The 69,657-nt window shown below is 43.7% G+C and overlaps 1 long non-coding RNA gene across 1 annotated transcript; it reads left to right on the top strand.

Annotated features, from left to right (window-relative positions):
* Positions 1–24,573: 24,573 nt before the first annotated feature.
* Positions 24,574–60,856, top strand: LOC125917050 (uncharacterized). Its single transcript, XR_007456085.1, has 3 exons — positions 24,574–24,829; positions 27,741–27,905; positions 59,742–60,856. It is a non-coding gene; the product is annotated as an uncharacterized LOC125917050 (long non-coding RNA).
* Positions 60,857–69,657: the final 8,801 nt, after the last annotated feature.

Below are 69,657 nucleotides of genomic sequence, written 5' to 3'. Positions count from 1 at the left end.
GAAGAAATTGCTTTATAACCTTTTAGATTGCTTGTATGTATATTGGGGTTTTTTTGTACTTTTTTCTTTTTGCATCAATTTTTGTAATACATCTCTATAATAACTACACATTACATCAGTTTTCTTTTTCACATTTTTTAGCATAGAGTTGTATGTAATATTCTCTTGATTATTAGCATGCCCTTTTTGTTCCCCATTTTGTCTTTCATCTTTTTTCCCCCATGATTGGTTTTGCTAAAGTTTTGTCTGCTTTATTTGACTTGTTGTTGTATAGTGTTTTGTTTTGTTTTTCTGAGATCCTCCATTCATACACACACTTATACATATACAAATATGCCGGCATGGTTAATTGTCCGTATTTTTGTGTTTTTTATTCCTCTTTTTAATTGAATTCCTTTCTTCTGTGTTTCGTGGGGTATGACTATTCTTGGGATGATCATTGTTCTTATTTTTCTCATTGCTAAAGTGGAATATTTGTTACTTGTTTTAATCTTCTGAGTCTTAAAAAAATATCTTCTGAGTCTTAGTCTTCTATCTAATAGGTAGTATTTTGATCATTTTTATTCTCAAGTTGACTTATTTGGAGTTTTTCTTTCCTCCTATATTCAGTGATTATTTAGAAAAGTGTATTTCATTTTAATTTGTGTTATTTTCATGGGGTAATTAATTATTAAGCTTTTGGGGTACCTGGCTCAGTTGGTTGGGTGTCTGACTTTGACTCAGGTCATGATCTCACAGCTCCTGAGTTCTAGCCCCGTGTTGGGCTCTGTGCTGACAGCTCAGAGCCTGGAGCCTGCTTCTGATTCTGTGTCTCCCTCTCTCTCTGCCCCTCCCCCACTCATGCTCTGTCTCTCCCTCTCTGTCAAAAATAAATAAAAACATTAAAAATAATTTTAAAAATATTATTAATTTTTTGGACAGTAGAATCCTAAGTTAATTCCTTCAAGACGTTTGACTGTTATAGGGAGAAATGAACATGTGTTGACACCTGTATATGAGAAGAGAAACCTGAATTTACATGTTAAATTCTATTCATTTTAGCAAATATTTATCGATCTCCCACAGTGTGCCAAGAGCTGTGCTAAGTAGTGGGAACACAGTAGCGTGAAAGGGCAGAAAAACTTTAGTCTATAGAAAATACATACAAGTATACAATTAATTACAGGAAATACAGTGGAATTAACTGAAAAACCAATAAGATAATTGAGGATAAGCCAAGTATGAGATCCCATCAAAACTAAAAGTAACCGAAAAGAACAATTGAAAAGGACATATAGGTCAATGGAACAGACTAGGGAACTCGGAAGTAAACGCACACATATATGGTCACATAACTTATGACAAATGAAGCAAGATTATGCAAGGGGGAAAGACAGTCTGTTCAATAAATGGTGCTGGGAAAACTGAACGGCCACATGCAAAAGAAGGAAACTGGATCAGTATCTTTACACAAAAATTAAAGGGGATTAAAAACTTGAGTATAAGACCTGAAACCATAAAATTCCTAGAAGGAAATATAGGTGGGAAGCTCCTTGACATAGATCTTGGTGACAATTTTTTAAATCTGACACCAAAAACAAAAGCAACTGAAGCAAAAATAAATAAGCATGAATATGTCCAACTTTAAAAGCTTCTGCACAACAAAGGAAGCCATCAACAAAATGAAAAGCAACCTCTTGAATGGAAGAAAATGCTTGCAAATCATATATGTGATAATGGGCTAATATCCAAAATATATAATGAACTCCTACAACTCAACTGCAAAAAGACCATTCAATTCAAAACTGGGAAGAATATCTGACTAGACATTTTTCCAAAGAAGACATACAAATGGCCAACAGATACATGAAAAGATAATTAACATTACTAATCATCAAGGAAATGCACTCAAACCCATATGAGGTATTACCTCTTACCTGTTCAAATGGTTATTATCAAAAGGACAAAAAGTAACAAGTGATGGCAAGGACGTAGAGAAAAGGGAGCCCCTTTGTACTTTAGTGAGAATGTAAACTAGTTCAGCTACTATGGAAAATAGCATGGAGGTTCCTCAGGAATTGAAAATAGAACTACCCTATGGTCCAGCGATTCCATTTCTAGGTGTTGATCTGAAGAAAATGAGAATACTAACTCAGAAAGTAGTCTGCACCCCCATATTCATTGCAGCAGTATTTACAGTAGCCAAGATATGGAAACAACCTAGATGTCTATCAATGAACGAACAGATAAAGAAGAGGTTTGAGTGTGTATGTGTGTGTGTGTGTGTGTGTGTGCGTGCGTGCGTGTGTGTGTACACATATATACAGACAGACACAATGGGATTTTATGCAGCCATAAAAAAGAATGAAATCTTGACATTTGCAGCAACATGGATGGAGCTCAAGAGCATTATGCAAAGCAGAATAAGTCCGAGAAAGACAGTTACCATATGCTCTCTCTCTTATATGTGGAATCTTAAAAAACAAAAAAACAAAAACTACGCAGGCTCCTAGATACAGAAGACAAGTCAGTTTGCAAGGGAGGGGGGTGAAGGACATCAAACAGTAGAAAGAAATCTGGGGAGGTAACGGGTAATACATGAAACAAGACTTGTCATGAGTTCATGGTTGAAGCTGAGTGACACTAAATTGGGTTCATTATACATTCTTAAACCAAAAACAACAACTACAGTAGTTCCCCCCTCATATCGGCAGGGGGTACATTCCAGGACCCCCAGTGGATGCCTGAAACCACAGATAGTACCATATACCAAGTTTTTTCCTATATACCCACACCTGTGATAAAGTTTAATTTACAAATCAGGCACTGGAAGAGATTAAGGGCAATAACTCAATAAAATTGAACGGTTGTAACCCTATAACAAAAGTAATGGAAATGCGATCTCTCTCAAAATATCTTATTCTACTGTATTCACTCTTCTTGTGATAATGAAAGACCAGCATGATGGGACGCAGTGAGTTGAAGGGTGTAGGCGCTGTGATGTCTCACTAGGCTCCTGCTGACCTTCTGACTTCCTGTTAGAAGGAGGATTATCTGCTTCCGAGCCAGGGTTGACCACGGGTAACTGAAGCCCTGGCTCGGGGAGGGGGGCCACTGTGCAGGGTTTACAGTGCAGCATCTAAAATTGGGTTGAATCAGGAGTGCTTCAGCTATTCATGGGGAGCTTCATGGGAAGCTTGGGTTTGGGGCTCCCTGATAAGGCCGAATGAAGAATTTGACAGAAAAAGTACTAACCTGGTGGTTAAGGAAACCTGTGGAACCACTTCTTTTTAAAGATTCTACAAAATACACGGGTGACTTATGTAAGAGGCGAGATCCTGAAACACCCTCGGGTGATTTTCTGAGAGATCGTTTTGTCTAAAAAGTAGACGCTGTCATTTACTGGAATTTGTAAAATCAAAACTATAAATTAGTTTCTCAAGGCGCCAGGGTGGCTTCGTTGGTTGAGCGTCCAACTCTTGATTTCGGCTCAGGTCATGATCCCAGGGTTGTGGGATCAAGCCCCACATTGGGCTCTGTGCTGAGTGTGGAGCCTGCTTGGGATTCTCTCTCTCTCTCTCTCTCTCCCCCCCCCCCCCCCTCCCTCTCTCCCTCTCTCCCTCTCTCTCTCTCTCCCTCCCTTTCTCCCTCCCTTTCTCCCTCTCTCCCTCTCTATCTCTCCCTCTCTCTCTCCCTCTTTGCCTCCCACCCTCCCTTCCTCTCTCCCCCCCGCCACCCCCATGTGCTCTCTCTCTCTAAAATGAAAAGTTGAATTTAAAAATAAATTAGTTTCTCATAACTCTGGTTTCCCTTCTTTCCTCATTAGTATAATGCTCTACTAATCAAAAATTCAAAAACATTTCTACCTTGGCTGTCTTCTACCATCACTCCCTGATTATTATTTTTTTGATGTTTATTTATTCATTTTGAGAGTGAGAGCATGAGCAGAGGAGGGAGGGAGGGAAGGAGAGAGAGAGAGAGAGAGAGAGGGAGAGAGAGAGAGAGAGAGAGAGAGAGAGAGAGAATCCCAAGCAGGCCCCACACCATCAGCACAAAGCCTAACTTGGCGTTCTTTAATACATGATATATTTGTTTGCCTGCCTGAGAGACACTTAAGTACACGTTTTAATAAAAATATAGATAAATACATAGGTAGAAAAACATAATAGAAAAAGACTCATTCACAAAAGAAATTAAGCAAATACATATACCTATAGGTAAACCCAACAAAAAACCTACAAGATCTTCATGATCAAAACTGATTGTTTCAAAGAATATAAAACATATTTTTTTCAAATTTCATAGAATTGTTTCAAAAGTATAAAATACATTTAAATTATGAAACATAACATATTCCTGGATGGGGCAATTTAAAATAATGGTAATGTAGGGGCACCTGGGTGGCTCAGTCGATTGAGCGTCTGACTTAGGCTCAGATCATGATCTCATAGTTTGTGGGTTCGAGCCCCGCGTCGGGCTCTGTGCTGACAGCTCGGAGCCTGGAGCCCGCTTCGGATTCTGTGTCTCCCTTTCTCTCTGCCCCTCCCCCACTCGTGCTCACTCTCTCTCTCTCTTTCTATCAAAAATAAATAAACATTAAAAAATAAAATACAAATAAAATAATGGTAATGTCAACTCTCTCCATGTTATTCTATAGAGTCTGTATAATCTTCATCAAAGACCCAGCAGGGTTTCTGGATAAATTTTACCTACAAAAGCAGCAAATGCTTCTGTATAATGAATGACATGGTAAAAGATCAGTGGTAGAGATAGATGGTAACTACACTTACTGTGGTGAGCATGTCATCATGTGTGTAATTGTCAAATCACTGTTGTACACCAGAAACCAATGTACAGTGTGTCACCTATACCGAACTTCAAGAAAAAATGTAAGAGTTAAAAGATAAGCAACAAACTAGGAAAAAAAATAATTGCAATAATTGTAATTCAGAAATTACAGCTCAACAGAAAAATGGACAAAGAGTTCAATAATACATATGAAAGGTGTTCATTTTATCTCACTGGCAATTAGGAAAGTGAAAATTGTAATAAAAATATTCACCTTTTATGCTAGCAGAGTCGTCTTTTTTCTTTTAATTGGTAATAGACAGTGTTACTGGGGGTGGGAAAGAAAGCCTATGTGAAAATCATAAGTTTAAATATTCTTCCTTCAACCTAGTAATCCCACTTCTAGAGAAACACAAACGCCTCCAAAGAAGCAAGCGTTGTTGTTGTAATAGCCAAAAATGAGAAACAAGCTAAATGTCTATTAATAGGAAAATAGTTAAATGAATTATGACATCTTCATTATATGGCCTCCTGTGCACTAATTTAAAAACAACAACAACCATAAGTAGGGCTTTATGTGGTAACTTTCCCCTGAGAAAAGTGGGGAGCCATTGTAGGGTTTTAAGTGGAGGTGTGACGTGACCAGGCATCTCTCTCTAGGTGGATTATGGGGAATGGCTCAGAGCGCTGTAAGATAGAGGCCAGGTTCCCATGACGAGGCTGGGAATCCAGACGCACAGTGATGGTGGCCCCGTGATATGGCAGAGCTGAATGAAACTGTTGTCATATAGCCAAGGACATTCTTATGTGGCAGTCCACTCTTGTCTTCCATTTTAATGTGCATTTGTTGAGCGCAAATTACTTTCCTAGGCAAGGATGATAAGACAGATTTCCTGACCATCTACTAGTAGATTAAAAGTATGAATCTAGGAGCGCCTGTGTGGCTCAGTTGGTTAAGTTTCCAACTCTTGATCTCAGCTCAGGTCTTGATCCCTGCATTGGGCTTGGTGCTGGGCATGAAGCCTACTTTAAAAAAAAAAAACAACAGAAGTATAAACCTATTGGTTTTATGAAGTTTGCTTTCCAAATGAGACCACCATCTCCCTGTTTGCAAACAGTGGAGCTCCCCTAGGGACCCATGCCAGTCTTTTGGTTTTGATGGTCAGGAAGCTCAGGGACAAATTCAGTGCTCACCTGCAATGACTCTTAGGCTTGATGTGTCCTTAGCTTCCACTTTCACCTACAGAGATTTAGTCTGTCATTTTCATTTCCAAAAGCTGCGTGGTTTATGTGTGTCTTTTATTGTGCACTGATTATCCATTAAAAAAAAACCAACAGATCTGTTTAAAATTACTAATAAATAAAGGAGCATGCAAGCCACCCTCTTAGCTGCATAGTCCCTTTGATCCCTTGGTGACTTTTAACGTTGTGATTTGACTTTCATCTCCGAAAGTCGTGAATATTCTATACTGGTTCAGCAAATAAGAAAGATCATTTTAACTCCAGAGCAGGCTACATGGTAGTTATCGGCTCCCCGAGATTAATTAAGCATCGGTGAAATCATTCTAACACTGTAACCTGACTTTAAAATTGAAGAGGTAGCATTATATGGTAGTTACGAACTCAGACTCTGGAGCCAGACCTCCAGGTCTGAACGTGGGCTGTGCCTATCACTTATCAGCTGGGAGACTGCCAGCAAGGGACTTGGTGCCTCTGGGTCTCAGACTCGTCAAGAGGAAGTTCCTGCCCCAATGAGGTTGTCTGGAGCATTGAACTGGCTAATATCTGTAAAGTGCTTGTATTTGTTAAGGAAAAAAAATGAAGATTCTTTCCTAGCATACATCTTGGGATGGAATAGACCTTTTTTCTTTTTTTTAATGTTTATTTATTTCTGAGAGAGCAAGCAGGGGAGGGGCAGAGGGGGAGAGAGAGAAAGAGACAGAGAGAGAGAATCCCAAGCAGGCTCTGCGCTGTCGGCACAGAGCCTGATTTGGGGTTCCATCTCACAAATCGTGAGATCGTGACCTGAGCCGAAATCAAGAGTCAGGCACTTAACCGACTGAGCCACCCAGGCACCCCAGAATAGACATCTGTTTTATTTAAGACTACGATAAGGGAAGCATTAAAGCTTTAAAAGATTTGGTTTTGGTTTTTCGTGTGAGTATACGTCTGAAAGAAAATAACCGTTTTCTATACATCAGCCAGTTGCAAACCACAGATTGTTTATGAGTGTTCATGCTGATTAGTGTGGCTGTTGAAAGGCTGCACAGCAACACAAGAGGAAGTGAAAAGGCTGTCGTCTAGAAGATGGCGCAAGTCAGGCAGGGGGGTGTGCTGAGTGGGTATGAAGCTCATCTCCGCAGTGGTGAAGTGTTTGAGCTGCCTGGGAGTTTTTTGTGAATTATAGTCTACATATAGGAGTCAAAGCACCACTTGGATTTCTTGTGTGTAGCTAGCCACCCGTACATGAACAAATGATGACACACATGTGCTAGAATGTGACATCTTTTTCAAATTTTTTTAACATTTATCCATTTTTGAGAGACAGAGACAGAGCATGAGTGGGAGCAGGGGCAGAGGGAGAGGGAGACACAGAACGTGAAGCAGGCTCCAGGCTCCCAGCTGTCAGCACAGAGCCCGACGCGGGGCTCGAACCCATGAACCGCGAGACCATGACCTAAGCACTTAAATGACTGAGCCACCCAGGCTCCCCCTAGAATGTGACACCCTAAGACGCACAGGACGGCTGAAGCGAAGGATCTCTCTGCCCTGTAGTCTGCACATGTCTCCACAGGATGAAGTTCGTTTGAGAAAAGCAATCCTCATCATCCCTTGACTATTAGAGAAGAATTATGATTTTAAAATCCCCAGCTCTGCTGTTCATTTGAATTATTTACATAAGCAAGGCTTCTCCTTCTTAAATTAAAATCGTACTGAAATATGCTTTTTTAGACTTTTGGGTATTCTCAGTTAATTTAGGCAGGCTTGAACAGAATGAAAATCTATAAAATACTGCATTATTTTTAAAGTTAGGCCTCTAACCTTTTACTTCAGAAGGTTTTTCCCCCCTCCACATTAATACACTGGCTTATTTCCATTTTTATGATATTTAGTTTTTATATATCATGATAATTATTATTTTGATACATTGAACATTACCCCCAGCCCCCACGCACTTCATTTTCTAGAGAGCCTGTTATAAAATACAAGGAAGATCTACTCCTAGTCTGTAATGATTACAAATTTTTCATAGGTTTGATTGAACCACCTAATTCTGTTTGGAAACTTGATGTGATTTTTTTTTTCTACCCTCTTTTCATTAACTGCCAGAAAGGATACATGAGGAAAGTAAGTGTTTTGAATAAAACCAGAGCACTTGATTTACAAAACTAAAGACTTGATTTAAAGAGTGTGATATGATCTTTAGCCTGGCCGGGTATTATTAAAGGTTTTCATCTGATCTTTTTTTTTTTTTAAGTAGCAAAGAGATACATTATCTCAAACATGACTGCCGAATCTACTCAAACATTTGTTCTGTAAGGAAATTGAAGCATCATCACTTACTGATCCTTTTTGATGATTTCCCAAAAAGATAATGAAAGCAAACACATAGAGTAATAGTTTACTTTTGATAAGAAGTGTTCTCAAAGCCTAGCAACCTACCCAGAAATGTTGAATAAACCTGTAGAAGTGAAATTTTAAAATGTATTCTGTTGTATTTTCACTGATATTTTCATGTGCTTTCTAACTCAAAGATAGTTAGATATGAGCTTCCCGCATTTTATAGATGGCGAAAGGGAATAACTTGTCCAAACAAACGTCAGAACTCACTTGAACCCAACCTGTTTTCTCACCCCTTGATACTCGGGGTCAGTCAGCTACCTCAGAAAATACAGCTTAAGAAAGAAAGTAGCGACCCATGTTGGGCAGCGGAGAAGATGAGCAGTGAGGATTGGAGGGACAGTCCTGTAGTATCCAAGGCAGGGGCAGTATGCTGGGGAAAGGGGGAGATAGATGAGAGGGAAAAGGAAACAGCTGTGAAATTAAATTTCTTACCATCGCTCTGAACTACACCACAGTGGCTGTATGTTTCAGGATCTTCGTAACAGCATCATTTCCCAAAGCCCGCGCATCTGGTCTCCGTACGTGTATTTCCACTGATACGTCCGTGGACAAAACACGGACGTGCTGTTAATGTGATGTGTGCCCTGTGTAATTCTGAGCTCAGCACACGAACAGGAAGCCATGTTTTTAGCTTTTAAAACAATTTTATTTATTCTTAGAGAGTGAGAGTGCGCTCGCGTGCAAGAGCGAGGGAGGGGCAGAGAGAGAGAGAGAGAGAGAGAGAGAGAGAGAGAGAGAGAATATCTCAAGCAGGCTCCACACTGTCAGTGCAGAACCAGACACGAAGTGTGAGATCATGAGACCTGACGCTAAATCAAGACTCAGCCGCTCAGCCGAGCACCCCCAGGCGCCCCTGCCACAGTCAGTTTTACAAGTTCAAACACTCTTATTTGCCAGGATCCCTGTTCTCTTTTAAACTAGGACATAGCAAATGATAGGCTCATTGGAAGGGAAGTGATTCCTCTGCTGTTAGCAGGGCACTGTGTCTTCCCTCACCTCTTTTCGGGGTGAGGAAAGGGAAGATACCTGCTCAAAGAAAGTGTGGAATTTTCCAAGAGAGGAGAGGGTTCAGAGTGCCTGCATTGGTTGGTGGGGAGGTGGGGGGGGAGCAGGATGAGGGAGAATGGGAACAGAACAGAAACATTACCCGAAATAGGCTTATAAAACTAATTGCCCTGAATCAACAATTCATTATCATGGGTTTGCTTCTTAATAATGAGATGTTTCCTTCATTTATCAGGCTGGGCCTTATTTAACCTCAGGACTAACGCTCCACAAAGTCAGGTACTGAAGGTGAGGTTGCCTTGTTAGAGGCAAGCAAGTACTTCCTCAGGGGGCAGTCCTGGTGCTTTCTAGGAAATGCTGGTTGGGGGGAGGGCAATGAATAATTAGCATTAAATCCTTTTTTTTTTTTTTTTTTTTGCCTGCTAGCTTTCTGGCAAGCTGAAGAATTTGAAACTAATCATTTATTTATAATACCTCTTCATATTTTTTTTAATTAGGAATAAAATTTTATGACTGAATATTTTAAGCTATTAACTTTCACCTTCATACAACATTTTATTTGCTGTATAATTCTGTTTATGTGTACTCCAAGTAATAGATTGCTATCACTTAGAATTTTAGAACATTCCAAAAAAAAAAAATTATTCAGCGTCACCATTATAAACTCTGACTTCAACTAAGAACACATCAGTCGGCCTTAGTTTTGTGATCTGTAGAGTGGGGGTGTTTGGTGAAGAAATAAAGGAAACCATTTCCTTCCCATACTAGTTATACGCCACTGGGCTTGGTAAAATCCACAATTTACAGCTCCAAGGGTTTTCAGAATCCCTCAGCCTATATGCAATAACTGTTAAGAAAACTGGATTAACATTTTGAATTTTAAAACTTCTGCCCAAGTGTTTTTTTGCCTAGGCATGAATGATCCATGGGGCTACTGATTTGTGTTAACTAATTTTTCCTCATCTCGTACGTCCCCTAAAAAAACAAACAAACAAAGGCAGCAAGTACATCTTCTGAGCAACCTTTTGTGGTTTTTTCTTCTGTTTATGACCTGCTCTACAAGGAGCTCCCACACCGGCCTCTCTTGTTCCTCACGCCTCTCATCTCTGGTGAAAGTCCGCCTTCATCGTTTACTTTTTTAAAAAGATTTTCTCGTTAGGCAATCTGCACCCGGCGTGAGGCTCAGAACCCTGGAACGCACAACCCGGAGATCAAGAGTCTCACGTTCTACCGACTGAGCCAGCCGGGCTCCCAGCGTCCCTTCATCTGGCTGACGTCAATCTTAGAGGCAGTTTTCTTAGCCTGCACTTTCACACTAGAAGCTCTGTATTTGACCTTGTAGCCTAAAACAGAGCAGGCAACTCTCGGGGACTGTTTTGAGAAAATATTTTCATTGTGTTCCGTCTTTATTGATGAGCGAAGGATGGCAAAAATTACTTTTCCATCTCCCATCTTTTTCTGCTTTACTGTGTTGTGTGCTCACTTTTTTTTTTTTTTCAAGTTTATTTATTTTGAGAGAAAGCGAGTAAGCAGGGGAGGGGCAGAGAGGGAGAGAGAATCCCAAGCAGGCTCCGCACTGTCAGCGCAGAGCCCGACGTGGGGCTCAATCCCACAAACTGTGAGATCGTGACCTGAGCCAAAATCAAGAGTCAGAAGCATAACCCACTGAGCCATCCAGGCACCCCTGTGTTGCCTGCTTACTACAGTACCTCTGTTTTTCTTTTTAAGATTTTTTTCTTTTTTTGGTGTTTGGTTGCAGACACCGAAAAAGTAGTAAAGAGAGGGTACAACGTTGTGCAACTCAGAAAACACTGGGCCTGAGAGCTGGGAGCTCTGTCCTGCAGAGTAGCCTTGAGCAAGTTACTTAACTTCTCTGTGTTTCTGCACTTACGAGTTGGAAACAACAAGAGGATACCTGAGAAATGAAAAATAAGGGAATCTTGTCAACATGCCTCACAGGAGTGGTGCACCTGTTACGGTCAGTGAAGTGACACATGGGTTGGGGAGGCTGTGTGTGCTTAGGGGCAGGGAGATGTGTGGGAAACCTCTGTGCCTTCCCCTCTGTTTTGCTCTGTAAAACTACTCTAAAAAAATTCAGTCTTTTTAATAAAAATAAGTGAGGAACTATGAAATAAGATTCTCACAGCTGCTGTTTGTTACGGAGGTGGTAACTGAAAACTGCGTTTCTTCTCCAGCCCTTCAAATAAATTTCTGAATTAAATCCTTTGAGGGTAACCTCACAGATTATTTGATTTCAGTGTAGCAATGTTATTAAAAGTATTAACACATGACAGTATAACTACAAAAATATAACTATATACTCCTTAAAAACGCTGGCTCTTTCATTCATTCATTCAACAAATATTTATTGAGAACCTGCGAGGAACCAGGCGTGGAGCTGGGCACCAGGGGTATAGCCACAAATAAAGGAAACAAAATCTCCAGTCTCATAAAATACAGAATCTTGTGAGCTTTCATCAAGGTCATTTACTTCCCTTAACATTTTTTAAGGTGTCAGCTTGCTCAAGGTGAGTAGGCTGTTTTGCCCTGCTGTAATGCCATATGTATGTACTGTTCTTAAACTTCACACTGTTCAGGGTGCTGTTTTGTAGCAGAGAATTGTTTATTATTATGATTCTGATATGTTAATGAAGAGGTACTCATTTGCAAATAACTGTTTAATCTGTAATTAAAATCTGGCAGCTCTCTTAAAAATAAAGACAGTTAAAATGCGTAGTCACTGGCCTGCTATATTGAATATGCAATTGCAAAACATTAAGAAAGGCATATCGTATTTATCACTTTTAATGAATCTTTCACCCTGGTCCCAAAGTAAGCCCTTGATGGTATTCCTGTCATCCCGTCCATATGCTTCTGAGAGCATTAACTATTCTCGGGTCTGTGCATGCCTAAGTATAAAATCAAAATCTCTAGGGTTTTTTGGATCATATATAAGCAAGCTCTCTCTCTATATATACGAGATATATATATATATATATATATATATATATATATATATATATATATCTCCAACACATTATCATTACCATATCCTCATTAAGATGATGGGCCCCTGACCATATCCTAATGTTTGCTCAGCAATCTGAAATTCATGTATGCAAAAGGAATTTTTCTTATCCTTTTGAAAGAAGAATGATAAATATTTATACAGCCTTAACTCTTTCAGGCAGGCATAGGATCATGTTTTAGAAATGACAAGAAGCTGCTGAGGATCTTTTTCAGCATAATTCATCTTTCCAATAGTTCCTGAACAAATGAGTTGTAGATTTATCAATATTGGACAGTTTTCCTCCTCTCTCCCCATTAAATATGCTTTGTCTTCCTTCTCTGAAATCCTTTGAGTCATGGCTTTGAAAGGGAGCATAAGAGTTCTTTATCTCTGCTTCCCAGGCAGGACTGTTCCAGAGGGCTGGGGTCGGCCCAGCAGGACTGCTGACCTGGGCTCCTGGGGGCTGGGATTCTAACTCCTCCCGCAGACTTGGCTTCGTTAGCCAGTTTAGCATCAGTCTAGACTAAATAGTCATGTATCTGAAGTGTTGCTTTCTCAAAGTTATTTTGCTCTGAAGCCGTAATCGGATAGTGTCACAAGACGGTTCTGTACGTAAAATTGGAAGTCTCCCAGCTGCTTGAATCAGCACCTCCAGTAGGGGCTCTAGATGTGTCTCAGCTCACAGGGCCATCTTCTTGTAGTAGACTGAAGCAGGAAATTCCAGAATTTGCTCCTAGCGGTAACAGGGCCACTGTCAGCTGTATTACTAATAGTAATCAAACCTCTCCACATACATACTGACTCCCCCAAACTAGGTTACTAACCAAAAAATTCCAGGCTCCAGCCAAGTTGTTTTCATTGTTTCTTTCACGTGGGTCAACCTGATCCCCGAATTGTTACTCCCAGTCATTCTGCATTGGTCCTTGCGCCTTGGCAAACACGAAGCCCGGACCGTGCGTCAGCTCTGGAAGAGAGAGGAAGGAGCCGGGGGTGTTGAGACCAGTCCCTGCTGTCAGGCTGGGGCGGGCCACCTGTCCCAGACCCCGGTCCCAGCAGAACCCTGCTGCCTGAGTCACTGCGGGACACCTGGCTGGCGGTCCAGCCTTCTCCATGGAACTCCTAATTTAGAAACACAAGGAATGGCCTTACCCGTTACTGATTTCAAATCCCCCTGTTTTGTTTTTAGAGGAGGAAACTGAGGCCCCAGAGGGAAATGACTCGCTCAGAGTCAAACAGCTAGTTAGGAGCAGAGGTAGAACTGAAGGCCTCTTGACTCTCTGATTAGTTCTTCTTGAGCTCTCATCCTTTTGGCTGGGGTCTGTCTTGGAAGGGAGGGAGACTGGAGGGGCGCCTGGGTGGCTCAGTCGCTTAAGCGTCCAACTCTTGGTTTCTGCTTAGGTCATGATCTCACTGTTCATGAGTTTGGGCCCCACATTGGGCTCTGCGCTGGCAGCACAGAACCTGCCAGGGATTCCCTCTGCCCCTCCCCCACTCACCCCCCCCTTCAAAATAATTAATTTAAAAAATTTTTAATTAAAGAAAAGGGAAGAAGATTGTACGAGTATACCCAGAAACCTTTGGTAAGACATAAGGCGGTAGATCAAGACTGTGGCTGTTAGGAGAAATCTAGTCACTGGGGATTAAAATTCAAACCTATTGTCCTTTAAAATACGAAGCCGCATAGAATTTGCGATAATGCATCATCATATTTGCATGCCCTTTTAGGCAACATTTTAAGGTGGAAATAGGCAAAGAAGTAAAAACAAAAAATACAAGGTGATCTATGAAACAGGAGAAATTCAGTGGGAGAGAGGATTTTTAAAAATCCACCCTACCTATAGGAAGGATGATGGAAACCGGCTTTTGATTGCCGAGTGGTTCACCATACAGAGGACGGCCTTCTTGTATTTAAGTGATATCCCAAGGTTTATTTTAACTGCTCACCGCCACGTGCAGGGTAGCATTAAAGTGCCTTCCCCCAGGTCAGCAGTCTGTACTGTTTTTAATGGCTCCACTATTCAGGGTCTCTCAATTCCTGCAATACGGTAACTTGGTGGCAGTCTGAAACATCCAGACCTACTAAATAGGTTCAGTAGGATTCTCTCAGCTACTCGGTGAGTTGGCTTTGGTTTCTGCTGTTTAGTCTTTGGTAACCATTGCGAGGTTCCTGTCTGCATACGTGATAAACGGTTTTTCCTAGAGCCACTCACAGACATGGCAACACTGGGGTTTAAGTAGACTATATAATATTGTGTTTGGCAGGAGAGGCCATTAAAAAAGAAATCAAAGCAACCCTCGTAACTAGATTCCTTTTTGAAAGGTGTTACTGACCAAGAAATAAAGCTCAGAATTGGCAGTTGTTTGTATTAAATGACTGTGCCCTTTTCTCTTTCCTCCCCACTCAGCCCTTCCTCCAAAGTAGATTGATAGAAAGAGTACATGGGATTACTTGAAGCTTTCATCTTCCTTAGTGATCACTGTGGAAGAGGATTTTCTTTTTATTCTTGGTTTAAGTAGAATCTTTATTCCTGCTTTAAATTTCATATAAAACCACCCCCCACCTGCTATACAAAAACTACCGTGTCCACCTGCAACCACAGTTTTTTAGGGTTGAATTTTATATGTACTTTCTTCGTCCTGTATCACCGAGAGGAAATAGGGACAGAGGGTCGTTTTGAATCAGACTGCTCCCATTTAAGTTCCACGACGTGCACGTGCAGGCGTGTGCGCATGCCCACAGCTAATGACTGGTTGCAATAAAATTTGGTAAAATTTCCGTTTACCTTCATCACCTCTGAGACAGTGAAGTAACATTAAAGGGGAAAAACAGAATAGACAAAGAGAGACAAATAGATCAATTTTCTTTAAATAAAGACATTTTAGGGGGGAACTAGCATTCATTTTTTTTTGCTGTTGTTGTTTTGTTAGCATTGCCATTCCTCAGTATTCTATACCTATAAACTGCCTAGCAGGACTTGTATGTGCTTGAAGAAGCTGCACTTTCACGGCAGGAGAGGAAATCAGAATAAATCACAGAGATGCAGGTGCACAGTAATACAAGTAGGCTCTTTCCCCTGCAGCCTGAATGCCTGGCCCATAAAGCAGAGGCTCTGGAACCGAGCTCTCAGGGTCTCCCGGAGCTAAACCAAGAGGTATGGGGGGAGCGGGAGAGAATAATTGTTATTCAGTCTTCTTTAATGAGATGTATTGCCCACTGCTGAAAGATTGTGGCAGTGTCTTTTGTTATGCTAATTAGACACCATTAGCACTTGGCTGCCTTTGATTTCTGCTTAATCCTTTCTGCTTCCTCAGCCTCAATCCTGGCTGGCAAATGGGGGAAAGATGGTGGGATATAGTGCATGTGTTATTTATTACTCACGTCTATGCAGAGTTCTTCCGTAACAGGGTCGGTAAGGAAAGGTTTATCTTACCAAAGGTGGCATGCATTTCGGACATTCATTATTTGGCATTTTTAGATATGAATTTGAGAATGCTCGATCTCTGCCTTTTTAGTCGAAACACCATTGTTTTGTTTTGTTTTTATAGGGCTGCTTTGCAGCCACACGAAATGGGAAATTTAGATGGCCTCCCCTTGGTTGCCTGGATCTCCCAAAAAACAAAACAAAACAAAACAAAACAAAACAAACAAACAAGCAAGTTGGTCATGCCTTAGCTATGGGGGAGCCTGTGATGGACCAGAAAAACGGAAGCAAGAATAAAGATCAAAAAGAGGAATTTCCCAGTTCACAATTCCCACCTTTATAACTTATAGATATGTGTGCATTCTTTCCTAAAATTAAATTGTTGCATCTATATGATTACCAAAATTAAGAATGTTTGTGGTGAGTTAAAAAAATTTTTTTAAATCACCAGTGAAATGGATTTCTGTTAAATCCTTAAAAATTACATAATAATGGTCTAGAGCAGCCATGTCCAATAAAAATGTCCTGTGAACCGCAGATCGTGTTCTAAATTTTCTGGTAGCTACACTAAAAAAAGAAAGAAGACAGGTAAATTTTAAGAATATATTCGATTTGACTCAATCTGTCAAAAATATATGCATGTAATCAATACCAAATTCATGAAATAGTTTACATTCTTTTATTCATGTTAAATGTTTGAAATCTGCTGTGTGTTTTTTACTAGTGTGTATTTTACAACACCTCTCAGTTGGGATTTGCCACATTTTTAAGGGCTCGTGGCCACTGTGCTGGGTGGTGCGGGTTTAGAGTTATTCAGTAACTCACTTGCCTAAAAACAATTGTCAGTATAAAATCCATTTTTCATGTGATGGATGAATATTACGGGCTGTATGACTCTGGCCATGTCACTTAATCTCTAATGAGCCCTAGTTTTCTCATCTATAAAATGATGTATTTGAACTAAATGATCTATTCATTCTTCCACCCATGCCAGCTCTAAAATTGATGATTCCAAAAATTCACATTTAGAGTCTGGGTGTACTAGAACTTATCCATCCTTGCCTATAATGTAGTGTTTGAAAAGAAGCCTTTCACCCCGGAGAAAACTGCAAGGTGTCCTGCAGACCAGGCCCGTACCATTTTTCCTCCAAATGTCCGGAGCTTTCTTTGAATTCTTCTGAGTCTTACACTGCAGTCGTGTTTAGGAGAATGAAGTCACCTGGCTCTCAGCAGTCTTCACGCAGTACTTCCGGAATGAGGTTCTTGAGGAAAGAGGTGAGGGCGAGTGGCAGGTAATCCCTGCACATCACTAGAATTACATAAACGCTAGATCTCTAAAACTCAGTGGCCTCTCTTTCTTTATCTGTGTCATCTGGCTAATTTATTGTGTTGTCAGTGAAACAAAAATCCTAAAGATGCTTTCCTCCAGGAAAGGTGGTCTGTTAATTAGTTCTGAGCTGGTAAGTGTGACCATTTCTGTGCCTTTAAGAGAAGCTCATCAAAGAAGATTGACCCGGATGTGCTGAGGAATGACTGGGAGAGGCCAGTGTGAAAAGATCAGGAAGGTGGAAGTGAATGGGATGGAGATAATTGTCCAGCCTTAGAATTGGACTATTAAATAAAAAAGGGTTCCACAGAACATCTCATAGTGGTCTCATTTAGTCATCCCATTAATAAGATCTCATGGATAGATATTACTGGCGACATCTGGCCTTGGGACTTGAGATAAGTTTTAAATGTTGAGCACTTTCCTATATTGCCTGGGCATTGTCGAGCTTACCTGATGCAGGAAAAATAGATCTAACATACTTTGTTCCGGGTCTGCGACAAGAAAGGGAAACTCGTTCGGGTTTGTTAAGAGAGTGGATCTCATGTTCTATGTTTTTAACACAGTTTTTTTTGTTTTTGTTTTTGTTTTTTAATTCCACAAAAGCATTATAGGTAACACCTTAGAATGTTCTAGAATACCAAAAATGTACAGGCAGGTAGTTAAAACTTGGTTGTTTTTTGAATTGGAAGTTCAGTTAGCACACAGGTCTGCATTTCTAATGCTGGAAAGGGATCTGATTGGCATTTATCATGGAACTATTTGCTGCGGAGAATTATTTTAACCAGATCAATAAAGCACAGTTACTGTACTATGACTGTTGGCTCTCAGCCAGCAGGTGACAATAGCTCTGTTACTAAGAATGGGATTTTATCTCTCACTGGGAAGAGACTCCCTTAGGTTGTCTTTTCTCATGGTAGAGTGGGCACATGGCTGGAAAAAAACCCAGCCAGGGACTGAAGAAGACAGGGCACAGGGCTGTTGTTAGAAGGAATGTCACAGTCCGATTTGATTCAAGAGAACCACCTTGGGTCTGATCTCTTTATATTGCATCACTGCTTTTGCGAAGAGCCAAAAATTGTTTTTTGCCGTTTTCTTCCTGTTTCTTCTGAAACGTGAAGAAGGAACAATAACATCACAAAGATACTCAGGGTAATTAATGGATGTGCATAGATGAAATACTTAAAGGTGTGGATATTCTACCCCAGGGGAACATTTTTTTTCCCTACTGAATGTATTTTTTCCTACTAATAAGTAGAGCTAAACAATATATGGTTTTTCACCTAGCAGATACTGCTTTGAAAAACTCTAATAGCATGTATTTTCTGTCAGTGTCTAAGAGCCCGATATAAGTCAGCCCCTTTGAGAATAAACCGTCCAGCGTCTCTCAGGAATCTGTAAGTAGACCAATAAACTGACGGCAAGGATTTTGAGTATGATGGACTTGGAGTCTCATTACTTGTTTTCTGGGCTATCATCATTTTTGACACACATTCCTGTGTCGTGGCCCTTTCATTAGAGAATGGAACTGTTGAGTAAGGATGATATTAAATTTTAATGTTATTGCTGTTATTACTGTCGACTGTTTTTACCATTAGTGTGCCTGGTTCTTTCATTCCAGCTTCTGCACGGCCAGAAAACGGGAGTGTGCATAAACAGTCAGGAAAATTACCGTATACCCTGGAGACCCGGCATCACATGCTCTGCCTGTTGTGAATGATGAATCAAACTGGAAAGGTTATCATTTTCATTAGCTAGGAGAGAACAAGACCACACTTTTCTCCAAGTGTAATTACAGTGGTTCGCTGGCAACATTACACTGCAGTAATTAGTCTAAAGGTGTATGTGAGGGCAGGCTTTTGCACAGACACTAGAAATATTATTTCAGAGTTTAGGGTCACAGCCTTGTGTTTAACATGTTCCAGGCAGCTTGGGGTGGGGGGTGGTGGGGGGAACTAATTTGACTGCAGCTAAAGAAAGACATTTGACATTTTCCAGAGTCATGCATTCAGAAACCAGTCAGGTGGAAAAACTGTATTTTGTTATCTACAAAAAACAAGAAAACAAAGAAAAATAACAAAAAACCCTCAACAGCTTACCTGCAGAAATGGAATGTTGGACTATTTCATAGGAAAAACAGAGATAATATTCAGGTTTATTAGGAATGGTATATAAATAATTACGAGAGCTTTTGATAGATGTGTTCTAATCTCCTTTTTCCCCCTAAGGCAACTGGACAGAAAAATTAATTTCTGGAAACTTTTCGGAGGAAACAAAATAATTTCTTTACCTTCCTATTAACTGTTTCAGGAAATAAGTACTTCTTTTACAGTGGTCCTCAAATACATATTTGTTCTTTGTGAATGCTTTTTGGACCCTGAGCAGTTACACTGAAATATTGAGGTCTCTCTAACCTGACCCTCCAGTTAGGTTAGAGACTGGAATTGGAATTTCTTTTCCAAACCTTCTCTCAGGTTCTCTGTATAAAGTGAAATAGAAATGAGGGGTGGGGGGGGGGGGACTAATAAAAAGAAATAAACTTTACATATAGTTTACACTTAAAGTCATATACAGGAGTTTCAAAGAAACCTTTTACTTCTTCAAGTGCAGGGAATCCTTCATAAGTAACACTTGTCCTGAGTTGCAGGGAAAAGTCCACATAGTCTAATGTCTTTGTTTAATGTTGTGTTGCTTGCCTGCCTTCAAGTGATTCTGTTCAGTCTCTCTCTCTAAATCCTGGAGGATTTAAAGCCCCGTAGGAACTTTCCAAGGACGAATGGAGAAATAGAGCAGACTTGAATGAGCATTCACTCAGCAACCAAATTCTGTTGGAAACCACTGCTCTTCAATGCAAGCACGTGTTTCACGTGTGTCATCTGGGCATATGGTTAGAACTGATGTTTCTCACAACTTCAGGCACTTAGGAAAGTTTAAACATAGATGTGACACAAATAACACAGCTAGCTGATGATGTAACGTACTAAAAATTCTACCCAAAAATTGAATTTTAAAACCCTGCTTTTTGTTTGTCACAGATGTTTCTCTACCCAGGGGCAAGTCATGCACAGCCGAATGAGATCTTTGACGCCGTCCCCTTTGTCCAGCTAGCACTTAAGTAGGAGGCACCAGGTAGCATGGCCTTCTGGTTCCAAGACTTCCTTTTCTGCTCTCTGTCCGTGCCACTGACCAAATCACCACATCTTGCCGGCGCTATCTGTGGAATCTGAGATTGTCAGACCTGCGCCCGGTTCTTACCTTCCTGGTCTATTTAGGGAACCTCTGCCTCTGTGGGTAAATAAATAAACAAATAACTCGGAGAACCTTTCTACCAGCCTTTCAACAAGGCCTGGAGAATTGTGCCTCTCGCGCGTTCCTTCACATCGGCTCTGGGAGATGGCCAGGAATGCAGGGTCTTGTGAGTCCTTGTTCTATACCCATCCCTCACTTTGGTGACACGGTCTGTGAAATGGAAGAAGAATGGTTTTACGAGACTGTTCTTATAATTCATTTTTCATAAAACATCGTTCTAAAGTTAGGTTACAATGGACCAAGTTCTGCACACCCTAGGAAAACAGCTTTCTATGCGGACATTTGATGAATACAAGACAAAGTGGGCCCACTTGGGAGAGCAGGTGCCAGGACTGATGACAGCCCCTTGTACCAATGTCATCAAGGTCAGACTTGGTAAAAGGAATCTGAGTTTCCCATAGAAATCCTTAACTTCCCAGCCCAAGTTCCTAGATTCTCAAATGTTGAAGAAATTAGGGGCACCTGGGTGGCTAAGTCAGTTGAGTGTCCAACTCTTGATCTCGGCTCAGGTCATGATCTCACGGTTCATAAGATTGGGCCCCACCCATGTCAGCCTCTGCACTGAGAATGTGAGCCTGCTTGGGAGTCTCTGTCTCTTTCCTCTCTCTGTCCCTCCCCTGCCCATGTGCTCACTCTCTCTCTCTAAAAAGAAATAAGCTTTAAAAAATAATTTAAAAAAAATGTTGAAGAAATTAAATGCACATTTTAGTTACTCAACTGTACAGATTATATACCTATAAAGACAATCCGAGGCAAAAGCGTTGTCTCTGTTAGGATTATAAAACAAGGGCTTTGCTGGGAAGATTTTGACCGGCTTCTTTAGACTCATGTCACTAGACAGCTTATTGAGAGACTTTGTAACTATTTCTTTGGTGTGCATTAGAGATCACATTACTTTAAGTGCAGCAAGAAAGTAGCTGTAAATTTGCAGAGGGCCATAAGCGTATATTTACTTTAAGGAAAGCAAGCCTGGGTGTAGAGTTCGTGTTTCCTCCATCGGAAAGCTCTCGGGCTCACCAGGCCCTAGCCTGCCGATCTACCATGAAGAGTGACCTAGAACTTTGGAACTGAAAGGTCCTTTACGTGTTATGACCCACTTCCTCATCAGCCTGACTCTCCTCTACCCACCTGCAGCCAGTTTCACCCACCCCTCCATTTTGTGACAAGGAATGTGAAAACCCAAAACGTAGTCACATCTCTTTTATCTTAAAAAAATAATCTGCTCAGACCCCGTATCTCCCCCCACCCCCCGCCCCAGCATCTACGTGTGATCCTGTCAAACATGTGGCAGCTAGTGTTTTTGAATAACCCTCCCTGAGATGCTCTCTCCTAAGTTCTGCTAGAACTCTGCACCCCTGCTTCTCCCCACACTTCCAAGTGCCCCCTTCCCTCCTGTCCTTGAATGTTCCCCCCATCTGGAAGCTGCCTCGGAACCATGCTTCGGGCTCACAATTCCACTGGCATCTTAATTTGCGCTCCTGGTCACGATCTTTGTGCAAACATTTACTTTAACCTCTTACATATTCTGGGGAGTTTGATCGTTTCTTGAATAGCACAAGCCATCTTTGTGTTAAGTTCTTCTGCAGAAGACTTGTCTTAAGCCAGTGCTGTAACCTTGCATTCCTGTCAATGATGGTGAGGTAGCCAGAGGAGAATATCAGAATGTCGGGTGAACGTAGATGTCGCAGAATTTCGGATGAGACACAGTGTATTCTCCATCATTCTCCGTCGGTAAAACACACGAATCCCTTCCAGTGGATTCTCTCTGCCTTTAGCACAATACATAGCTGGGCCGTGGCTGTCCTCATGGCCTGAGGATATCTGTAGCTTTGCCCTTTTTCTCCAGATTCCCTGCTTCCCTGCCCTCCCCCCACCCCGACCCCCCAACTTCTGCCCCAGACCGGGACAACCTTGCTGGTTGGCAGAGACATTCTTAAGGCAAATCAGGACAATTACCCTAAATCTTGTTTGTTATATATGGGTCTCTAACCATGCTGGGTTATCCTATGAGGTTGGGGAGAAAACAGTTGGAAAGCAGAGGGCGAGGTAGCTCATTTAGAGAAAGATTTGAGCCTTATAAGCAAACCCTTGGTCCATAAGTTCCCTTATTGTCACCAAGGCAAAATTGCCTCTTCGAGGGGGTCCTGCCTGAACTTCCCTCCTTCCTTGGCGTCATTGGTGTTTTTAAGGTTCCTTCAAATAGTCACTTCTCTTATTGATATTCACTTCATTGCACCTTCATTCTGTGTATCTGTATTCTGTATATCTTCTTTATGTATGAGAGCATTTATTCTTGTTTTTGTTGGTTTTTTCAGGGGGTTGGGATAGATTGCAGCAGCTTTTGATAAAAGTCCTAGTTTCTTAGGCTCATTTTTTGCTAAGTATCTTCTGAGGAACTTTAGGAGCCTCACCAGTGAGACAGAATCTGTGGCCGGGGGGACACAAGGCAGAGATGTTTGCCGCCGTAAATCACTGCACGTAGCTGTTTTCCTGCATCCCTTTGGCGAATGATAGTTAAATACTCACCTACAAAGAGTTCTCTGATGGATGATCGAAAGCCTTTCCCTCTACTGTACAAACATAGCAAGCCTTTCAAGCTCTGTGTATGTATTGCTATCATTGTTAGTACCTCCAGGTAAAATAGAACAGCCCAGAGATGATGACTACAGCCGTCCACATTCATACAAACAAGAGGAAAGAAGCAGCCTACGTTTTCAGTGACTCTGCAGTCTCATATTGTTGTTAATTTCCCAAAAACTTAATGTGAGATCAAGTGTAATTGCAGATTTCCTTAAGAACCATTGACAGATACTTAGCTTAAGTTATAAGCAACTCACACTGTGAACTGTGTATAAACATTCTAAGTTTTCTTCCAGAAGAATATACTTCAGTGAAACCCAGTATCCATCCGTCTTTTTAAATAAACAGAGCCATTCCCATTCAAAGTCGCAGTTGGGGAGACTTTCTTTTGTTGTGACTTGATTTTTAAAAGAGATTAATGTTGCAGCAACTTCCCATTCGTTTTCAGGGAGTGAAATAAGGCTTTGATAAGGATCATCCTCAAGACCTTACGACCTTTGGCTAAGGGGGCTACATTTTGAATGAGGTGGTAAAAAAGATAGTAAATTGCAGTGTGTTTAGGCATTGGCATTGTGTGTCGGAGAGGGGTGTTTGGTGTTTTGTTTTGTTTCTAATTATTAGGTGGTCTGTTGAGTGCAGCTGTGTTTACGTTTCCTAAATGCTAACTGCCTGAACATGGTGACAGGTCCCTATATCTGAGAATAGGGACTGCTTTTTAAAAATCTTCTTGTCCATGTGCTTTTAATAATGGAGGGTTGTCTTTATCAAGTAGCAAAGGCAAAAATAATTTGGGGCACAGTCATTCAATCCAGCTAGTTTACTACATCAGACGTTTTGACAACCTTATGAAAAAAAAAAAAGAATTGATACTTTAAATGTTGCATTTAGCAGTGGAATAAACTTGGAATTGGTAGAAGTTTGTAGACTAGTCACATTTCTTTAACTGATGTTTTGGTTGATTTAACTTCTTGGTTATTAAAGATACACACTTAGATCATAAATGTAGATTGATCCTGTAGAGAATTAACAGTCCCATATTTTTTCTGTCTTTCTTAAAAAACAAACAAACCAGTGAGCATAAGGTCATGGCTTCAACAAAGAAGAAACAGTTTCTTAGGAGAGAGAAAAATGTATATAATAAGTAAATAGCTATACGAATTTAATCGGTAATTTCAGAATCATATGCAATGCGTGACATGTTTAGATGCAAGGACTTAATGACTAGTTTTTGAGGCATTTTCTTCAGTGTGACATCCGTCATAACTCAAATTAATGTTTATTACTACTCTTTACCATTGCGAAAATATTTTCATGAATTTGGATTAGAAGCAGCTTGTCCTGGCTTGTTTTGCAACTTTGCTTCAAGAGACAAAGTGATACTTATGAGACTTTTGTGTGTCTTAGACGCCTTAATTAACTTCCTCTTACGTGGAAAGAGGAAGCTGAGTTTTGTTTCTTAGTTAGGTAAGGAAATAAGATTTCATGCTATGCTCCTTTTGTATTAGCGCATACTTAATGTCTTTCAGGAAAGGTGAATCAATGCTTCCTGTATTAGCTGTTCAGTGAGTAGCAATCCGGAGTCTGCTTTCAGTCCAAGAGGACACTGCCTACTGATCCAGAACTCTTTGGGCGGGCAGTTTTCTTTGGGATTCTCAGGTTTCTGTCTTTACCATTTCTTTTTTTCTCCCCTTGTCTCCACAGATTGGTGAAAGACAACAAGTGTTAGTGACAGAAGAATCTTTTGATTCCAAGTTCTATGTCGCACACAATCGATTCTATGAGCAGGTGAGAGACACTTCTGCATTAAGTTCTCAACGCTTTCTCCAGAGTGAGAAGGTTGTGAAGTAAACCACTTCAAGCAAAAGGAACTTCAAAGGGATGGAAGGTGGTAGAATCTTGTCACCGCAAGGCTGTTTTACAGCCTCCAGCTAGCTAGACTAACGGGGGCTATCTCGGTGGCTCAGTCTCCAAAACAACCTCCACAAAGGAGTAGCTGTGTTTTACTCCTCATTACTCTTAGACGGAACCAGCTGTAGGCTGTGGGAGCTCAGGAGGCAGCTCCCCCTGCCAGAATTCCGCAGCCTGGCAGGGCACAGGGGAAAGTCCTGCCCAGAGAACAGGAAGGATGTCTGCACGGGCGACATCAGCCTGGAAGGGCCGGGATTTCCTCTCACTGTCCCAGCGCTCACTCAGGGGTCGGTCGCCTGGTTGTTTTTTGAGTTGTGTTTAGTTTTAGTATTTTTTTTTTTTTTTTTTTTAATTTCCACCTTGATAAGAATGCTGGGCAAAGGGAAAAGAGTCCGTTCCGTGGTTTCAACTCAAACAGTGTGACTGACTCTGGAGACCAGTATGGGGATCAAAACAGCTTCACTTTGAGAGTCGTCTTCGAGGGCCAGCTCGAAGGGCCCCCCACTCACGGCTGCCCGCCCCCCCCCCCCCCCAATGAGCTGGCCTACCTTGCCGCCCCCGGAGCCAGCCAGGCTCCTGTTTCAGCACTTGGGACTCTGCTTCCCCCGGTGGTCCTGGGAAGGGCCCAAAAAGACATGGTGTCTCCCCTCCTACATGGGACACTGTCCCACGGGCCTAGGGATTTCGAGGGTCCCTCCTGGATTGTGTTCACTTGTCTTAATATCAGATGGGTTTTCCTACTTTTTTTGTTCCTTTCTCATCAGATGAAGAGTGAATTTTCTTTTCTGTGGCTCATGGCTGAAATCAGAGCTCGGGAAGCCCCTCAAGGCCGCTGTGGGCAAGTCAGGGAGAGGGAGGCCGGGGAGGCTGGCTGCCCGTGGTGGACAGCAGAGCGGCAGTAGCTGGAGCGCCCCCCTCCCCGACCTCCCCCTACTCCCCTCCCCCACCGCACCCGTGCTCCACATGGAATAACCCCACCCGGGGCCCCGCAGCCCCCGGAGACTTGGGAGGCTCCTGTCAAGGCCCACGGGAAACCCGTCCTGTTCTGTCCCAGGCCCGGCAGAAACGACAGCAAGGAGGTGTCCCCCGCACTCCTTCCCCGTTTTCCATCTCATTAGTTGCCTCCAGAGAGCCATTTTCCTATTCAGGCCAACCTGCTCAGCCCCGGGGAGGAACTCGATTGTATTTTTGGTCGCCTCTTCCCTCTCTTTTCTCTGCCATCTGGGTTTTTGCCTCAGCGGGGAACTTTTTTCCCCTTCATTTTAAAGGCAATGGCATGCCTCATTAGCTGTTTCCTCCAATTTAAAGCAGTCGGGCTTTTTCCAATTATTAAAACTGGAGGGGAAAAAAAAAAAAAAAACACTGAGCCCTTCATTCAGATCAAGGCAGCAGATCAAGGAGAGTTATTTTTCCCCCGGAATAGCACCACATCTCTCAGAGACGGTTTACTCCAGAGATTTCCTTGTTTTATGAAAACCGATGTAAAAGGGCTTTCATATTCTGATACTGAAGCCTTGTAGTTCCTGGGCTTGCCGTGAGTCATTCACCGCCCAGGTGACCTTTCTCCTACCGTCGGATGAAGCCGCATGCTCAGTGGTCATGAAAGAACCAAACCCGGAAAGACCGAGATCCCAGAGAAATTGGTTGGGGACCGCCAGCGCCTCTGTGACTTGCTGGTGTCCACAAGGAAGCGTATCAAAGATTTCACAGGCATTCTTTTTCCAAGTGAGATGCGTTCCAGCAGGGGAGATCGTATCTAGATATCAAAGGATTGCTGGATTAGAATTTAGTCTATTTATTTTGGATCCCACCTTAAAAAGACTGGCACGCAGCTGTGGCTCTGAAGTAGAAGCGTGAGGGAAACACACTGCGTGCAAACCGGCGACAGGTCCCCAAAGGAGCGAGGCATCTGTCGAGGTAAACCAGTACTATCCATCAGACACCTTCGAACGGCCGGCCGACAGTTTCCCGTCAACTCGAGCAGGGGATCCTGGATGCAGGTGGAACCTGGATGCATTTGATAACAGAGGGAAGGCAGGGAACAGGAACCCTTAGTTCCAGGAGTCATCCAGCCGCAAACACCAGCGTTTGGGATATTAAGAAGGCCGCTTGTACGCGTTCTTGCCCTGCCTCCCCCGCCCCCAACCAAAGCACACGCCCACGCGCTCGCACACGCTCACATCCACATAAACGTGCAGGCCTTTGATTTGAAGCGTCTACTCAAGCCATTCTTCTGACAGCTGCCTTGGCAGGTATTAAAAGTATAAGGCTTTCATCAGTGTTGTCTCCGTTTTCTTCATCGCCTGGGACAGCCAAGAGCAGAATATCAAAGGCCTGTCCAAAAGTGACTGGCTGATTGCTGGGGGATTTCCCGGGCCTGCCTACCACATGCCTCAGGACAGCAGGCGTCCCGCAATGAGAGAGCATTGTCTGCCGCCCGGCAGGAAGCTCCTTCCAGAAATGCCTTCCTTGCCGGAGATCTGCAGGTCCTTGAGCAGCTGCAAGATGGAGCCTACTTGGGACAGGATCTCAGAGCGGGAAATAAAGGATCTTAGGGGACGAAATCTGAATAATACAGTGTGGGCTTCAGTTAACAGTGGCACATCAGTATTGGCTTGCTAATTATATATCTTACTAATGATAGGACACTCACGCTAGGAAAACTGGGGGCGAGGTGTACAGACAGCCTCTGCCTTCTGGGCAGGGATTCTATAGATCTGAAGCGGTTCTGAGATTTGATGTTCACTTAAAAAAAAAAAAAATTAAGCCTTCTGAACTTTTTTTCAAGGTTTTAGTGCCAAAGGACCTCACATTCATGGGGAAGATGATCGAAGTGGACATTTATGAATCAGGAAAACATTTTATGAAAGGGCAGCCGGTATCAGACGCCAGAGTATACACGCCATCCATCAGCAAACCATTAGCGAAGGGAGAAGTCTCGGGTTTGCCAGAGGTGAGTAAAAAGACGCTTTCCTCTCTACCCTGCTGGCAAAACAGCAGCTGTAGAAGCACCGTGTCTCCAGCCCACGTTTCCCTTATCATTTGGAGTTCCCTTTTTATGCACGCACGAGGCTTTAATCCTTTCTGACAGATTGAAATCTGAATTAGGAAGATGCATTTTTGCCGATGCCTGGAGACGAATAGCTGTTTCTGCTTCCGGGCCAGAGGCGGAGGGCAGGAGGCAGTATTTTCAGGTGGAAGATGGAACACTGAGGACCATCTGACTGGTATATTTCGGTGTCAGCAGATCCCGAGTGGAAGGGGGTGAGGAAAGGGACATTTTCATGCTTTACAAAGCTGTTTATCGCAGTCAAAAGCCGCAGTTGAACAGGCACCAAACTGTGTCCATCCGGTGTGTGCGGTTAGGGACCTTTCTGTAGGGCGTCCGTTGAATATCTGCTTTGGTCACGTGGAGTGAAAATTAGACAATTTTTTTTCTTTCTATAAAAAAGTAACCTGACCCTTGTTTTATACCTTGGTGTAAATATGGCTGTTTGCCAACCTCTCTCTTACATTTCATTGAGCTACAGTTGTAAAAGCTGATGGAGTGTGAAATGAAAATGTGTGTCACATTTCCAAGCATCATTTGATGTCCTTTCTCCAACACAATTGTTAAGCACTCCAGAAAAAATACGCAGCCATGACTTCACATGCGGAAAAAGGGAGAAGTGATATTTATCTGACCATACAATTCCACAATTGTTTAAGTACGCGTATTATCTTTCCCCTGAAAATAAGTCACAATGGCATGTTAATTAGACTTTGAGAGTAGTGACAAAGAGGGCCCTCTTATCTCCGTTCTCACTTAACGTGGTGATGGACTCTGGTGTCCAAACATGAGTGACACCTCTCACGAGCCTGACAAATGTCTGTGCACAGCCATCTGACTGATAATGGAATGACGCACACCAGCCTCTGTCACGGCCCCGCCAACTGTGTGTCGTCCTCAACAAGGAGTGAACTCTAATACTGGATAAGCACAACCATGAATGTTTGCTGTTGTTAAAAAAAAGAAAAAAAAAATCCTTGGGGTTTGGGATGGATGACCCGGAAGGAACAGTAGAATCCAGAATTTAAATTTTACTGCTAGAGAGTCGGCTGTTGATGTGTTAGCTAATACTTTAGAAATTAAAAAAAAATTTTTTTTGATGTTTGTTTATTGTTGACAGAGAGACAGAGAGTGAGTGGGGGAGGGGCAGGGAGAGAGAGGAAGACACAGAATCCAAAGCAGGCTCCAGGCTCTGGGCTCTAGGCACTGAGCTGTCAGCACAGAGCCCCACGCGGGGCTCGAACTCACCAACCATGCACGACCTGAGCCGAAGTCGGATGCTTAACTGACTGAGCCACCCAGGTGCCCCAATACTTCAGAAATTTTTAAAGGAAGTTGGTCTGTGGTAGTTGTTGTTTGCTTTTCTACAGAGCGTGTATTACAAGGTTGACTTTAAAATTGCCACAGTGAGGGGCGCCTGGGTGGCTCAGTCGGTTGAGCATCCCACTCCTGATTTGGGCTCAGGTCACGATCCCAGAGTCACAGGATGGAGCCCCACGTCAGGCTGTGCACCGAGCACAGAGTCTGCTTGGGATTCTCTCCCTGTCTCTGTCTGTCTCTCCCTCCTCCCCCATTCACGGTCTCTCTCTCTGAATGATAAAATAAAAATAAATCAAAATTAAAAGAAAATAAATTGCCACAATGCAAAGGACTTCACAGCACATGGCAGTAGGGGGCAAACTATTATCTCAAAGACCCTGCCGGACGTAATCCCATCAACGTGTGTCCGTGGAAAAGGACAGTGTTCGGAAACATTATCGTAAACCAAGAAAAGCAGTGCCCTTCTGTTAGTTCCTTAACTATACTGTTTCTTGCTAAAAGGGCAGCCCCATTTAAATTCCGGGGAGTGGGGGAGCAGCCTTTTCCCCTCTGCCTTCCTCCCTGCCTCCAGCCTAGAACATGTGTTGACATCTGTTCCCACCACCAGCCTCCCTCCACCCTGGGCTGTCCGAGATCCTTGCTAGGATGTGCTGGCCCTCCTGGCTTTCGAGGAGGAGTCTTAGAGTATGCATGAAACCAAAGGGTTTGGGATTATCAGTTCGGATGCTTGCGTCGAGAAGAAATCAGGCAAGTCTCTCGTTACCGTGTGTGACTTCCTGGACATTAATGAGCATAGCTTTACACTTCATTATTTGTCAGCTTTTAAAGATACGCCAGGCTCGGGGTCCAGAAAGCCTTCTTTAATGAATTTGTCCTGATGTTAGAAATGTTGTTGCTGATGGTAGAAACCAAAATACATTAGGCAGGAAGAGAACAACCTACATTTTCGTAGAATTTAGAAGTAGTTGGTAGAGGTGAAAACCATGCTTCCGGCACTTGGAGCTCTGTGAGCGCTCGTAAAGGTGCTGGAACTCTCGAATGAAAACATCAGCTCACCTGCGTGGATGAAGCATGGCCTTGGGGTCAGACAGACCTGACTTTGCATCTGGACTTGCCAGTTTACCCGAGCCATGCAACTCCCAAGCTTAATTTGGAATCATAATGCGTGGGAATCATAATGTCTATCTCATAGGGCCGTTGGAAGGAATAGGTTCTGGAGTGCCTGTAAACCACCTGATCCTGTTCCTGGAACATAGCACACAGCTACCAAACGGTTGTTTCCCATTTCCCTGAAATCTAGTTGCGTCTAGAAAGAGCAAAACTCTGAAGATGACCTGGTACTAATAGTCGTGGGTTTGTTCATTGTTCCAGCCGTTCTCATGCAGGACACATTTACGGAGGTCAGCGTGGGGGGTGCGTCTCTATATATTAGGATCATCTGTTCAGATCCAGAGGACCAATCCCATCCGAATGGGTTTCTGCATTGTGTAGGCTTTCCTGAGTCTTTCTGGAAGGATGCCCCCTGCCATACACTTTGTAAAGAAATCCGGAAAGGTCAGAGCATTTAAAGCAAAACACTGTGTTAAAAAATTATTGTCCATAGTAAATGCATTACCCTAATTGAGAATTTGATAATCCTGTAAGTACTTAGCCCTGTGCTACTTTAGAGTTGTTTTGTCTCATTTTAGGCCCTGTTGACGTCTTTTGATAAAACTGGTGACAGGTACACAGACTGGGGGAAGAAACACAGACTGGGTGGGCATCGTGAGATCCAGATTATAGCCTCCTGCTGTTGGCGGTAACAGGCTTTTGTAACCTTCTGCATTATCACTCAATGTTCGCCGAACCTCGGTTGTCTCTGAGATTCTGTGATTGAAATATTCTATTTGACAAAAATGGATTGAATGAATGCCTACCCTGTGGCAGGGCTTTGAATTCTATAAATATTAATAGAAATCAGGCCTTGTTACTTTCAGATAGTAATAGGTAAATGCTCACAGCATGATGGAAAAGGAAAGCGATAATAAAGGCAAAAGGTTGCTGTCCTCTAAGAAATTTTATGCTAGTGGAAACAGCGTATGGTAACATCTTTTTATGATTATTCCTGTCTTCTTTTCAGTTTGGTTGGAGGAAGAGAAGATTAGAAAAAGGGGATAGGAAGGAGCCAAAATTAGTCTGATTGTTATTTGGGGAACATGGGGGCAAACTGCCACCTGTAGCCTAATAGAGAACATTTCTGAGTAAGTATCATTTGAAGGATAATTTCAGATAAAAAGGCTATATAATAATTAAAACAGTGGAAGGCGTCATGGAATTCAAAGGGATAAATATAAATCAAAGAAATGGGAGATAATGAACTTTTTTATGGAAAGTATTAGGGGGCTTTGTTCTTAGGAGGAAGCAGGGGACACATATGCTTTCAGAGATGTTCTCGGATAATAATTCTCAAGTGTGGTCCCCAAATTTGCAGCATCCGCAAATCTGGGAACTTGTTAAGAAGGCAAACTCTCAAGCTTCAACCCAGACCTGAGTTGGAAACTCTGAGAGCAAGACCCAGTAACCTGTTTTCTTAATAAGCTCTGCGTGATACTGATGCCTGCTGAAGTTTGAAAACCACTCTCCTAAGAAAAGAACTCTCAAGTGGGAAGGAGTATTTGCTATTTATAACAGCAGTTTTAATATTTTAATGTAATCGTACCAAATTTTCACACTTCCAACTTCAGACAGTAGAGTGGAACAGCATCACCATGGATGGAGAAGACTATCTCATCTACGTATTGATAATTCCTCAGGAGTGGGTTGTAAACATGATGGCGGGAGTATGCACATGTCGCATGCGTGTCGGGAGGAGGTGTTTAGTGAAAGGGGCCGGAGGCATAGGAACCTTGAGCAAAAGCACCGTTTTAAGATGTGAAGAGCATGGTTATTTTTGCCACACTCCCTCATGGAAGCTAAATTTGTAGTAGCATGTCCTGTTCAGTGTGATGATCTTTTTATACCGTTGAAGGTTCCGTAGAAAGTTGCTTTGCTGTTTAGTCATTTCACCTGAAGAAAACCCGAGGGTAAACATGGCCCACTGTCACTTGTACCACATTCATGACCATGTGATAATACGAAAAATTATTTGAGAGCCATCACTGAAGATTAGGATCAATGAGTTGTTTTGTTTTAACTCTCTTAAGGAAAATTTTTATTAGAGAAAATTTCAAGCGTACACAAAAGCAGAGAGAACAGTATAATAATCTCACATACCCATCACCCACCTTAAACATCTGTAACTTCTTTCTTCCACACTGAAAATACCAGGTCCCAATAACCCAACGTAAGTACTCATTGCTTTATCCTGTGATACTCATATAACTGTCTAATAATAATTGTACCAATGCTATCACCAACACCATGATTACCGAATACGGAGTTTAGTTGTGGTGGCGGTGGTGGTGGTCCTAGTTTTGCAGCTGTTTTGTTCATGGGTATATCCCTTGGGGGATGTACATGCCAATAGTCGTTTTAAAACTTGTTTTTGTTTATTTATTTTTGAGAGAGAGAGAGAGACAGAGACAGAGCATAAGTGGGGAGGGGCAGAGAGAAAGGGAGACAGAATCCAAAGCAGGCTCCAGGCTCTGAGCTGTCAGCACAGAGCCCAATGTAGGGCTCAAACTCACGAGCTGTGAGATCATGACCTGAGCCGAAGTCAGATGTGTAACTGACTGAGCCACCCAGGCACCCTGGCCAATAGAGGTTTTAAAGCCAGCCGAAATCGTTCCTCTCTGTACAGCTTTCCCAACAAATGGATACTCCTTTGGGGAGCATTTGTTCCACTTTGCTTTCATTTTTTTTTTTGGAATTTTAAAATCTTAATTTTGTTTTAAAATTATGTAAGTTACTTTACAAAATCAAATCTACAGAAGTATGTTCTGAGAAGTTCACCTTCTGTCTTCTCCATCCTGTTTCTTCTCTTACCTATTTAAGGAATTTTGTTTGTTTCAGTTTTCAGTTTGTTCTTCCCATGGTTTTTTGTTTTAACGATATAAACAAATACATGCACATATTTTTTGTCACCTTCTTAAATTGTAGACACTTTCTCTGTTTTTCACTTGACAGTGTATCTTGACAGTTACTGCCTTAGCAGTGTATAAAAATTCAATGAATGTTTTTAATGATTTTTGTTAGGCTTCTAAACAGAATACATGAGAGTTTATATTGCTCTAGTACCTAAGTTAAATAATAGCTAAATGAAACCCAACATCTTTTTGGTCGAAGAAAAGATAGGCGGAATTACCCCAAAGCATCAAGGTAGCCAGAGAAACAGTAGGCCAGTCAGAGGTTAGGAATGGTCAGCCATGCGAGCACAACAAAGTCCAGAAGCCCAACACTGGCCGTGAGAGTGCATCCAGAAGAGAGGGTGCTTTGGCCGATGGAGTTCAAAAACCCTGAAGACCATCCCTATTTGGAAATGAACACATCTAATTCCCTTAGCCTGGTACCATTATAAATTTGATTCATTTACTTCCCTTTGTGGAGTCCACATTTCACCAGGCAATTTTTGATAATGTGCCTTCCTATACAAATCTGCCTACAGGAAGAAAATAGGATTATTCAGTCTTCTTAAGTGTGCTGTTAATAAACTGGCATTCTAGTTTTATATACTGGTCTCCTTTGTCCTGTCCGTGTGGTCTTTTCTGTAGGTGCAGGACAGTTTCTGAGCTTTCAAAGTTGTGAGCCCAGCCCTGGGCCCCGTTAGATCCCACAAGGCAACAAATGCCACCTCATGTGACATCTTAAGAGGCAACAAGGGATTTTTCCTCTCCTAATACTCATTCTGCCATTGGCTAAATATTCCGTGCCTACTGCCATGACTCAAAACCAGCATTCGTGGAGTGCTTATTATGGACCAAGTCCCAGGCCAGATAGCTTACCTGCACTCACTCATAACCCTGTGAGGAAGGTACTGTGATGATTCCTATTCCACAGACAAGGAATCTGAGCATCAGTAACTCCATAAATAACTGAAGTCACAAATTCAGAAGGTGGGAGAGGCAAGCCAGGACTTATGTGCAGTTCTTACCAACGTTCAAGCCTGTGTTCTTGTTTTTGAATTGTTGTAAGACACACATGGGATCAGTCTTGCCATGTTAACCACCTTCAAGGGTACAGTTCAGAAGGGTTAAGTACTGTATATTCACATCGATGTGCCACGAATCTCCGTAACTGTTTTTCCAGTAAAACTGAAACTCCACTCCCATTAAGCAACTCCTCATTCACCACTAGCCCCAGCTCTTAGCCACCACCGTTCTGTTCCCTGTCTCGATAAATGTGACTACTCTGGGTGCCATACCTTATACAGGAGGAATCGTACTATACTTGTCATTTTCTGACTGGCTTGTTTTACTTAGCGTAGTGTTTTCAAGGTTCATCCACTATGAACCATGTCTCAGAATTTCCTTCCTTTAGAAGGCTGAACAATAGTCCATTATATGTCTGCACCACATGTCGTTTATCTACCTGTTAGCGAACACTGGGGTTGCCTCCACATTTTGGCTGTTGTGAATAATGACGCGGGTGTGAATATGGTTATCCGAATACTTCTTTGAGACCTTTTGAGTATATACCCAGAAGCGGAACTACTGTATCATACAGTCGTCCTATTTTTAGTATTTTCCACAACAGCTGCACCATTTTGCACTCCTACGAACAGTGCACAAGGGTTTCTGCTTCTCCACGTCCTCACCAACACTGGTTATTTTCTGGGTTTTTTGGGTCGTGGCCATTCTGAGGTCAGGCCTGGGTCTTTAAGCCCAGGCTCGTACCACCTTCCCTTTGGAGTTGTGAGTCTTACTGATCACTTCTGGGCGGTAGTTTTCATATTCCAGTGCAGGCTCACACTGGATCCAGAGAGGGAGAAAATGGTCAGCGTTAACCATCTTCTCTGTGTTCTGTGAAAAACGGTATTCAAGTTATAAGTCTATGTTAGGAAGACAGGAGAATACCAACACTACCACCACTTGACCAAGGGTAACTAGTTTCACTTCTGGTGTTCTTTCTAGCAAATCACTTGAGTCCTACCTTTTTTTAAAATTTTTTTTAATGTTTATTTATTTTTGAGAGAGACGGAGCATGAGCAGGGGAGGGCGTGGGATAGAAAGAGAGGGAGACACAGAATCTGAAGTAGTCTCCAGGCTCTGAGTTTTCAGCACAGAGCCCATAGCGGGGCTCGAACTCAAAAACTGTGAGATCATGACCTGAGTTGAAGTCGGAAGTTTAACCGACTGAGCCACCCAGACGCCCTGAATCCTGCCATTACTAAGATTGACACTTATGAAGTCGGAGCCATTTTGTGCCTGGGAGAAAAGAGAAAAGAAGAAAATTCTCTGCCAATTCTAAACTTCTAAGCAGTGAGTTTTATTTCAAAGTTTTTCTCTTTCCGAGTTTATTCCTAGTAGCAAAGGATTGCCTTAAAGAAGGAAGAGGTAGGGTGGCTTTGTGAAAAGAGCTTGAGATTTGGAGTCTGTCATGTTTGGGCTCAGTCTGGGTTTACATGTGCCTCTGCTCTGGTAGAGCTTCCTTGAATCACATTTTCTTCGTCCGTAAACATAATTGGTTCACAGAGGATTAAATTAGATACTGTGAACAGAGTGCCTGGTGCATAGTAGGTATATTAATATTTGATTAAGGGATTAAGTGTAGTTTTAAAAATCAGTGATTTCCTGCCTCTTAATTTTTTTTTAAATGTACTTTACTTCCATTCTACATTATTGTACAGCAGTTAAGGACATTGATTATGGGGGTGCCTGGGTGGCTCAGTCCATTAAGCGTCTGACTTCCGGTCAGGTCATGATCTCGCAGTTCGTGGGTTTGAGTCCCGCGTCCAGCTCTGTGCTGACAGTTCGGAGCCTGGATCCTGCTTTGGATTCTGTGTCTTCCTCTCTCTCTGCCCCTCCCCTGCTCGCGCTCTGTGTCTCTCTTTAAATAAATGTTAAAAAATTTTTATAAAAAAAAACAAGAATATTGATTCTGGATTCTGATTACCTGGGGTTGAATCCTTGTTTTACCATGTACAAGAAATACGGCCTTGGGCATATTATTCTGCCTCTCCCCACCTCCACCGTCTCCTCTGTAAGCGGGGATGATGATAGTACCTGTCATAGGATTTACATAGAAATGGTTTAACGGTCAGTAAAGGTTGGCTACTCTTCGTATTATCATTATTAATTTGTGACACATGCCGAGCAGTAAAGCAATCAATGAAGGTAAACATTGCACGACCTTCTGTCACCGCAAAAGTTGTAATCCTGAGCTGTGGATTTCCTACAAAATGACGGATAGAAATGGACAAATTCAGAGGCTTCTGCACGTAATAAGAATAACAACTCAACAGGAGATTCAACAGCAAATCGTGTAGCATTGGCTGTTTCTCCCGACAGACATTTCTTTCTCTTTGTGCCTCTTCAAGTTGCAGAGAGGGAAGGAGGCAAACCATAAGAGACTCTTAAATACTGAGAACAAACTGAGGGTTGATGGGGGGTGAGAGAGAGGGGAAAGTGGGCATTGAGGAGGGCACCTGTTGGGATGAGCACTGGGTGTTGTATGGAAACCAATTTGACAATAGATTTTACGAAAAATAAATAAAAAAATAAAGGAGAATATTCTAGAACAGAGAGCACAACCTACCCTTCTGTTTCTCACAAGTGATGGGAAGGCTGCCCCTGGGGTGCCTGGCTGCCACCTGTTTCTCATCTGTTGGGACTTTGATCCCAATGATGGATTCACTTGAGCAGTTAGATAGCTCAGCACCAACACAGCCGACTGCCCACGGAACGGAAGCAGAAGGGTGGCGTGGTTGGCCTTCGGTGCCCGACAAAGGGCCAGCAGGATATTCAGGTGTCCTGAGTTTTATGTACAAACTACGCTATATTTTCAGAGCCCTGACCCTTACAAAAGCACTCTTACAGTGCTTTCCTCTCCATCTAACATTCATTTCCAAAACCACTGAAGTGAAAGGGTCTATTAGTTCAGGGCCAGATCTGAAAGCACATGCAAACTGCATTCATGAGGTTAAGAAATGGCTTAATAATTAAGTTAAAACAGTTGAAAGTGGGTCTAATTTCAAACAGATCAGCTAACCGTGTTAGAAGCAAATGAGGATGTGTCCCTTCCTATTTTCCCTTCCACCCCTCAGATGTTGGCCCCAACCCCAAGCAGTTTTTCTGGTTTCTTTTTTTTTTTTTTCTTTTTTCCTTCTTTTTAAACTTTATACAAGATTGAATTCTTCAACTGCCCGTATGTTAAATTGGCGTCACACGCAATGAAAACCCTAGTTTCACAGTGCGTCAAACTAGTTTCTTTTGCAGACCCGTCTGGACGTATTTGGGTCTCATGGTCTAGAGACGCAGATTTTATCCCATGCTGCTGAGCTGTGTGAAGTACATTCCAGCTGAGCCGGTGTGGTTATGTCCGTTCAGGGCGTGTTCGGTAGGTCTGCAGTCCCTTCCATGGGCCTGTTTGAGTGCCACCCTCAGACAGGAGGCTCAGCAGTTGGCTTGCATTCCACTTGCCTCGCGCGGTTGCTGCTGTGGAGTGGCTCCTCCTGAGGCTCGAACCCGGGCTCGGTGAGGGCAACTGCATGCGTCAGGGAGCCCGCTGTGCCTTCATAACAATAGTTCCTCCCGTTGGGTGATCCTCTACCACGTGCGTGGTGGCAAGGCTTTTTCCCCGTATTACCTCAGTAGTATTTCTAGCCCGGGCCAGGGCACAGGGGCCAGCACACGTGGACGCTGCCGTGCACAGTGACAAAGAGCCACCACAGGGGCAGGCACTGGCCCGCCCTCCCGACCCGCCGTCCACACCGTGGAAGGGAGGGGAAGGCACGGCGAGCTTGAGGTCGGAGGCATCCGGGCAGACGCTCAGAGCAAGGAAGGGCTGAGGACAAGAGGAAAGGTTAGTACCCCCGAGAGGAGACTGGTCACACCTAACAACATGCTGGTGATGCCTGGCTTCTCACGGTGTGTTTCAACATCAACTGACCGTAATATCATCTAGGATCCGGACTAGATATCGGACAGGGAAATAACAAATGGGGGCCCTGGCGAGGAGGGTTCCAGTCGGGGGGTCCTGGTAATGCTGCTCTTCTGGTGTGACCCCTTGTAGGCCAGGGTTGGGGTGAGGGAGAGGGTCCCGTGTAGGTGTACTGGCTGCCTGTGCAATGTCATTGCTCTCGGGGTTAAAGTTTTATGGATGATTTTTACCAGATCCCCAATGAATTCATCTAGAACAAAAGGTATTCTTCGTCATAAAAGCATCAAATGGAAAAAGCTTTCTTATGAAAACCAAAGGGGGTATTTCAGCCACACCCAAACATGAAAGGTCACGTAAGCCCCACCTCCTGTCCCTGCTGACAGGGAGGGAGGGAGACTCCAGGAGGGTTTTAGCTCCTGTGATGATTGGAACTCAGGCATCCCGAACTGCTCTCTCATGCTCTCACTTTGACTACGTTACACTCCCTTCAGATGTCTTTCCCATTTTCCTTGGTCGGCCCTTATCAGTGCCAGGCATGACCATGTGTCTCAGTTTGTCTGGGACCATCTTGGTTTATGCCTGTTGTCCTGATGTGATTAATAACAGTCCCCTTTTTCCACTCCCCAAAATGTCCTGGTTTGGATAATGAATTATGTGATCATCCTGTCAATTTCTAAAGTAGACCCAGTACTGTGTAAGTAAGCCCTGCTTGGGGTGCAGAAGTCTGAGATGTGGTCTCTTGCCCTCAAGGAGGAGAAAGTCTAGCTTCGAAGAGAGGATACATGCATATTCAACAAAGCGTGTAATCTATCAAGTGCTAAATGAGAAAAATTGGAAGATAGGAAGCCTCTGAAGATTGGAGGTATCAGGGGAGGTGGGGTCACGTTCTTTGTAGACAACAGAAGAGTGTTCATCTAGTTTAAACAGGAAGGGTTCTGCAGAGGGGTACAGTTCCCAGGACTCTTGGAAGGGCTGGCGAGTAGGTTCTGCTGGAAAGACAGAAACGACACTGAGAGCCACATGGAAGCTGCCGGTGAGAAGCGTTCCCTCTGCCCCACCCTGCACCCGAAGGCGGGCGGACCCAGGCCCCGTCGGCTTCCCCGTGAAGCTTACCTCACACTCAGCATCTCGCCACGTGGCACCTGAGCGTGGAGCCCGCCAAGCTTGCAGCCTAGGGACGGAGGAGGATGGGAGAGGTTCCTTGGAATCTGCATGACTACGGCAGAACGCTCCGTGTGGAGGCCTGGCTGTGCGAGGAGGCTGTTCAAACAATTTGCACTGCAGAGGGTTTCGCGGACGTGGTGGGATTGGAACTGGACTTGGGGGGTGGAGAGGACTTCATCAGGCAAGTGAAGACGGACGTTTTTCTCCATGTGACAGGAACACCGGTCAGGTGACAAGGCGCAGGAACAAATCTGGCCTCGTTTGGGCATCCGTGAGCCGCTGTGGGCAGTTGGGAGGCAGCAGAAAGTGACATTCGCTGTGAAGCGTAAGACCTCTGGGTTTGAAGTCGAATAGAACTCATCCCTAATACGTGAGACATACAGCCCACGGAACCAGCCCATGAGAGGTTAGGCTTTGCTTCCGTAACACATGAACTCGGAGATCTCAGGCAAAGTTCTCCTTCCTGCATACCCTGCAACACATCTAGTACCTTTTAGGGGGCAGTTCGCAATCAGGGATCGTCTGTAGCACACAGTCCTAGGACGCAGGTTGCCTGCAAGCAGAGGATGGCTGGAGAGCCCAGCTTTTTCCTGCCTCAGCACAGGAATCCCATATGGCGTTTCTGTTCACATCTACTGACCAGAATACTCACATGGCCCCACCTACTTCAAGAGTTTGGGAGGGACACCTGGGTGGCCCAGTCAGTTGAGCGTCCAATTCTTGATTTTGCCTTGTCATGATCCCAGCGTTCTGGGACGGAGCCCCCATGCAGAACATGCTTAGGATTCTCTCTCTCTCCCTCCGCCCCTCCCCTGCTCACACTCGCTCGTGCATGCTTTCTCTCTTAAAAAAAATAAATGTTTGAGAAATACACACTTATGAATAAATAAGGAGAAGATATGGGTGAATACTAGAAGTTTCTACCATGACCTGTTGGAAAGTTTTTTAAGCGTGAGCATAACAGTAAAAGTCACCCATGTGAGGAAAAACGCCACCCTGTGTGTCCTGTGTACCCACCAGCCCCAGGCCCTAGCACAGCGCCTGGCACGTAGCTGGGCTCAGTACGTATTTGTTGAATGAACTTGGCTTTCAGTGACATGCAAGCTGGAATGGATAGTTTCTCGACCAAAGACAGGGAAGTTGGGAATCAGTTACTTCGACTTAGGATACCTCAACTAAGCCAGTTTAGTTCAATGGCTAAAAAAATTCTACTCACGCCCCACAGCCTGTTCTTTGAAGTCATCTGACATCTCGATAAACAGATTGCAAAAGCCCCGTTTTAAACTGATAACCATCTTGCAAATTTAAGTTCTTTCCATGGAAGTTGTAGGGATGAGTAATTTAGAGCTGGGCATGCTCCTAACCACAGATTTCAGTTTTCTTCCCATTTACTTTCTAATGATGAAACTGACAGCCTGTTTCTCTCATCATACTCAGAATATTGACTGTGAGATGTGCCTCAAATGATAGAGCCATGGAGATCTCTGTTTTCTAATGTAGTTTGAGGTGTTGTAAATTTAAAGGGTTTTGTAGAAACAGATTTTCTGCCCCTGTGTCTCCTCAATGCAATTCTATAAAATCACTGGTAAATATAAACATTCGAGCCATATGTCAGGTCAACGCTTATCTGGTAGGAAGTCCACCAATAAAAATAGGATGCGGTGCCCTTGAGATTTGCCACCACTCAACAGAGAAATCTAAAGGACCACAAGAGCAAAGAACCATCGCAAATGTAATTTATCATGATCAGCACTTTCCTTCCAGAAGCTCCTGGCTCCCAGGGCTTCTTTCTTGCAGACATCCATTTTGAAAGATCGAGTATCTCTTATGCACATGAGCTTTGGAGTCATACAGTGTGGATTTGGACTCTTGGCTCTGTTCCTTATTAACTGCATGATCCTTGGCTGGTCACTTACTCCTGCCTAGGTGTGTTTCCTCTTTTATAAATTGGGGGTAACAGAGTCTACTTGGTAGGGTGATTTTGACAGATGAGATAATGCATGGAAAGCATTGAGCACCACCTAGCACATAGGAAGTGATCGATGGATATGCAGTGTGAAATTGGGGGCCTGGTGATAGTCCATGAAGATTTATCTGGGCCTAGTTAATCAAGATGCTCCATGGGCATGGGTTATGTTTTGCCCAAATCACGTATGTACCATGAGAAGAAGACTTGGTCATTGGTCTTTTCAGACACATATATCACCAGCGACAGCATTTGTGAAGTCCGGTTGCCTAAAATACTTCATGATCATGATTTAAGTTCCCCTTTTTCATTGACATTGAATGGCTATTTCTTTTCTCTCATCCCTTCAGATGAGGTCAGTTCCTCTGAGCAATCACAGAACATCTACGGTCCAGGATAGTGTTATTTGCTATAGATCGTTTTCTTTTAGATATTCTTGTAGGAGGGAATTTCCTCTTCTGTGTTGTACTATTTTATCTGAAAATAAACACAATCTGCCTAATTGGTCTCCCTGTTTCTACCCTCTATATAAATTAGATTGTGTCTCCTTATGCTTAAAACCATCAAGGATTCCATATGACCTAGCATATGTACCCCAAAATGGAAAGCAGACATTCAAGCCAATACTTGTACACCAATATTCATAGCAGCATTATCCACAATAATCAAAAGGTGGAAAGAGCCCCAGTGTCCATCAGCAAATGAATGGATAAACAAAATGCGATACATACATATAATGGAAATTTGATCATCCATAAAAAGAAATGAATTTTCAATACCACCGTGTGAATGAACAAACCTTGAAAACTATGCTAAGTGAAAAAGCCAGGCACAATAGGAGAAATGCTATATGATTCCACTTATATGAAAGATCTAGAATAGGCAAATTTATGGAGGTGGAAAGTAGATTAGAGGTTATCAGGGGTGAGAGGTAGAAATGGGGGTTATTTCTTGTCTTTTTTTTTAAATATAACTTATTGTCAAATTGGTTTCCATACAACACCCAGTGCTCATCCCAACAAGTGCCCTCCTCAATGCCCGTCACCCACTTTCCCCTCTCCCCACCCCCCCATCAACGTTCAGTTCGTTCTCTGTATTTAGGAGTTTCTTACGGTTTGCCTCCCTCCCTCTCTCTTTGTAACTATTTTTTCCCCTTCCCCTCCCCCATGGTCTTCTGTTAAGTTTCTCAAGATCCACATATGAGTGAAAACATACAGTGTCTGTCTTTCTCTGACTGACTTATTTGGGGAGTTATTTCTTACTGATTACAGAGTCTCTGGAGGGATGAGAAAGTTTTGGAGATAGTGGTGATGGATGTACAATGTGACCAGTATAATTAATGCCACTGATTCGTGCACTTGAAAATGATTACAATAATGAATTTTACATTATATATATTTCTTACCAGAATAAAAAAAAAATTTAATGTTGAGTTTCCTCATGCTCACAGTGTAAACAAAAGTGTCAAGTCCTAGTGTCTCGGCCCCACCATTGGCTCTCTGACGCCATCATTGACCTTTCTCACCCTTGAATGTTCTGGGCCAGCCACACTGGGTCTCCGTGCTGAACACATCAGCTCTTGAATGTGGACACATCAGCTCTACTACCTTAGGAGGACCTTTCCACTTGCTGGGCCCTCTGCCTGGAAAACACTTCTCTTAGATGCCTATGTGACCCATCCGTCCTCTCCTTCGTCAAGCGTCTGCTGAAATACTGCCCTATAAGTGAGTCCTTCCTGAGTAGCTCTCTATAAAATAGCTACCCCCACCATTCTTACTCCATTTTTCCCCATGGAAAATCTCACCAGCAGACACACCAAATATTTGTGTTTCTTTGTCTCCAGGTACTAAAATGGAAACTCCATCCCTAAGTGCTGAGATATTTTGCTTCATTCATGTCTTTGTATTTAATGTCTAGAACAGTGCGTGGCATGCCATAGCGAATGCTTAGGAGACGTCTATTGAGTGAATGAATGAATGTGTTTGTGTTGGAGATAGACATGGACATGGACATGGGCATAGACATAGACATCCTTACTAAAAAGGATTGCAGGACCAAATACCTGGTCATCTTATACATCAGTGAACTGTTGCCACTATAAATGCCCCATGACACAACCTTAGAGCCACTAGGCTCACGTCATCTGGGCTTGCTCAGACATCTGCAGTGAGCTGTAAGGTGCCTAAGCAGCTCGGGGCTTCTGGCCGTGTGTGGTAGTTCAGCGCCAGGGTCAAGATGGCTTCATCTGGGACCCCTTGAGTGAATCAGCTCTATTCTGCATGGCTCCTCCTTTATCGGGCTAGCCTGGCGTCTTCTCATGGTAAAGGCAGAGGAAGAAGAACAGAAAGCAGAATACAAAAGTACTTCTCAAGCCGGGGCATATGCATCATGTTTGATAACATCCCACTGGCCAAAGTAAGTCACGTGGACAAGACCAGGGAGAGGGCTGTGAAGTGACGTGGCAGAAGGCGCAGACACGGGGAGTGTGGAGAGTCGGGGCCACTCGTGTATTCAGTCTGCCGCGCCCTGTGAGGTCCTGGCCTGGGTGCTGCTTACCTTCTCATCCTCTTTCTGTAGCCCCACCAGAAATCACATCCTGCTTTGACTCGAGATCTAATTCTTCTAGTTCTCCAACTCAGTGTCTTGTTTTTTCGGTTGTGGTTTCGGAAGGATGGGGACTAGTAACGACACAGAGCAAAACAACCCTCATTTTCCACACAGAGCCTCCAGGATAGAAGTTAGTAGAAGTTAAAGGTCTTCCCGTGGTCTTCTATTAAGGAAACCTAAAGGACTCGAGAGTTTGGATGGCATCCTCTGAAGTGTACATAGCCAACAACTCAGCATCGTCAACCTTGGAGCATGTGGTAGGCAGAATGAATAACTGTCTCCCAGAGCCGTCCAAGTCCTGACCTCTGGAACCTGTGAATGTGTTAGGTCGAGTGCCGAGGAGGAGTAAGGTTGCAGATGGAATTAAATTTGCTAATCAGCCGGCCTTCAGATAAAGAGATTATCCTGCATTAGCCAGGTGGGCCCGGTATAATCCTGGGAGTCCCTACAAGTAGAAGGGCCGCAGGAGAATCAGAGGTCAGATCATCAAGAAAGCTGCCTTTGAAGGTGTTGGGGGGATAGGGGCAGGCAGAGGGCATGAGCCAAGGAATGCAGGCTGGAAAAGGCAAGGAAGTGGACTCCCCCCTAGCGCCTCTGGAAGTTGGACAGCATATGAGACCCACGTTGGATTCCTGAGCTCCAGAACTGTAAGACGATAAATTTGTGTCGTTTTAGCCATTCGTTTTCAGTCATGTGTTACGGCAGTGACAGGAAACGAATACAGGGACTGACTTTATCCTGTGGAATCCAAGCAAAAAGTGAGAGGCTGTTTACATCTCCTCTGTTTTCCACGTGGGCCAGGAATTTTTTAAGAGGTGCGGGAAACACCTTCGCAGTGGAGAGGTGGAACAGGAGAGACGCTCAGGGGGAGAGGCAGGTTGTTGCTGGGGCCCATCAGAGAAAAGGAGGAGGTTGTGAGGGAGACACTTAGAGAGCTCACGTTCTCAGGAAGTCCTGGCCCCACAGCTCTGAGCCCCACCTCCTGGGGCTGCTTTTTCTACTTAGACCAACGTTTTCTCCTCCCCCATCTGTAGCCCAAACCCTGCTAGAGCTCCTAACATGACATGTAAGCCAGGAAGGAGACTGGAGTTTGGCAGGTACATGCAGTGGTTGCCCTGGTCTGAGCGACGCACCTCGGAGCTGCGTCGGTGGATTGGCAGCTGTGTGTTGCTTCCTCTTTTCCCGATAACACGCTGCCGTGTCCCGAAGTAGCCTTGTTAATGTACGTCATCACCAGCGGCATGTCGCGGGGGTCTGGGGTCTCCACATCCTCACCCACATTTGATACTGACAGGCTTTTTACCTTTGACAATCTAGTGTGTGTGAATCAGTGTCTCATTGTTTTTAACTTGTATTTTTCTAATTACAAACGAGGCTGGCATATTTGTATACATTTGTTGGATTCCTTTATTTAGATTTCCTCTTCGATAAAGAGTCTGTGTAAGTCTGTTGTCCATTTTCTTCTGTTGACTTAATACCTTACTGATTTTTAGGATTTCTTGATAGTATAAAAGTCTAAAAGTGAGCTATCTGTGAAGCACGTGCCTTTTCTTAGTTTGTGGCTTGTCTTTTAACCTCTCCGTGGTGCCTTTAGAATTTCATGTATTTTTGTGATCTAAGAACTCTTTCCCTGCCTTGGGGGTTAGAAAGGTTTTCTGCCCATATTACCTACATGTTTCTAGTTTTGCCTTTCCCAGGTAAATAATCTACCTGGAATTGATGTTTAAGGATGGTAGGTAGGGGTCAAATTTCATTGTTTTCTGTGTGTATAATCAGTTGTTCCAGAAAATTGTGTTGAAAGTCCATCTGTCCTAGTGGTCTGAAATGCCTCTGTTATAAAAATCACGTCTCAACACACATGTGAATCAGTTTCTAGCCCTCTACCGGGCATCTTGTTATGTTCGTTGTCTATTGCCGTGTGACAAATTACCTCAAAAATTAGCACATAAACATTTATCGTCTCAGAGCTTCTGTGGGTTAGAAATCTGGGCACAGCTCGACTAGGCGCCTCTGACTCAGTGCCTATCATGAGGCTGCTGTTGGGGTGTTGACCAGGAGGGTAGCCTTAACTGGAAGGTCAGCTGAGGGAATACCTGCCTCTAAGTTCGTTTGTGTGGTGGTGGCGAATCCGTTTCCCATGGGTCGTGAGACTGAGATCTTGGTCCTTGGTGGCTGTTGGTCAGAGGTCTCCTTCAGGGTCTTCTCACGCAGGCTTCAGCATAGGGCAGCTCACAACATGGCGGCCGGCTTTCCTCAGAGCAAGCCAGCAGAGAGTGAAGAACGTGGAGGTCACAGATTTTTGTAATCTAACTTCAGAAGTGGAAGCCCATCATTTATGTCAAGTGCCATTAATTAGAAGCAAGTCAGATTCAGCTCAGAGTCGAGGGGAAAGGGAAGAGTTACACAAGGATGTGAACGCCCCGAGGCGAAGATCACTGGGAGCCATCTTGGAGGTTGCCTGCCACACTTGTATAGCTATATAAATAATGAAGTCTCTTCCTATTAATCTTCGCTGTTATCTTAAGTGACATTTGGTAGGGCTGTTGTTTTTAACTTTTTGATAACTTTCCATATTCAAAATAGAAAGGGGAAATGAGAATGCCTTGGGATGGATTTTGGAACTTTGGAAGTGAGAGGAAAATGGAGACGTGAACTTTGTTCAGATGGCTGAGTTTAAATACATACCATGTAATTTTTCTTAACTAGTTTATCTGCATCTTCCAAGCTGAATCACCATCATGGTGATCTCTAGGAAACGTTTTACGTGTTAGCTCATCGTTTATGAGATTCTTTGAGACAGAGCAAAGCGCCTGCCATCGACTTTATTCCTTTCATGCAGTTCATGGAACTCACTGATGCTCAAACCATATTCCCAGTATCACCGAAAGTGCTTCTTAGAACAGGGGAGGGTTGCATGGTGACAGCAGTTAGCATCACACACGACTTCTTTCTCATTTTAAACACAAATATCTGTCAACACACTCTCACGGTTACCTAGTGGGAAGAAATCCTTAGGAGTAATTATTTTGAGTTGAATTGCTTGCTTAAAGATTAACTTTCATACACCTGATTGTTCCGTTTGTCAACACCCTCGTTCACGGCTTCTTGAGTACACTCCGTGGAACGAGGGTTGGTTTGTGTTGTAGCTTAAGAGATGATTGGGGGCACCTGGGTGGCTCAGTCAGTTGAGCGTCCGACTTCGGCTCAGGTCATGATCTCGTGGTTTGTGAGGTCGAGCCCTGCATTGGGCTCTGTGCTATCAGCTTAGAGCCTGGAGCCCACTTCGAATTCGGTGTCTCCCTCTCTCTCTGCTTCCCCCCCACCCATGCTGCCTCGCTGCCCCTCTCTCTCTCTCTCTCTCTCTCTCTCTCTCTCTCCTTCAAAAAATAAATAAAAACATAAAAAAAAAAAGATCAGAAAGACTTCCTTATCAGTAAAGCATCTGGGTCCAATTCACCTGTCCTGTCTTCAGCTTTGATACACCTGTGGGGCAGCCTGAGTTTGCATGGATTCTGATTTCCAGCCAGTATTTCAGAATAGAGGGGTTCAGACTTCCACCATCGTCATGAACATTGTGATTACTGACTTCATGATTCTAAGGGCGCCTCTTGGTTCCCTCTTTATTTCCACCCCCGTGTGTGTGTGTGTGTGTGTGTACTTCTATATACATCTGTGGCTGATACTTAGTTAACCAAAGAGGGACCTACATATACGTTCTAGAGTAATTGCCAAATCGTGACATGGTAAATAAATAGCTTGGTTTTTTAAGTGTGGTGAGTAAGAAAATCTTCTCACGATGAATAAGAAGTAAAACTGTAAGTGTCTCTCCCGCTAAGATGCCAGACCTCAGATAACATGCCTTTTGGCAAAGCTTGCGACCTCTTGGTTTTTGTAGAACTAAAGAGGTTATATGTAAACACATGACAAACACCACTGTTGGCAAAGGCTTTTATACTGTGTTATTCTAGATCTGATCCTTCTGCCCTCACTTCACCCACTGATTTTGGTAAATGTAACAAGCCAGAATTAGGCAAGTGTAAGGCATTAGAATGGAAACTGGGTGCTAAGTGAAAGATTGGGAACTTTAAAGAAGATGACAGAATTCAGCTAGAACCCCACAACTGTAGGGCTGAGAAGGAATTACAAAGTCTGGGCAGCCACCTGTATGCATTCCTTATTATCAGGGACTGGGGCAACAGTTTACATTGGAGATACTGACATTAAGAGGTGCTTCCTGGGGCGCCTGGGTGGCTCAGCCGGTTAAGCATCCGACTTCAGCTCAGGTCATGGTCTTGCTGTTCATGGGTTCACACCCGGTGTTGGGCTCTGTGCTGACCGCTCAGAGCCTGGAGCCTGCTTCGGATTCTGTGTCTCCCTCTCCCCGCCCCCCCCCCCCCCCCCCCCTTCCCCTTGCCCGCTCACACTCTGTCTCTCTCTCGAAAATAAACATTGAAAAAAATTTTTAAGAGGTGCTTCCTTAAGTTTGTATTTTGGGAATTAAAAGACAATCATGATAGAGATAACTTTCAGATATGAAGATGATTTTGTATTTAAAGTAATCTTTACAGAATCAGATTTTGAGGTTCTTTTCTGACAGTGTATTGCACCGCATCATGTATATTTTAACGTGATTTGCTTGCATCGATCCCATCTTTGGTTTTGATAGATTTTCTGCATAGGCCGTATGTTCAGGCTCAGTTGGAAAAAAACAAGAAGGTGATTCTAAGCTCTAATTTATCTTGAGTTATGAGCTATCAAACATGTTTTCCTTCATCCCTGTTAACTTCCACTTGAAGCACTCACAGTGCCTTTGAGCCATAAGAAAAATTTACACATAATATTTTGAATCCATTAAAAGAAGTTCAGAGCTTAAGAGTTGTTTTCGTATCTCTCGAGTCGGATGAATTACGATCTCACAGAAAATAATAATTAGGTGATGGGTGGCTGCTGTGCTTTGATTTTGGTATGATCATCCCTTTCTTTCATTTGCCTCGGTTCAAGCCAGGGGTTTGGACACCCTGAGAGGAGTCACCCAGACCAAGCAGAGGCTCATCAGAGCTCTCCCTTTGCTGACCGTCAAGGCAACATTATTCAGAATGTAGTCTGAAATGCATTTGATCATACAGTACATAGTTTAATAATGTATCTTTGGCCCTATTCACAAAGCCTCATATTTACTCTGCTGTCACCAAAACAAGATAGAAAACAAGATTGTAGTGATTTTGTGTGTGTGTGGGCATGTTCTGGTTTACGATTTTCCCTTTGCGATTTTAATGACCTGATAGCAATGACACATTTGAGGTGAGGGGGTGTGGGGAAAGTCATGTAAGAATAATATCTGATTCAGAATTGCCCATGCCCAAAACTGCTACAGGAAGGCTGACAGTACTGTGCTCTCATCATGTAACTCTGTGACAGAAGTTTTAAAAATGTAAATAGTCTCCCCCAAATAAATGAACAGGTGTAATCGATCCCAGGTTTAATTTGTGGATCCAGCTACAGGCCAGTGTACTGATGGAGTATGCATATAATATTCTTCACAGACTTCAGGAACTAGAGAATACAAAGACCTTTGGTTCGGAGATAATCAGGGACTCAGAACGAAAGGGTATCAAGATGCTCCCAGTTTGAGGCATTGTCTAGAGGAGCAGTGGAGAGAGGTAGCCTGGCACCCGTCATCCGCTGTCTGTCCTTGTATCTGGTAGTGACACGGGGCTCAGAGGGGAGGGTGTCTGTCAGTCGGAGGAAGGGAGCTGGCACGTGGAGGGCACTCTGGCAATACCTGCAGGTGTCAGGGACAGAAGAACTCCCTTCGACGCTGCGCTGCAAGATGGGAAGACAGGTGGCAAGTCTCTTACAGGAGTGTCTTTTATTTGAGCAGAACCAGACCAACTGTTCCTCATTAAAACACATTTTGCAGCACATCCTAATGTGAGCAGATCACGTGTGTGTGTGTGTGTGTGTGTGTGTGTGTGCGCGCACGCGCCCGCGTTCAGAGAAAATTCAGCAAGGTGCCATCTACAGGTCACACTTGAATCTCAGCATGTGGTTCAGAACCGTAAGACAGGTAGCATGAAACGCCTCTCCGAGACGGGAGGCTGGCTTTCCTGGAATGGCCATCTGTAGAGACACAAAATGTCACCAGTATCTCCATGAGATGCAGTAGTGAGCAAAATGGATAAAGTCTGCCGGTTGGAGTCTTGACCCACACCGTCATTTTCTGTGGAGCGGTTGGTTTTTCTTCCCATCGCATTATAAGGGCACCTGCGCTACATTACGACCAATGCTAAATTCACCATGACCGAAGCCAGGCCTCTCCTCTGCTTCGCTGGTATACCTGCTCTGTGTAAATTGGGCAAGCTGGAATGAAGTCCTGTGAACAGCTTCCCTGGGAATTGGGGAGGAAGAAAAGAATGCATACAGAATACTCGCAGTCCTGCCGGCCACATGGTGACCAATGCATAAACGTTTCTCATTCTACTTAGTAGAGAATGTAGAGGCTTTTACGTAGAGGCTGTCGTCCCCCTGTCCTCCTGGATCCTCATGCTTCTGGTTCTGTGGTCATATGTATTAATAATTTATAAATATTTTTGATAAAGAGGAGGAAATGCAGGTGAGGCCTCAGAACAGCACGACTTTCCATTGGAAGGCCAAGCCCATTCAGCTCCCAAGAACAGGACAGGATATTTGCATCTGTATAAAAATATAAATATAGAATGCAAAGGAACACAAGTATCTTTTCAGAGAACATTAATCGACTACGTCCTTCAGGTCCTTCTCTGTTTCGGCTGAAAGAGCCATGAGTAGGACCAACGTGGTGGCTTCACAGGTCTGTGTTGGCAGGAGGAAAAGACCTCAGCAGAGGCTGAGTCCTGGAGCCCCCCTCTTCCTCCTCCAGGAAGCTTCACGGCCAGCCAGCCATGAAGGGAGGTGCCCTGCACCCCTCTTCCCTGTAAACGGGGACTATTCGGCACTGCCTGCATTGAGCTCACCTGGTGGGATAATGAGACCATGGGGATTCACATGTGCCAGGAGTGGTGAGCACAATGTGCACACACACGCGCACACACAATAACCCACATCCTGATCCCGGCAACCTGTGAATGTTGCCTGACATGGCAAAAGGGACTTCAGGTATGGGATTCAAGTAAAGGTGGTGATGGAGAAATTATCCTGGATTATCCCCATGGCCCAATGTAGATCACAAGGATCCTTATCAAAAAGCCGATACTACTGGCTTTGGAAATGGAGGGAAGAGGCCACAAGTCAACGGATACAGGCCGCCTCTAGAAGCTAGGTAGAGGGCAAGGAAACCAGCGCCCCTCCCCGTCAACCCCCCAGAATCGCCAGAACAACGCAGCTCTGCTGACATCTTGATTTTAGAATCGCTGACCTCCAGAATTGCAAGAGAATGAATGTTACTAAAACCTGTGGTGCCTGGGGGGCCCAGTCGGTTAAGCATCCGATTTCAGCTCAGGTCATGATCTCGCCGTTCATGAGTTTGAGCCCTGCACCAGGCTCTGTGCTGACAGCTCAGAGCCTGGAGCCTGCTTCAGATTCCGTGGCTCCCACTCTCTCTGCCCCTCCCCTGCTCACGCTGTCCTTCTCTCTCAAAAATAAATAAAAATATAAAAAAAAAAAAACACCTGAGGTTTGGGGGCGCCTGGGTGGCTCAGTTGGTTGAGTGTCCAAATCTTGATTTCGGCTCAGGCCATGATCTCAAGGTTTGTGGGTTCGAGCCCCATGTCAGGTTCTGAGCTAAGCATGGAGCCTGCTTAAGATTCTCTCTCCCTCTGTCTCTACCCCTCCCCAGCTTGCCATCTCTGTCTCTCTCTCAAATAAACTTAAAAAACTTTTTTAAACCTGAGGTTTGCGGTAATTTATTCAAGTAGCAATAGAAAGCTAATATACCACACTCCTTCTCCACTGGTAAGTTTTTCCCCATTGCTACTATTTTATATTTATGCTGTGTGTATAGATAATGTTTGACCCCCTGTTCCATTTGCCCAAGAATCTTATAAATACAAGAATAGGCACATGGCAGTTTGTATGGAAGACTGTCCACACCTGTATAAAATGTGAATCCCCAGCACTGAGGAACAGGTAGAAATGCAAATACTCCTTCAGCTAGCATTGCCCCCCCCCCCCACACTCCATGCTGGGCCAGGGCGCAATTGGAGAGGCCCCTTTCACGGAGTATACACAGGATCATGCAGGAGTAGAGAGGTGCCACTGACGGGTGCCATGGTGAGGGCCAGTCAGCAGGATACCCAGCCCCACGGAGGGAAGGACCTGAGTCCTCTGTCCTCTGGGGCGGGGCGATGGTTGAGAGAGCTTTTCCTACAGGAGGTCCTGTCTGACGGGGCCGTGGGAGAACAATAAGGAGGCTGGGGGAAGACTGTGGGTGGGGGGGAGCTGGCTGGTTCAGGCTGGGCACAGAGCAAGGGCAAGAAGGTTGTATGGGATCGACAGTGACTTTCTTTCCCTCGTTTTTAGATTCTTTGAAAAAAAAGTTTATGACAAAATTAAATATCAAAGGAGAAAGCAGATGTAAAAATGGGCCCCTGGCACGTCTGATGGCTGAATCCCGTGTCATAAATTGTGGAATTCGAGTTTCTTTTCATGTATGAGATGGTTTTAGTTGAGAGCCGTTCCAGAAGGCTCATTCCACAGAGTAAGAGCCCAGAGGGGAAAAGATGTCGGAGCAAGGGAGGCACAGTCCCTCTCTTGTGGGCGAGTGCTTGAGGGTGGTACCCAGGGCCGCACGTGTCCGTCTCACTTGGTACTTTTGCTCAGCGCTGGGGGAGGCCCTGGCCTTCCCCACGTCCCAAGTCCCACTGCTGGGCTGGGGTAAAATAGCCCTTTATCCAGACCTTCTGTATCCCAGGCATCCACCAGGGCGCTGGGTGTGGTATTTTCCCCCCTTTCCACATCAACTAAAGGTAGATACTGAGATAGCTTTGCCTCATAGGAGAGGTAGCAAGGCTTAGGGAGTTTCCACTGCTTGCCCAAGGTCTCACAGCTGCTAAGTGTCTGAATTTGGATTCGGTTTCTGCCCTGTCGGAATTCGAAACCCATGCTCATTCGTTACACACCTTGTGTCCCCTGATGATGCATAAGGGACAAAAGTAGCATAAATCAATTAATCGTACTTGAGAAATAGATAACATAGTGACCTTATCATTTTACAAAGAGAACATCTTGAGGCAGTTTGGTATTTAGAACTGCAAACTACCACGGAATATTGTTAATCTTGAGTTTTATGTGCTCAAAAACTGAATATACAAATCTCATTCGATCCCCTAACAACCCCATGATGTGAAAATACTAATAGTACCTCTGTTTTTTTAGGTGATTTTATGTGGAAACAGAGAGGATGAATCATTTGTCCCAAAATCCTCCAGTAGAGATGGGATTAGAGTCTGGGACCGGCATACTTCCTGCCCCCAGAACTGGTGTCATTTGACATTGGTGCGTGCAGTGTGACCGTGTGTGGGGCTCTCTCCCTTCCCTAGCAATGCCTGGGTAACTGCCCAAGGAAGGGATAATTCAGGATGGACTGTTGTCACCATCTGACTAGACTGAGTTTTGTCTCTAAAGCCTTCGTTTATCTCCACCCGGTTGATCTGATCTGTAAAGCTCCTGAACATCAACATTCTTTTTGTTTGGCTTCGTTTTCAGAATATGTACTTGGTTCTACATTCACAGATTTCTTACATTAATTGGATTTAACAAACTAGACTTTTGAAAACTAGTAGGATATGTTAAGATTTAGCAAGTATAGGAGTGCCTGGGTGGCTCAGTCGGCTAAGCATCTGATTCTTGATTTCGGCTCAGGTCATGATCTTGCAGTTTGTGGGTTTGGGCCCCACATCAGGCTCTGTGCTGACAGCTCAGAGCCTGCTTGGGATTCTCTCTCTTTCTGCTCCCCCCCCCCCAATAAATAAATAAAAAAAAAAAAAAAAAAAAAATTAGCAACATGTTTAGAAATTAATCAAGGAAGCAGTGAGATTTACAAGGGAGGGGAAGAGCCCATGTTAATCCAAGTTAACACTTTCTCAGAGTTGTCCTTAGTTTGTTATAACTGGATAAATATAAGGATCTTTATTGAACAAAGGTCACATCCTACCTCCTTTCAAATTTCTGTCTGTTTCAAAAAAGGCATTTGTAAGTGGAGTTTGATTTCTTAAAAAGTGTAAGTTTGAGAGTTGGTGTTGGTTTAGTTTTAATAAGCAGTAAAATTTCTCATATTGGGTGCGTTATAGTTTGAGAGAGAGAAGTGCGTCTTGAATTTCAAGAATTAATAAATTTTGGTAATAATGTTGTTTTAAAGATTTAGTTCTTTTTATTTTTTTTGGAGAGTGAGCAAGGTGGGGAGAGGGGCAGAGGAAGGGAGGGAGAGAGAGAGGGAGGGGGGAAGAGGAAGGGGGAGGGGGAGAGAGAGAATCTTAAGTAGGCTCCATACTCAGCGCAGAGCCCGACGTGGGGCTCAAGTTCACAACCCTGAGATCATGACCTGAGCCAAAATGAAGAGTCAGACACTCAACCAACTGTGCCACCCAGGAGCCCCACTGACTTTTGGCAGTAATGTTAAAGAAGTTTAGGGAGGAATGGGGCGCCTGGGTGGCTCAGTCGGTTCAGCATCTGACTTCATCTCAGGTCATGATCTCATGGTTTGTGAGTTCGAGCCCCACATCAGGCTCTGTACTGACAGCTCGGAGCCTGAAGCCTGCTTTGGATTCTGTGTCTTCCCTCCCTTTCGTGCTTCCCTTCCCTTCTCCTGCTTGTGCTCTGTCTCTCAAAAAAATAAATAAATAAATAAACATTAAAAAAAGTGTTTTTTTAAAAAAGTTTAGGGAGGGTTTGAGCCTTCTGTCTACTTTCCAGAACTATCGACCATACTAACTTTTTCTCTAAGTCACTTACACACATTGTTCTCTGCGTGCAGTCGTGCACGCGCGCACACATAAACTTTTACCTCACGATTGGGTATTGATCGTCACCTCACCTATAAGCACTTTTTATTTTAACTGCGTTATAGGAATGCCGTGTTATTTCCTACTCGTGAATGCTCCTTCTCACTGTGTAGAGGTCTGCTGTGTTTGAGCATCTTGGACTTGATGAGAAAGTCCTTCTGTTTCCTGTATTTTCAAGTTTCTTTTCTTTCAGTGCCACAGCAATAGTGACAGCTGAAGTACACAGAGCTCGCTGCCTGCTGATTACTGTCTTCTGAGAAACCTTTTTTTTTTCAACCTTATATTTAAAAATACATCATCAGACTCTCTTAAGGTCTTGAATCGGTGAAAGGTGAAGACAGTAAAAGACGCACAGTGTGGTAGACAGACTAAATCTTCCTTCTCCTGCTGTGTTTTGATCTGAGGGAGACTGGCAGGTGAGGTGGGCTTCCTGGAGCTCGTGTGCGATTCTGTGGTGCAGACGCGGCCACTAGGAACGGGAGGGCGGCTTGTCACCAGAGCACTTTATATTCTGGTGTGTTTGGTATGTGAGGGGGGGGTGGGGGGGGGGGGGTGGTTGAGTAATGCCCAGGGGAAAAAATGGCTATGTTGACTACAATTACAGCTGACCCACTATGGTCGTATAATAAGTAACTTTCATATTTTGAGCAATTTTATGGCAAATGAGTTAGAAGAAGAAGAAATGTTGTGAAACCGTCAGAAGCCGAGGGTTTTTTTTTTTTCAGGCTGAGAGCACAGGCACGTTACCTGCACTGCAGCTTTGTGAAGCAGAATGTTTTATAAGCTCAACCAAATGCGTAAGGCTTTAAGACGCACCTCGCCCTGCCCAGGTCAGCCTGACCCCTGCCCCAGCTGGCAGCAGCAATCACCAAGTGACAGCGCCTTGAATGGCAGGTGCAGCACCAAGGTCCAGCATTCAGAGCCTGGGGTGGAACAGAGGTGGATATTTCTAGAAGCTGGGAGAGGTTTCATTTCAGGGCCTCTCTTTGAGGGCCCCCTTCCAGGGCCCTGTACTTAATTTTGCATTCATATTTTTTTCTTAAAAAGAAAGCTTCCGTCTCTGTGTTATCCAGATCTATTCCTGGGTGAGGGTGTCTGTGATCCTCCTGAGGTCATACAGCATGAAGCGTGACGGGGGGCTGCGTGCAGATGTGCGCGGGGACCTCCACATTTCTCTGGGGAACGGTCTGTAGTCTTAGTTATGGTCTTCTAAACCCAAACTGAAGAAGCGTTGATTTAATTTCTAGAGGCGAGGTTTTAGGATTCGTGTAGATTAGTTCCCTGAACACATCATAGGCCACGTCGGTTACCAGGGACACGGAAGGGCATCTTTCTGACCGGTTGGATCTCATCTGGTCAGATGAGGATGGGGATCTCATCCCCCATTCATTCATTCATTCATTCACTGATTCACTGCTAAACATTTACTGAGTCCCTGCTCTATACCTGTAGTTGTGCAGTTTCAAGAGGCCAGAGGTGAGTTAGACAGCCTCCCTGCGTTGGAAGAAGCCCCATCGTTGATGTCATTGTAGTGCATCCATATGAGTGCTGTCCTTGAGATAGTGAGATGACTTTTATTTTTTTTAATTTAATTTCAGTTTTGTTACTTTACTTTTAATTTTTTTTAACGTTTAGTTTTTGAGACAGAGTGTGAGTGGGGGAGGGGCAGACAGAGGGGGAGACAGAATCCGAAGCAGGCTCCAGGCTCCGAGCTGTCAGCGCAGAGCCCGATGCGGGGCTCGAACCCACGAATTGTGAGATCATGACCCAGTTGAAGTCAGACACTCAACTGACTGAGCCACCCAGGCGCCCCCAAGACTACTTTTAGTCAAAATAAAAGTTTGTCCACATGTTCTTAACTCTAGCACATCACACAGAAAGCCGGTTGCACAAGAGGATGGTCTTCTGGGGTGCAGGCAGGTTTGGGCGCACCTCTGTGCTCTGGCCGCTGCCCCCACTGCCTCGGGGGGAAGAGAGCTCCATCTTCTGGGGTGCACGTCCCTTGTTGAGGGACGGACCCCGCAGGGCATCAGCCCAGGTACCTATGGGGCGCCGAAGTAAATAGCGATTCGACTGCCATTGGGTCGAGAGATTTATCCTTGTGGTTAACAGTTTCGGTGACTTTGCAATTAGTCTCCTACGGTCAGAGCAAGAATTGTTGCACATCCGTCACATGGAGGTATTAGGCAGTGGAGGCTGGATTGTAAAGGTGATTTTTTATTTCCCCATTCCTAGTCTTGGCACCTCTCATTAACTCCTCTGAACACAGGTCCTGTTGGTTCTCCGCCCAAAGTCCACCGTCCGTCCTATCCGTGACTCCCGCCAGCATCCTAACGAAGGTGTGCGTCACCTCCCACCTCAGCTTGTCACTGGACCCTCTCCTCTCGTTCTCTCCCCTCCCTTCCACAGACCCTGCCCATTCCTGCCTCTGTTCCTTTCCGGAACGTGCGGTTCCAGTGCCTCTGCTGGCCCAGCTGCAGCCCGCACTTCCCACGCAGAGGACGAAGGTGTCAGCAGGGGGTTCTTGGGGAGCTTGGGAGGAAAGAATAAGCAAAATAACGTGTGCTTCTGTGTATTTCTCTACACGTTCTTCCACGGACATGCCTTATGCTGTCCTGCCTCTGGGTCGCCCCCTCCTCCCCCTACTTTGTTCCTCCCACCCGTGCTCTTCTTCCCCACATCCTTCCCCTCCTCCCCTGCCCCCTCCCCCTCCCTCAAAATGTTGTTTCACGTTTCAGAAGAGGCACCGATTCTAAAGCCTGTACACAAGGCGGAAATCTTATATAATAGAATTTAAGTTACACTTTACAAAACCAGAGCCATCTTGAGAGCAGCCAGGTGCCTCCCCCCCTACTCCTCTGCACCCCCAGGAAGAAGCATCAGGGAACAGAGACCACCTAAAAAGCAGTGTGGCGGTGACTCCTCACTCTTTGTGCTCCTTCCAAGCAGGACTTTCCGACCTTGTCCATGCCTGGCACACAGAGAAAGTGGTAGTGGCTACACTGCCCAGCGGAGTAAACGGAGGGAGCCGCATGTGGAGGGCCCGTCCCTCTGGCCGCCGAGACCCCTTCAGACCCCTCTGCGAGTTTGGGGCAGCCCTCCTGCAGCAGGGCCCCGGCTGGAAATCTCCACCCTGAGGGATACGTTTGTGGAATCACATGGCTTCCACAGTTTTTCCTCTGTCCTTCTTTTGCCGAGTGGATGTGGTTGCATCCCTAAAAGTTAACGTTTTTCCTATGATTCCACTCTACATAAACGTTAGGCTTCATGAATTCTGCCTTGATTCTCCATAAACACACACTCTGTCTCGTATATGTTGTGTATAATCTGGAAAATCATCAATTTGGTCTGACACTTCCAGGAAAGGAAATGTGATTTCCCCATACCTAACTTGAGGCCATCTGGCCCATGGTGCATGTCTGAATGTGTCTCTGTTGAAGGAGTAACTAAGTGATAGCTGCTTCTTACATCAAGCTAAAAAGCTTCTGCACAACAAAGCAAACCATCAACAAAACAAAAAGGCAACCTACTGAATGGAGAAAATATTTACAAATCGTCTATCTGATATGTGATAAGGGAATAATAACCAAGATATATAAAGAACTCCTACAAGTCACTAGCAAAAAAAAAACCAATCTGATTACAAAATGGGCAGAGGATCTGAGTAGATATTTTTCCACAGAAGACATACAGATGGCCGACAGGTACATGAGAGGCACTTAAACATCACTAATCATCAGGGAAACGCAAATGAAAACCACAGTGACACCTCATACCTGTTAGAATGGCTGTTATATCAAAAAGACAAATAACAAGCATTGGCGAGGATGTGAAGAAAAGGGCACTGTTGGTAGGAATGCAAACTGGTGCAGCCACTGTGGAAAACAGTCTGGAGGGTCCTCAAAAAATTAAAAACAGAACTGCCATATGATCCAGCAGCAGTTTCTCTTCTGTGTGTTTATCTGAAGAAAATGAAAACACTAACCCCCCTGTGTTCACTGTAGCCTTATTTATAGTAACCAAGGTATGGAAACAGCCTATGTGTCCATCGGTGGATAAATGGATGAAGAAGATGTGGGATGATATATATATGTATGTAACAGAATATTATTCAGCCATAAAAAGAGGGAAATGTTACCATTTGCAACAGCATGGATGAGCCTTTAGGGCAATATGGTAAGTGAAATAAGTCAGACAAGGACAAATACTGTACGGGCTCAGTTACATGTGGAATCTTTAAAAAGACAAAACAAGCTCGTAGTTACAGAGAACAGATGGATTGGGGTGGCGACGGGCAAATGCCCGAAGGTGGTTAAAAGGCACAAACCTCCAGTTATAGTGTGAATGAGCCCTGGGCACATACTGTGCAGCGTGGTGACTGTAGTTAACAATACTGAGTTGTATATTTGAAAGTTGCTAAGAGACTAAATCCTAAAAGTTGTCACAAGAATAAAATTGTAACTATGCGTGGTAGTCGATGTTAACTAGACTTCTTGTGGTAGCCATTTTGGAACATACAAAACACGATGAGGTTGTACACCTGAACGATAACAATGTCCTGTGTCGGTTGCATCTCAATAAAGACAAAAAAAGCTCCTTGTATAGGGACTCGTTATTTGATTGACATCACAGTAGGGCTTGTTTGCATCTTTTAAATCTTTTTTCCCCCCCTCTATGTTTCCGTCTTCCTAGGAATTCAGAAATAGGCTTGGGAATCACCCGAGTTCAGTATCCCACACTTCTGCCGTCGGGCGAGACTTCGCGAGCTCCAGGATGGCCCTCCGCTTGCAAAATCTTCGTCAAGACCGTGCACTGAGGGTGTCCGTGGGCCTGGCTCTGTTGGCTCTTCTTCTCGCCTTTTTTTGTCAAAATCTCTAGTGAAAACACAACTAAATGAAACATTGGAGAAGAAGAAGAAATTTCTAATTAAAATCTTCAGTGAACAGAAAAACAATCACATCAGTACTCCAAGAGCAGTCATTTATCCTGGTCTCCCTGCCTCTGCTCCAGCCACACTTTTTAATGAGGCTGATTGTGTTTCTCGTGGAGTTGGGCCATTGGTTATTTGACCTAAAACCTACTAACTGTTGCCATGGCATATCTTTTAAATTAAGCTCCTTTTGGTTTATTTGCGGCAAGAAATGCAAGGGGTTGCATTTTCTTTCAACCTCTTGTCTTCAAGTCAGAACCTAATTACACAGTCATCTTTTCCTTGTGTGGGAAGAATTTTGAATTTCATTACCCCTTTAAAAATGTATCTTTGTCTCTCTGCTTTGTTTGGAGTCCCGGTGCTACGAACATCTTATTTTTCACAGCAGATGTGTTCCTGAAAAGTTTATAGAGAAACCTGCATTTGGAAGCAAGAATTCTTTTGGAAGGCACCGGGAGAGTCGCCAGTTCCAGGGCTCTCGGCGACGTTTTTGACAAGTGCAAGGAGTCCCCCCACGTCTTCAGCACCCGCAAACTTTCAGAAACTGGATTTGTCTAAAACCAGCTGTGCCCCTTTTCTGACGTTTCTGATCGGTGACATCAAATATTTATTTCTACCTGACATCACTGGCCTTTACTAAATACAGTGACTTATTTCACTTACGTGAAAGGAGCTGACTTATGAAGCAATCTTACGAACATCAGAATTTAAATGTTATTTGGACGGTAGGGAGTCACAGGGAAATCGGGTGCCCTCTGGTTACCATAGGATGCTTCATCTTTAAACTCATACCCTGTTCAGCTCTTCTTTTTATGTCAAAATGTTTCAGCCTTTTATGTCTTTCGAGGCATCCAAATAAAATTTAATTATGTCATCAGTTGGTGAGTTTGGAAAACAAAACCAGTGTTAGTGCATTTCTCCAAACCCACCATGTGCTTCTAAGAGGAAGTCAGGTTTCAAACGCGGAGGACCTGCCCGTGTCCCTCCCAGGGTCCCCAGCGGAGCATGCATTTGGGCTCACCCTGCGAGACAGCCTGGAGTCACGCGGTACGGGGCTTAAGAAGAACTTTGCGCCCGTCACTGACTGGAGACCAGAACGGTGCTCCTGTCCCCCATCACCCTTTCCCCACTCTCGCCCTCCTACTCCCCCCTCCTGCTGTGTGCTTTTTGTTGCCTCCACTCTCCTTCCTTCAGTTGTCCTTTCCATGAAAGCATGACGGCCGTCCTGTAACAGCCCCAGCGCCCCTCACCAGCCGCGGTTGGGATTCTCAAGAATTGTTTCAGCCACACAGGGTGCTCCCCTCCCCACTTCCGCTGTTTCCTTCCCCCCAGTCGGGGTGCAACCTCATTCAGCTCTTCGGTTCAGAAAGCATGAAAAGCCCTGCAGCGGGGACCAGACCACACATGATCTCGTTTACCGTCCTGGTGACCAGTTGGCCAGTGGGGTGGCTGTGGTCTGAAAATCCAGCTTGCGGTTTTTCCATGACATCCTGCTGGAGGGAGGGAGGAGGGAGCGGGTGTGGTGGTCGCTGACAAGACCGTTCTCCTGTGGACAGGACAAGCCCCGGATGGGGGGGGTGCTGCAGGAGCAGGTTTGGACGGCAGGAAAGCTCTTGCCTTTCCACGTCCTCTCCTCCCGGCCCGTACGGCTGCCGTGCGTCTCCCATCGGCCTGGAGTTCAGCCTGGCCTCGTGACCGGCGTTGGCCGTGGCCAAGGCAGTGGGAGCGGAAGGGTCGTGTCTTTGAGGCGGACGTGTTGAGTGGCCATGCACTCTTCCCGCCACAGGGGGGTGATTACAGGCACACGTGTCAGGATGAGGTCCCCGAGGGAGTGCAAGGAGCAGGTGTAGACATGTGCTAGACAGGTGTAGAACAAGAAAGGAACTTTTGTTGGCTTAAGCCACTGAGACTGGGAGTTGTCAGCATAGCATAACATAGACTGTCCCGATTCAAACAAAAAGCCACGGGGCCTCTGGGTGGCCAACTAAGGCTCACGCTTCTTGAGTTCGAGCCTCCGTCAGACTCTGCGCGGACGGTGTGCGGCCTGCTTGGGAGTCTCTACCTCTCTCTGTGCCCCTCCCCTGTTCGTTCTCTCTCTCTCCAAAGAAATAAATAAACTTCAAAAAAAAGTCAGCCACGATAGGACAGTCGACTTGCAGTTTGTAAGCATAGCTCCTGTTGTGCTTATTTTCTTCTCGTGTTTGCTTTCAGGACCAAAGTCTTTTTTGGGTTTTTTAATGTCCTCCCTCCTGCCGAAAAGGAAACTCTGAAGGGATCCGTCTCGGTTCATTCAGGCTGCCGTTAACAGCACCGTAGACTGCGCGGCTTTTCACCAGCAGAAATCTATTTCTCCTGATTGTGTAGACTAGGAAGTCCAAGATCAGGGCCCTGGGGAGATTTAGTATTTCGTGAGGGCTCACTTCCTGCTTCATCGTCTGCTTGTGCACCTCCCACGGTAGAAGGGGTGAGAGAGCTCTCCAAGCCTCCCATTCGTGAGGACTCCACCCTCGGGACCCATTCAGCTCCCAGAGACCCCACCTCCCACTGTCACGCGTCTACATAAAGAAGATTTATTGATCAAGTTTCTTTTCCCTTCCTTCCCCTCCCTCTCCCTCCCTCTCCCTCTTTCCTTCCATCTTCCTTGGTTCATCAAGTGTAAGGTAGATTAGGATCATGTAAAATATTCTTTGGTGAAAACTTTGCTCTGTTTCTGGGAAAATGTGTCTAAACATCAGATTCCCATATGTCTTTCCGTCAAAACATGCTTTTCTGCCGACTTCAAGCCAGGTTGAAATTTTTAGTCATAAAGAGAGGGTTGGAGTTACAAATGAGGCTTTAAGAGGTTTTATCATTATAAAACAAACATAGAAGAAAGCAAAGGAAGGGAAAGAGGGAGGGAGGGGAGGGGAGGAAAAGAGAGAGAGAGGAAAAAAGAGAGGGAAAAAGATATTCTTAAGATTTGCCTGGCCCCTGAGGCACCCCAGGATATTTTAAATTTTTGAGGGAAACACCGACATCTGTCAGATACTGTGCAAACTACTCGCTCAAAATGGTTCAGTTTCAACATTGGAGTGCACGCTTTTTGAAGGTGCCATGTTTAAGGCCGGATTTTAGGCAGTTGCTGTGACAAAAAGCAAGTATCAAGTGAAAATGTGGAACCAGAACTGCAGATGATTTTGTTTCAAGGTTTGAGAAGTTGTGCGGTGCCCCATAGATGCACAGCTTCCGTTAATAAGTAATTATGGTAAGTTTGGAATAAAAGAACTATGTATTTCAATATACTTGTATTTTTTTCGCACAGATTTTGTAAGATAGTAAGACACAAGTATGTACTAAGTTGTTAGTACCTACCTACTTAGTAAAGAGAACGGTTAGCTGTTTCTTTTGGTCTAGGGGTGCCATGAGTCAAGAAAGCTTGAGAACCGGGGCGCCTTGGTGCCTCATTCTGTTGCGTCCAACTTCGGCTCAGGTCATGATCTCACGGATCGTGGGTTCGAACCCTGTGTCCGCTCTGTACTGACAGCTCGGAGCCTGGAGTCTGCTTCAGATTCTGTGTCTCCTCCCTCTCTGCCCCTCCACTGCTCATGCTCTGTCTCTCTCTCTCTCTGTCTCAAAAATAAATGTTAAGAAAAGAAAAAAAGAAAAGAAAAGAAAGCTTGAAAACCTCAGCTCTATGGGGCAACCTTTTTGGGATCCATGCCAAATTTATATTTAATCTGGGGTCCTAACTATTTGTCAAAATATTTTTTTTTTAGTTTTTTAATTTATTAATAGCACGTGTGTGATGAATTTGCACTTGCCTTTCCATCGAGCTAGCGTTTATGGTGTTGAAACTATAAAATTTGAGTTAAGAAACCATAAAGGAGTCAAGGATCTGAACCAACTAGGTTCAGACCTCAGTACAAATTGGAGGCAGATAGTTTAGGGAAAGAGCGTGAGGTTTTTGACATCAGCAAAAGTTCGGGTTAAGTTGCAGCCAGGTCACTTTCTGAAGCTCATGTAAAATAGGGACACGATCCCACCGCAGGGTCATTGAAAGCTGAAATGGGATCACGTATATCAAGTAGTATGTCCTTGGCACACACAGTTTTTTTTCCCTTTTCATGATTACTTTAGCCATTTAAACATGCAAACCAATTTTATAAATAGGGTTAGGTGGTTTTCAATTCTGATATTAACTCACGACCACCCAAAAGAATTATATATGGAATAAAAAGATTCTTGCCTCAAGGGACTTAAGCTCTAATTCTAACAAATGCAGCAAAGGAAGAAAAATTCAAAGAAAATGGATCGCAGCTGTATTTGAGGAGATCAAATTAATGAACGGTGTGGGGCCCAGATTTGGGTGGCCGATCTGAGATCAAGAAGGAGATTTTCTGTGGCCAAAGATGAAAAGAGCAAGCAGACTAATAGGAGACCTAGAAGTCATACCCTCCCCCACCCTGCCTTGGGGGTAAAAGGAAATGCAGACACTATTATTCTTCATTAGTTTTCTGTCAATTATTTCCTACCAGTACTGTTTCCTGGGGTTCCATAGCCAAAACATCCCAACTGTGTAGAGTTTGAAGCAAAGAGTTTCATTTGGCCTCTTGCAGTCTTCCTGGTTTATGGACATCTGAATACACTTATGAATACTGATGGGCAAGTGCCCAGAAAAAAATATTTATGTAAATATACATACACATATATATATATATATATATGCATATATATATATTTAAAATATACATTTAAAAAATACATTTTACATTGTATTTTTAAAATACAATATACATTGTAAAAAATACAACCTTGGATCAAGGTCAGAGAAAACTTGGAATCCAGAAAAGCCTAAAGAACTACAAATTTTAACACCTAGGTTTATGTAATCTGCTTTTAATATGCCTACTTAATAACAGTAACTATAGATGTTATTCCAGACTGATTCCAACATCCAAGCTTTTAACTTGTTTTTACCCCCAATTTCCATAAAAGGGAATAAGACACATGTGGTTTTTAAACAGAGCAAGAGAATTTCAAATAAATATAAAGCATGTTGTTTAGTTAAGACTTGTTATGCTTAGGTCCAACCTTTGTGAACTAAAACATACCATCCACATACTGTATGCATAAGTATCAAGGCTAGTTACAAACCACAGCTTACTTTTTAAGTTGTGTTATCTCCCTCAGAGTCACTTTAGAATGACTCTGACGGCACTCACTCCTGAATGTAGTTCCTGGTGCTATCTTGTGAGTCTCTGCCCTTCCAGGATGAATTTGTGTGATGCCTTTACTCTTGCAGGTGTGATCTGTTTTGAAATAGCCAGAAGTAATTTAAACATCTGGTGAGTGAAGATTAGATTGAACTAAGTGTATTGGTAGGTGTCCCTGGGAAAATTCTTTTGTGGAACTCGGCCCTCTTAAGAAAATGCCTCGCAGCAGGACTTTCTTCCCTTAAACGCTAGACTTTCCCCTGAACAGCATGAACAAAAAAAAAAAGTCCAGGAGCAAATGGATTCACAAGTGAATTCTCCCAAACGTAAAAAGAATAATTAACACCAGTACTTCTCCTCCACTTTAACAAAATGAAAAAGGAAGGAATACTTTCTAACTCATTCTTTGGGGCCAGCATTACCCTGACGGTAGAGCCAAATAAAGAAAAGAAAATTGAAAGCCAATGGCCCTCATGAATATAAATGCAAAAATACTTCACAAAAGTACTGAGCAGATCTGCAAGTTGATTTCAATAGCATATTAAAAGGATTATCTACCATGACCTAGTGGGATTCATCCCAGGAATGCAAGGGTGGTTCAACATAAAATCAATCAACATTACATATCACACTAATAAAATGAAGGGGGGGGGGGGGAACATTTGATCATCTCAACTGACACAGCAAAAACATTTGACAAAATCCAGCACCATTACATGACAAAAACCTCTTAGAAAACTAGGAGTAGAGGGGAAACTCCTCAACATAAAGGATATTTATGAAAACACACAGCTCACACCATACTCAGTGGTGAAAGACTAAAAGTTTTCTCCCTAAGATCAGGAACAAGACAAGGGTGCCTTTTTTCACTGCTGCTATAAAACATTGTGCGAGAGGTTCTAATGAGAGCTATTAGCCAAGAAAAATAAATAAAAGGCATCCAAATTGGAAAGGAAGAGGTAAAACTGTATTTGCAGATGACATGATCCTATGTATACCGAATCTGGAAGAATTCACAAGAAAGCTGTTAGACCTAATAAATTTAGCATAGTTGTAGATTATAAGATCAACACACACAAATCAGTTGTGTTTCTATACACAGCAGTGAGCCATTTAAAAAGACGTCAGAAAGCAATTCCATTTACGATAACATCTAAAGAATTAAATACTGAAGAATAAACCTAACAAGGGAGTTAAAAGACTTGCATGCTGAAAACTATAAACCATTGCTGAAAGGAATTTTTTAAATATGTAAATAAATGTAAAGATATCCTACGTTCACATCTAGAAGACTTAAAGTATCAACACTACCTAATGCAAGCTACAGATTCAATGTAATTGCTATCAAAACAACACCCCCCCACTTTTTGGCAGAAATGGAAAAACCAGCCCTCAAATTCATATGGAATGCAATTGCCAAAACAATCTTGAAAAAGAAAAAATTCAAAGACTAACAAATACTTAATAACTTCAAAACTTACAATATGGCTACAATAATTAAAACAGTATGGTCCTGGCACAAGAACAGACATGCAGATCAATAGAATAGAACAGAAATCCCAGAAAAAAAATTTCACTTATATGGTCAATTGATTTTTGACAAGACCAGTAAAAAAGGACGGTCTTTTCAACAAATGGTATTGGGAAAACTGTATATCCACATACAAAACAATAAAGTTGGACTTCTACCTTACTCTATATATGAAAATTAACTCAAAGGGGCTAAACGACCAACATAAACTTAAGAGCTAAATTTATAAAACCTCTAAAAGACAAAACATTGGGGAAATTCTTCATGACTTTAGATTTGGTAATAATTTCATACATGTGATACCAAAATACAGGAAACAAAAGAATAATTTTGGGCTTCATCAAAATTAAGAACTTTGTACATCAAAGGACACAAGAAAGCACACAGCTATCAAGCTATCAAGAAAGCACAAAGACAGCCTACAGAACGGGAGAGAAAATATTTGCAAATCCTATCTCTGACAAGAGATTAATAGCCAGAATATACATTACTCAACAACCCAAAATTGAACAACCCAATTAAAAGTTGTGTAAAGGACTTGAGTAGACATTTCTCCAAAGAAGATACACACGTGGCCAAGAAGCACAGGAAAAGATGCTCAATGTGCTAAGACATTAGGAAAATGCCAACCCAAATCACAGTGAGTTATTACTTCGTACCTGTTGAGACGGCTGCCATCAAAAGAAACGTTGACGGTGTAGAGAAGTTGGAACCCTTACATGTTATTGGTGACAATGTAAAATGGGTCCGCCACTGTGGAAAATACCTTGGCAATTCTTCAAGATTGAAATCTGGAACTGCCATATGACTGGCAGTTACATATATAATCCAAAAGAACGTAGGGACTCTAACGGATACCTATATACCAGTGTTCTTAGCAGCATTATTCACAGTAGTCAAAAGGTAGAAACAACTCAAATTGTCATTGGTAGATGAATGCATAAACAAAATGTAGTACACAATGTTACCTTGAAAAGAAGTGAAATCCCGACAATATGCTATAACATGGATGAACCTTGAAAACATTATGCTTAGTGAAATAAGCCAGACACAGAAGGACAAATATTGTGTGATACCACTTCCAGGAGTTACCTAGACTAGACAAATACGTAGATACAGAAAGGAGAGTAGAAGTTGCCAGGAGCTGAGGGGAGGAGGAAAGAGGGAGTTACTGTTTAATGGGTACAGAGTTTATGTTGGGTATGATGAAACAATTTTGTAAAAAGATAATGGTCATGCTTACATACACAAGCACTGTGGCTTTATTTAATGCCACTCAATTATGCACTTAGAAATGGTTTCAGTGATAAATGTTTTGTTATGCTTATTTTGCCAAATTACAGTAGAAAAGTGCACTGTGAATTTGAGAAAGAGTATAGCTAGATATTAAGAAATAAGCTCAGGGGTGCCTGGGTGGCACAGCTGGTTGGGCGTCCGACTTTGGCCAGGTCACGATCTCGCAGTCCGTGAGTTCGAGCCCCGCGTCGGGCTCTGGGCTGACGGCTCGGAGCCTGGAGCCTGTTTCCGGTTCTGTGTCTCCCTCTCTCTCTGCCCCTCCCCCGTTCATGCTCTGTCTCTTCTCTGTCCCAAAAATAAATAAAAAACGTTGAAAAAAAAATTAAAAAAAAAAAAAATAAGCTCAGGTTGGGGTGCTTGGGTGGCTCAGTCAGTTAAGCATCTGACTTAGGCTCGGATCACGATCTCATAGTTTGTGCGTTCGAGCCCCACATCGGGCTCTGTGCTGACAGCTGGGAGCCTGGACCCTGCTTCGGATTCTGTGTCTCCCTCTCTCTCTGCCCTTCCCCCACTCGTGCTCTTTCTCTCTCTCTCAAAAATAAAGATTAAAAAAAATTTTTTTTAAAGTCTCAGGTCACATTTGTGAAGTTTTTTGATGCCAGTTTTGATGCAGTTCTAAGGAATCTAGACTTTAGCCCATAGTCAAGGAAGAGCCACTCCAGGCTTCTAAACAGACTTGTAAGCATTGCAGGCTCTGAAGAGATGCCTGTTTGGAAAGATACGCGTTGACAGCGTGGAGGACAGTTGGCTCTCCTGTTGATGCTCCAACCAGTGGGTTCTTCTGGTACCATATACGGACATTTTTGGAAGTGCACAATGGAATAACCACTTTTTCAGGACCACGAAGCAAGGCTTCACCCTGAGTTTTTCATCTGCTGCTAAGCCACTACACTTGTCCATTTCCAGGAGAACTGAGAGCCGACCTCAGCTTAGCCAGCGGGTGGTGGTTCTTGTCACCGCTGTCACTGACACGGGTATTGCTGATACCAGGGGTTGGTTGGTCTTACGCCCGTTGCTCTAACACATACCGCATAACCAGATGTGTGGAGCCCATCGTTATTTTAACGAAGAAAATGCCTCAGTAAGAGGCAGCCCCCTCTCTTTGTAGTTCAGCATCTTTGAACCTTAATCTTTGCTTTGGCATTTTCACGCCGAATAGCTTCCGGGGTCCCAGCAACCATATATCCTCCAGTACCTGCTACCTTCCCTGTATATCTGCTGTGATTCAAGTGAGTGACTCCAGCTTTCTGGTTTTGATCTTCTGCGTCTCAGATCCTGTTGATACTCCTGTTTAGTTAAGGATTCATATGCTCTCTTCTCGATAAATTTATGTGAAGACTTAACCCAAAAGCCACCTGTGATAGCCATCTCAGGCTGTGATGCTTAGAGAACAAATATTCCTGGCTTTTTGTCTTGTCTTGTTTTGTTTGTTTGTGTTTTTGTTTTTAGCCAGTATGACTTCTGCAGCCCTACTTGGTGTCATTTGAGATATAAGAGAAGGGCTTCTGCTGCCCACAGACACCACGTCCTGGCCCACTACCCTCAGTTCCAACCTTCACAGGAAAAGGCTAAGTTCCTGATTATTGGCCCATTGCCATATTAAAACGTGTTACATCTATGAGACCAGAAAAACTAGACTATAATTTGGTCTCCGCTCCC

This window comes from Panthera uncia, unplaced genomic scaffold (assembly GCF_023721935.1).
Source record: "Panthera uncia isolate 11264 unplaced genomic scaffold, Puncia_PCG_1.0 HiC_scaffold_1429, whole genome shotgun sequence".
Lineage (NCBI taxonomy): Eukaryota > Metazoa > Chordata > Mammalia > Carnivora > Felidae > Panthera > Panthera uncia.
Note: the sequence above shows the minus strand (reverse complement) of the source record. Positions and strands in the feature narration are given on the sequence as shown.